The sequence below is a fragment of the Elaeis guineensis genome, chromosome 16 (genome assembly GCF_000442705.2).
Source record: "Elaeis guineensis isolate ETL-2024a chromosome 16, EG11, whole genome shotgun sequence".
NCBI classification, from domain to species: domain Eukaryota; kingdom Viridiplantae; phylum Streptophyta; class Magnoliopsida; order Arecales; family Arecaceae; genus Elaeis; species Elaeis guineensis.
This window is the reverse complement of record NC_026008.2, coordinates 32,590,053-32,662,141: the sequence shown is the minus strand read 5'-3', so window position 1 is coordinate 32,662,141 and position 72,089 is coordinate 32,590,053. Positions and strand designations below refer to the sequence as shown.

At 38.0% G+C, this 72,089-nt stretch overlaps 2 protein-coding genes across 3 annotated transcripts; one reads left to right on the top strand and one right to left on the bottom strand.

Moving 5' to 3' along the window:
- Positions 1-48,374: 48,374 nt before the first annotated feature.
- Positions 48,375-55,825, bottom strand: LOC105059428 (uncharacterized). Of its 2 annotated transcripts, none has more exons than XM_010942721.3 (3): positions 55,543-55,824; positions 54,951-55,450; positions 48,375-48,776 (listed from the first exon to the last, which is right to left on the bottom strand). In XM_010942721.3, exons 1-3 carry the CDS (start codon positions 55,694-55,696, stop codon positions 48,525-48,527), a joined length of 906 nt encoding a protein of 301 aa, XP_010941023.1. In that variant the 5' UTR covers positions 55,697-55,824; the 3' UTR covers positions 48,375-48,524. The 2 variants fall into 2 exon arrangements, with proteins under 2 accessions (XP_010941023.1, XP_073106128.1); XM_073250027.1 differs by lacking the exon at positions 48,375-48,776 and adding an exon at positions 54,636-54,800 and having other exon boundaries at positions 55,543-55,825.
- A 439-nt stretch (positions 55,826-56,264) lies between these two features.
- Positions 56,265-68,893, top strand: LOC105059429 (NAD-capped RNA hydrolase DXO1). The gene is made up of 13 exons (XM_010942722.4): positions 56,265-56,765; positions 57,697-57,944; positions 58,047-58,112; positions 58,456-58,534; positions 59,788-59,867; positions 60,005-60,028; positions 60,195-60,319; positions 60,963-61,176; positions 61,262-61,315; positions 65,346-65,392; positions 67,362-67,446; positions 68,302-68,365; positions 68,465-68,893. Exons 1-13 carry the CDS (start codon positions 56,423-56,425, stop codon positions 68,575-68,577), a joined length of 1,542 nt encoding a protein of 513 aa, XP_010941024.1. The 5' UTR covers positions 56,265-56,422; the 3' UTR covers positions 68,578-68,893.
- Positions 68,894-72,089: the final 3,196 nt, after the last annotated feature.

Here is a 72,089-nt window from a genome sequence, read left to right as displayed (position 1 = left end):
ATAACTGACTCAAAGTTACAGTGGTATAGATAGTTCTTTGATCTGTGGTGCTTCGATCATTCATAGTAGGGTTGCTATAGTTTGACTGCACAATTACTTAATTATCTAGTCATTCAAAATCTTACGATATATATTGACTTAGGTCTATTGTAGGAATAGGATGTACACTTAGATTGGATCTATCAACCCTGATAGGTATGAAGAGGTCCTATATAGTTCATGAGATTGAGTCTTAAAATCTATGGCCATGATAGGTGAATGATGGAAAGAAATTTTTATAAGATTTCATACAAACTCGAGTCAATTGAATTTGACATATGATAAATGAATGGATTCAATGAGTGATCCTTGATCTGCGTCCTGTCAGAACTCACGATAGAAGAATCGAACTACACGGTAACTGCACCTACAGGTTTAATATTCTGTTCTGCTAGATTATCACTACATATTGCTAGGTGTTACTAGTGAATCGTAAGACTCATCGAATGTCCTCTTAATAATCAATGACCATTGATGTGAAAGGAGTTTCGATGATATTGTGATGGAGATCACAGTATATCTTATTATCAGACAGAACAGAACCTATGAGATCACATACAAAAGTGATCTTTATCTGATCAGATGGTTGATTAGCGATTATGAATCATTATTAGATTTAATCATCAATATGATTGATGATTAATCCAGTGTAAATATTGCAATAAAGCAATTCACTAAGAGTTAGTGCATTATAGGAGGATTTAATTTGCAATTGGATTGTAATAGGGCTCAATTTGATGGAACAATGGGGTTAGAATTAAATCTAATTGAATTGGATTTAGTTTGATTTAATTTGGATTTGATTGGATCGAGCCCCATTGGATTATGACATAACCTTATATTCAAAAAATTAATCCCTAGATTGATGAGGTTTAATCTAACTAATTTTTTAATTGGATTAGGGCTTAATTGGATTCTTAATTAGGTTAGGACCTAATTAGTTAATTTGTTATAACTAATTCCTATGTTAGTTAGAATTGGTCCAAGAATTGGTTAGTGGTTAAATCAAAATTCAAGAAAGTCCTAGTTGGACTAGGACCCATTTAGATCTTGGCTGCCTTCCCCATGAACCCAATCTTCATGCCTCCTTTCATGTTACCGTGAGATTACCCATGCCCATGCCTCTCATCATGCCTCTTTTCTTTTCTTTGCTGGTTTTTGCATGAAAGAATTGGCGGAAAAGAATGGAGGCATCTAAGAGTTGGATGCTCCCTTTTAGTTGGACTCTTATCTAGATAGGAGTTTGTTATCATCTCTAACTCCCTCCATGCCATATTAAAAGGAACCCATGGCATGTGATATCTGGTTTTTTGAGCATGAATAATAGACTTTCACTATGAGATCATCATGAAAAACGTATTGGGCACGAGAAAAAAATAAGAGGAGGGGCACGGGGTTCCTTGTGTACGAGAAAATTAGAGGAGAGGGTCTCCTCTTATGGCATGAAAATCCCTAGGGTTCTTTTTAGGGAGGCATTGGGTTTTAAGGAAGAAAAAAAAGAAAAGAGATGGGGTTCTCTAGGCTTTTATTTTTTGTTTTATCTTCCTCCTATTCCTCTCCTAAGATCTAAGAAAGTCTTCAAGATCCGAAGGAGAAATCAGAATCAATCATCAAGAGGTGCCTTCTGCAAAGGAGCTAGCATCTCGATGAAGATGTAGGCCTCTGATCGGATCGAGGGCTTCATATAGATATTATAGAGATCGGACACATATGCAGCTTGATAAAAATCTCATCATATTATCATGATCATCAGCAGTAGAGATCATCGACCCATGCAAGGGTATCGAGATCTGATCTTGAGTTTTTATTTTTGATTTAAATCTAATTTTATTTCAGTATCTTAAAAACTTGTGATCGATCCTGTTGCATGTAGATTAGATTTACATCATGCATGTTAGATAGATTAAATTGTTTAATCTAGATCAGATTTTTTATTCCATCGCATTCAGATCTTTAAAAGTTAAAAATCTGTATACTCTGATTTTTGCATGTATATCCTCGGATGTGCGACATCCTTTAAGTGGTATCAGAGCCATAAATTATCTTTCATATGCATTTTTAAGATATGATAATCAAATTTACAGATCTAAAAATTTTTGATTAAGATTTAAGATTATTCTGATAGAAGGTTGTTCTAGAATGATCGCTAAATGTTATTTGATAACATGTTAATCAGATTTTCAGATCTGAATTTTTATATGATGCATGAGATGTATGTTAATAGATCTAAATATTTGCATGAGATGCATGTTTAATTGGTTTAAAAATTTGCATGAGATGTATCTTCTCAAATGATCATGTTAGATCTATGTTGCATGAGATGTAATTAGATTAGATCTGAATTAAATGTTTATGATCTAATTTTTAGTTGATACATGAGATATATGTTAGATCTATATGATGCATGAGATGTATGATTAGATCTGAAAATTAAATTTAATAATTAGATTGGATTTAATTTTAAACATATAATGATGATCCTGTTTATACATGAGATGTATGATATCTGTCCTTTTATGCATATATGATATGTGTAGATGTAGATTGATTTTTTAGTAGCCTAATATTCTACGAGAATCATAGTAAAAGCCGTCCTGCCATAGAGAACTATGGTGGAAGGGATGCCTATACAAATCAAGAGAAAGAACCGCTAAAAGAAAAGAACTTATTTTTGTACAAAACCCTATATCCAAAATCATTTAGGATTTGAAATTGATGTATGAGATACATAATTAGATGTTTAGATATGAAATAATTTCGACATCTCAACCAAATCTGATTTTATAATGCACTTAATTAAAAATTAAAAATTAAAAATTAAAAATTAAAGATCTAAAATTAAGTTAATCAGGTTTGTGGGTTTTGTATGGTTCATTGATATATATAATGGTCACACCGAATCGCTACAATCTTTGATGTAGGGTGTATCGTGAACTTAATTGAAAATGATTGTGATTGCAATTCATAATGAAAAATTGAAACCAACTCAATCTCAAATTGGTGGATCAATTTGGTGTCTAAGATGAAAATAAAGATGGTGGTTATTTAATTAGGACCATTGCTAAGGACAGCGGAGAGCGTCCCACACATCTTATCTTACTTGGCCATTTTGGGGACCAATTTTGATTTTGTGGTGCTTAAGGTTGAGTCCACTTCAATTTGCGTTGCACCATGGGATCGATTTGGTGAGACCAAATCAGGATCTCTTTAGTACATCCAATTTAATTGTGAATCTACATGGGATGTAGTAAATAATTAAACCTAAGAGACCTAAATTAAAACTTCCTCAATAATATTAAGTCGAGGGATCTTCCACTATTATAGAGTACCATGCTCTCTTCGATGTTGACTATTCTCGACTGGATACAGTGGGTCAGTTGCATCAGAGGAGAAGCAACTACTCTATTTGTAATGGAGTGGAGATGGGGTTGGACCCAAGATCTATTAGATAAGGGTCCAATGATGGCTTTACTCATGCTCAATGGTTGGTTTGACTTAACTAAAAAATGTGGTCAAGATTTGTCTGGTGAGATCTCAAGACTTAGAGTCCAAGTCTGTTACAATTTGCTTAAGAAGTATTGGGCAAGTATTATCCACCTATTGATTGACACATTCATCAAGATCTGTCAGGTGAGGTGATGTACCAATCCGTGGGACCGCAGTATCTACTAGAAATTTTAACTCATGGAGAGATTTTTGCTTCCTAATTCGAGGAGTGTTAGGATTCGAAGAAACAGTGAGAGCTCCAAAAATTAGTGAGAGGTAAGTTTGTTTTTAAAATAAAATTTTTAAAATAAAATAAAATCAATTACAAAAGTCTAACTAGAAATTTTTTCTCTCTATAGAAAATTATCTACCTCTAACAGTCTAGCCTGCATCTTAAAAATCAACCAATTATCAGGTTCCAGCTATAAGGATTGGCTAAGAGACTTGAAAGATGTTTTGAGTTTTGAGAAGCTAGGTTGTGTCTTAGACCAGAAAATGCCTATAGGGATCTTGAAGAATTCAAAGGAGACACCTTTAGAAGGTATGTCGGACCTGCTCATGATTAAGACTAACCTAACGATTTTTTCTACTACCAATTGGATAATAGACTCTAGTTCTAGTGTACACTTGTGTACTTCAATGCAAGATCTTAAGAAATATAGAAGATTGAGGCTAGAAGAAATGATCCTACGAGTAGGCAATGGAGCAAGAGTTGCAGCTGTGGCTATAAAGACCTATCTTTTTTAACCACTGTCTAATTTCTATATAGAACTAAGGGACAATTACTGTGTACCTAATGCAAGCAGAATTTGATTTTTATTTCATGCTTAACACAGGATGATTATGAAATAAGTTGCAATAAAGACCATCGTACCATTTATTTTGAAAATAAAATGATTATACGTGGTCACTTGATCAATAGTCTCTATCATTTGTATATTGATGTAGATGAATCAATTAATTTATTCGAGCAAACTGTGAGTGCCGTTGGATTTAAGAGATCTAGAGATGAGATTAATCAAAAATATATGTGGCAACTTAAGCTAGGGCATATCAAAGAAGAAAGGATTAACAGACTGATGAAAGATGATCTTTTAGACTCATTCTCGGATGAGTCGTATCCAGTTTGTGAGTCCTATCTTCAAAAATAAATGATCAAGCTATCCTTTGTAGGACATGAGAAAAAGACCATAGAAGTACTAACTCTGGTACATAGTGATGTGTGCAGCCCATTTGATGTACCGACCAGAGAAGGTAATCTCCACTTCATCACCTTTACCAATGATTTTTCTCGATATGGGTACATGTTTCTTATGAGATACAAATATGAAGTATTTGAAAGGTTCAAAAAATTTAGATGTGAGATAAAGAAGCAAACTGAAAAATCACTCAAAATACTTTGATTAGATCGAGGAGGTGAATATCTGAGTAGAGAATTTTTTGACTATCTTAAAAAAAATGGCATAGTCTCTTAATGGACTCCATCTGAAATGTCTCAGCTCAATAAAATTTCAGAATAAAGAAATTAGATCCTATTGGATATGGTTCGATCCATGATGAGCTTCACCAATCTCCTTTTATTTCTTTGGGGATGAGCCTTAATGACTGCTAATTACTTCGTTAATAGGATTTTCTCTAAATCTGTTTCTACCACACCATTTGAGATATGACATGGTAAGAAGTCAAATTTTGATTATCTCAGAATTTGGGGATATTCGGTTCATGTCAAATAGTAACAAATGGATAAGTTAGATATTAGATCTATGAGAACTCATTTTATAGGGTACCTAAAAGAATCTTTGGGGTACTATTTTTAGCTCCTGAAGGATCATAATATGATTTTGGGTCGGCATGCTAAATTTTTGGAAAGAAATTTTATCCAGGATGGAGGTAGTGAGAGAAAAATATAGCTCGAAGAGAGTGTCTCTGAAGATCAATGAGCCATAGAGCTTGTAGAACTCATTTCACCTTGTAGATCCAATAGAATCTCACATCCTCCTTAAAGATACATGGGTATGCTAGAAGAGGATGTAGAGAAAATATTTCTCATGGGTGATATGGATCATGTTGATGATTTTAAAACCTATGATGAGGTAATGTCAGACATTAACTTCAAGAAGTGGTTGAAAGTGATGAGGTCAGAGATTGACTCAATACATATCAACCAGATCTGGACTTTAGTAGATCCATCAGCAAAAATAGTTTCTACTGGGTGTAAATGGATCTTTAAGAGAAAGATCAGCTTGAATGGAAAGGTGGAGATCTTTAAAGCTAGGCTTATGACTAAATGTTATAGTTAGCGTAAAGGCATTGACTATCAGGAGATCTTCTTGTCAGTTGCCATGCTGAAGTCTATTTCAGACATTACTTGCTATTGCAGCAGCTCACGACTATGAGATATGGTAGATGGATATGAAAACTGCCTATCTGAATGCGTATCTTAAAGAAGATATCTATATGGAGCAGCCTCTGGATTTCACATCCAGTGATAGAGATCACAAGATTTGTAAGCTGCAAAAGTTTATTTATGGACTAAAGCTAGCATCTCGGAGTTGAAATATTCGATTCAATGATACGATCAAATTGTTTAGTTTCATCAAGAACAAGGAAGAACCATGCATGTTCAAGAAGGTCAATGGGAGGGCTGTCACATTCCTCATATTGTATATGGATGACATCCTTCTAATTGAGAATGACATTCCTATGATGACTTATGTGAAAGTTTGATTTTCAATGAGTTCTCTATGAAAGATCTTAGAGAAGCATCCTATATTCTGGGAACAAAGATCTATAGAGATAGATCTAAGAGGATGCTAGGTTTGTCACAGTGACTGTACATAGAGAAAGTATTGAAGCGGTTCAATATAGAAAACTCCAAAAGGGGTCTGTTGTCCTTCAGACATGGAGTTCATCTATTCAAGAAGATGTATCCTAGCACACCTGAGGAGATTCAGCGTATGAGCAAGATCCCTTATGCTTCTGCTATAAGGAGCCTCATGTATGCTATACTATGTACTCGACCTGATATCGCTCTTATTATGAATGTCACAAGCAGATATCAGTCAAATCCAGATGAGAAACATTGGATTGCTATAAAGAATATCCTTAAGTACTTGAGAAGGACTAAGAATCTCTTCTTGATTTTTGGAGGAGAAGACTTGCAGATCGGCACCGACTCCACCTTCTGGAGCACGATTTCCATCGATTATGGCCTTGATGCCATCGCGGAGGGGCAGCTCAAGTGCCCCAAATCTGGTGAACCTGCCACCGATTGGGGGGAGGCTCGAGTGGAATGTGTTCCGGCTCAACGAACCTGACATTGGTAAAAGATGCAATCTGTCCAGGCGGCCTCGGCCTTATTCAAAGCGAGATGAGTGTACAGGGGGTTTCGGAGTTATTCACAGACATCCTCAACGTCGTCGGAGACCGCACGCACAAGCTTCAAAGCTCCTTGCGGGTGGCTTTGGTGCCATCCGAAGTCGGTCATCGGGGCTGAATGTACGGCGATGTCTAGGATTGGACGTGTATGAGCCTGCACGAGAAAGCTTTGGGGCCACCATGGGCGGCTTCGGCTGTGGCGAAGGCAGACACGGGCGCGGGGAGTGTGATGCCGCTCGCAGGTGGCTTCAGCATCGGACAGGATGCATGCTGTTGCCCAGCTATGCAACCCAAGAGGGGGGGGGGGTGAATTGGGTTTCTAAAAATTTTAAACTTAACTTACAACTTATGAAGATTATTTAACAATAGCAAGATAAGTAAGGAGAGTGTAATTGATTCAAGGTTAATGGTTGAATGCAATAATGCAAGAGAATAAAGAAGCTCTAAAGGAGAGCAATTAAGCATAACACAAACAAGAGAATTTATAGTGGTTCGGTACCAACCTTGCACCTACATCCACTCCCCAAGCTCCTACTTGAGAATTTCAATCCACTAAACTATATTCAACTTGAATACACTCGTCGGAAACTCTGACTCTAGCTATCCCAAGCTAGTCCACTTATTTTTCGGGTACAAGCCAACCCAATACAATCCGATTCAAGGTTCGGATCAACCTTCCCACATTTTAAAACCATTTCAAAACAAAAACAATAACTCAAAGAGAGTATTACAATTAATTGCACACAAAAAAAATACAGAGGAAGCTCCTTTAATGAGCGAATGAAGCTTTAAATGCACTTTACTCAAATAGAAGAAAGCTCTTTCTGATTTTTTCAAGGTGGTTGGAGACTTGAATGAGCGCTTGAGGAGTTGGTGGACTTGAATTAAAAGCTTCTCGAATGCTTTAAGTGGGCTCTTGCTTAAGGTTGAAAAGAATGTTTGAAGAACCTCTTTCAAAAATCTCTCTCTTTCTCTATATGTTGATTCCCTCCTTTAAGTCCTTTTTTATATCTTCAAATAATGGTGGAGAATAATTTGGGCTAAAATAGAGCCGTTAGAGCACATTAAATGAGCATTAAATATCATTGAAATGGGTTTAAAACTAGCCGTTGCGAAATTTTTCTGTCACAGGGGTCGACTCATAGGGTCGACTCATAGGGTCGACCTCTGTGGAACAGAACAGAAAATGACTGTTCTATAATTTTGGCCTGCAAAGCAGCAGAGATCGACTCATAGGGTCGACTCATGTCAAGGGGTCGACTCATAGGGTCGACTCACAGAGAGTGCCAGCCAAAATTTCAGCGTGCCGTTCAGCTCTTTAAGCCATGAGTCTGACTCATGGGGTCGACTCAAAAAATAAAAATCTAGGTTTCTTGCAAAATATACTTTCAAAAATGTTGAAATTTTCTCCAGTAGACTGCACATCTTTTGTTCTTGCTCTTGAGGCTTCTGAATCAGGTATTGATAAAATTATGATTTTGCCCCTGAAATGCAATTAGTCTTTTTTCAAGCCAAGATCATTAGTAATCCCCTCAAATACTTTGTAATCATCAAAATCAATTCAAGGAGCAACAATCTCTCCCTTTTTGATGATGACAAAATACTTGAGCAAAAGCATATATAAAGCATGGAACAAGAATTTCAAATTTATAAAGATGCATCACTTAAATATCATAGCTAAGTATTGGAACGAAATGCATCATAAGCAGTTTTAAGATAGATTTAAAATTTGCTATAAATTTAAAATTTGATTATAAATTTGAGATTTGCTTATAAATTTAAAATTTGCTTATAGTTCAATCTGTATTGCTCTTATTGCACAATCTTGATTTCGATTTTTGGAATTTTGACTCAATCTCAATCTTAATGTTCAATCTTTACTGCTCTTATTGCTTTGCTCAATTTCAGTCTTGATTCTCTACTCCTCCTTTTTGACAGCATCAATTGAGATTCTCTACTCTCTCTTTTTTTAATATATTTTCTATTCCTTCCTTTTGATGGGATCAATTTTACTTCTTTAGCTTCCTTTTGTATTGCTTGTTTCTTTATTGCTTATGGTTTTACTCCCCCTCAATATAGCAATCATAAAAGATATATCAATTTGTTCATTTAAAAGATATTGCTATTCAAGTATTTCACAATTTAAAAGTAATTCAAGTTGATCACATTCAGAGATATTCATTGAAAGTCAAAGTGTATATATATATTCAAAAGATGAGTGAGTACAGAGATGTTTCAATACATAAGTGTTGACTTAGAGTACAAAAGATATGGATAGAAACTATCCAAGAGTCAAACAGTTAACATTGCATTACATGCCCTACAAGATAGATTCTAGACAAAAACTAAAGAAAAGACTGACTACACTCAATCTAGTAGATATCATGACTGGATGGATCGGAGTCTGATGAATCAGAGATGGGGTGAGGAGATGAAGGATCACGTCCATGGGCTCGACCTCGACCGCGTCTGCCTCTGCCACGGGTAGAGGTGCCAGCACGAGTGGAAGGGTGAGAGGATCCTGAAGGCTGAGAAGCAAAGGACTGTGCTACAAGTGATAGTTTGATGGTGTCCAGGAGGTTTAAAGCTCTCGAAACAGATTGTAGCAGTACAGTGAACTGAGTGGAAGCATACTCACTGGAGCCTCTGATCTCTCTCTTCAGAAAATCAAACCCACTCTCCAAGACTCCTCGCAGTCTGGCTACCTCCGCAGATAGGTCTGAGACCTCAGTGATGTTCTCATGTGGCTGTGGATGGGCTAAAGTCAGTACTTGCCTCTGCAAGTCGAATACTCTGCCAGTCAGTCTCACCACACAACCCTCAAGCTGCTCGATGCGAACTGACTGATCAAAAATCATCTGGAATATAGTGGAGATGTGGGGGATCAGTGTCTGATCAGATACATCGTGAAATGTCGATCCCTGAACAAAAGCTGAAGTACCCATCTGACAAGATAGTATGGAAGCTACGCGCTGAGATATCATCTCTATCTGGTCATCAGCCAATCTGATCTCTGAGAGAGGTGCTCTACTGTCCGGCTGCTGAACTGAAGTGTGTCTCCTCATAGACTCTGGCGGCCCAGCCTCATGGTCAGAAACAAACTGAATGTCTGGAGATACAGTCCTGTGATCATGGAGAGGTGATGATGGTCCTTCCTCCTCTGCTCTGTCCTCAGCTCTCTCTTTCATATTTTTTGTCCAACTACCATCAGTCTTGAAAAATTCCATGCGGTGCAGAGTATGACGGTTGATAGTGTCGAAGTGAGAAAGCCTAGCTACTGCCTCCCCCTCAAAGCTAACTCCAAACCTCCTGAATACTAAAATGAGAGCCATACCGAAAGGCAAATGTGCCTTGGACCTATTCAAGGTCTCTCTCATAGCTTCAATCATCAATGCTGGGAGGTTCAGGGGGGTTTGAGTAATAACATGATACATAATGCAGATATCCCAACCAGAGAGGAGATCATGTCTACCACTTCTAGGGAAGAATAACTTAGTTACCATTGGGTGTAGTAGCCTCATCTCAATGGAAAGGATCTTGGCCTCTAATTTGTTTAGGCTTTCCGTGAAGGTTCTTCCTAGAATTGCATTTATTTCCTCCTCCTTAACTGGGAGTTCCATGTTTGTGTATCCCTCACAGGGTAAATGAAGAATTTTCCCCAAAAGTATAGGATCAAGGCTAATTTCTATATCCTTTACTGTGGATTTTACTATTTCATTACTATAGCTCAAGTTCAAATAAAATTCTCTAACAAGATCCACATATGTATTTTCTTTAAGTGAGCAGTAGAATTTTCAACCTTGGTCCTTAATTTTTGATCCGATAGAGAACCCTTCCTTTTCAAAAAATCTGAAATCAATGTTTTTGTCAGGCTCTACCTTCCTATCGGAGAGAGGTATCTTACTGGGGCTAATTGGAGACCGAGATGTAGCTGGAGCAGATGCAGGAGCAGGGATTGAAGCTGACATGATCTCGGTTGCCTGTCTCTTCCGGCGCACACCCTCTTCCAACCCGCGGACTGATTTTCTCCTTTGTGGAAGCTTCATTTTCGGAGCCATTTGCATAACCAAAGCTAGCAAGGATCTTAGAAGATCAAATGTGTGGAGAGATAAAAGGTTTTTAGGAGAATGGTAAGGATTTTGGAGAGGAGGAGTGCCGATCTGGAGAAGACGGGTAGAGTCTAGGGCAAGCTTGACTCGCTCCAAATGAAGAAGGAGAAAAGGGAGGAGCTGGGTTCCAAGAGGGCGATTTAGAGGGTGAGAGATGGTGGGAGAAGAGTTTTTGGGGAAGAACTTAGGTTTGAGGAAGAAGAAAAGGAGTCTTTTGGCTTGGTGGAAAGAGGAAGACGAAGAGTTGGGTCGGCTCAAGGGAGGTTTTCCAACAAAAAGAAGTGCCCAAAAGATTTGGTCAAAAATTACAAGTTTACCCTAGGGTCGACCCTGGGGGTCGACTCATGGCACAGAGAAATTCAAAAAAATGGTGAAATAATTTCAAAAAAAAAAATTAAAATGTTATGAGAAGGATGTATACCCAAACATTGATTATGAGAATGATTATTTTAGACGATTGAGCTCAAAAGATGAGAATTAAGCTAAAGAAATTTTTGGTATTGATATCTTGGAATCAGAGAGACACCTAAGCAGATGGATCAAGGATTTCTAGTTATCTCTTAATTTCATAAAATCTATCTTCACTTAAGACCTTGGTAAAGATGTCAGCTAATTATTTTTCAGTACAAACATAGTCAAGAATTATGTCTTTATTTTGGACATGTTCTCTTATGAAATGATGCCTAATTTCAATATGTTTTGACCTAGAATGTTGAATTGAATTTTTAGTGAGATTTATAGCACTAGTGTTATCACATTTTATGGGAGTTTCATTAAGTTTGATACCAAAGTCTTCGAGTTGTTGCTTAATCCACAAGATTTGAGCACAACAACTTTCGGCTGCAATGTATTCGCCTCGATCGTAGACAGTGCTACCAAATTTTGTTTCTTGCTAAACCAAGAGATTAGATTTACTCTAAGAAATTGGCAAGTTCCACTAGTACTTTTTCTATCTAATTTACATCCAGCAAAATCGGCATTTGAATATCCTATTAAATCAATTAGTGAGTCCTTAGAATACCATAATCTTAGAGTTTGTGTACCATTTAAGTATCTAAGGATTCTTTTAACTGCATTCAAGTGTGATTCTTTTGGATTTGATTGAAAGCGAGCATACAGGCAAACACTAAACATGATATCAGGTCTACTTGCAGTTAAATATAGTAGAGAACCAATCATGCCTCTATAAAATTTTAAGTCTACACTTTTACCTTCTTCATCCTTGTCAAGCTTACATGTTGGGCTCATGGGTGTGCCAATCGGTTTGGAGTTCTCCATTCCAAATCTCTTGAATAATTTTCTTGTGTACTTGCTTTGGGTGATGGAGATTCCTTTCTTTGTTTGTTTGATTTGGAGTCCGAGGAAGAATGTAAGTTCTCCCATCATGCTCATCTCAAACTCCCCCTGCATGAGCTTTGCAAAATTTTGACAAAGAGTTTCATTAGTAAACCCAAAAATAATATCATCAACATATATTTGTATAACTAATATATCATCTTGATTTTTTTTAATGAAAAAGGTTGTGTCTACATTTTCTCTTGAAAAATTATTATTAAGTAAAAATTTGCTTAACCTTTCATACCAAGCCCTGGGTGCTTGTTTCAAACCATATAAAGCTTTATTTAATCTAAAAACATGATTAGAAAAAGCATGATTTTCAAAATCTGGAGGTTGTTCTACATAAACTTCTTCAGCAATATATCCATTTAAAAAGGTATTTTTGACATCCATTTGGAATAATTTGAATTTCATAAAGCAAGCATATGCAAGCAGAAGTTTGATTGCCTTTAATCTAGCAACAAGTGTAAAAGTCTCATCAAAATTAATTTCTTCTTCTTGATTATAATCTTTTGCAACCAATCTTGCTTTATTTCTTATCACATTTTCATGTTCATCCAATTTATTCCTAAATATCCATTTTGTGCCAATTATTGAGTAGTTTTTAGGTCTTGATACTAAGGTCCATACATTATTTCTTTCAAATTGATTAAGTTCTTCTTGCATTGCATTAATCCAATTATAATCTTTTTCAGCTTCATCTATAGTTTTAGGTTCAAGATGAGAGACAAAAGCACAATGATTGAATGCATCTTTAAGAGAAGAACGAGTTCTTACCCCATATGTAGGATCACCAATGATTAGTTCCTTGGGGTGATTGTGATCATACCTCCATTCTTTGGGTAGATGGTTTGTACCTTGAAGTTGTTCTTGTCGTTCTTCACCTTCCTCATCTTGTTTATCTTCATATTCTTCATCATCTTGAATTGTTGAATCTTTTAGAGTGATCTCTTTCATCCCTTCTATAAGAGAATCTGCATCATCAAAACCTTCATTCTTCCTTGAAGGAAGATCGTTAGTTTCATCAAAGACAACATGTATTGACTCTTCTACTACTAAGGTTCTTTTGTTAAAAACTCTAAAAGCTTTATCAGAAGAGGAGTAATCAAGAAAAATTACTTCATCGAATTTTGCATCAAACTTTCCTAGTCTTTCTTTACCATTATTTAACATAAAACATCGGCAACCAAAAATATGAAAATATGCAATGTTTGATTTTCTTTCTTTCCAAAGCTCATAGGGAGTTTTCTTTAAAATTTGTCTAATTAAAGTACGATTTAATATGTAACATGCTGTGTTAATAGCTTCCGCCTAAAAGTATCTTGGAAGATTACTTTCACATAGCATGGTACGGGCTATTTCTTCAAGGGTTCTATTTTTTCTTTCTACTACTCCATTTTGTTGGGGTGTCCTAAGTGCTGAAAAATTATGGTCAATTCTTTTTTCATCACAAAACTTCTCAAAATCTTGATTTTCAAATTCAGTTCCATGATCACTTCAAATATTTTGAATTGAAAATCCTTTCTCATTTGTGACTTTTCGATAAAACTTAGAGAAAACTTGAAAAGTTTCATCCTTGTGTGCCAAAAAAAAAATCTATGTAAAATGAGAGAAATCATCAATAATTACAAAACCATATCATTTTCCTCCTAGACTAGTAGTTCTGGTAGGTCCAAATAAATCCATATGCAATAGTTCTAATGGCCTAGAAGTTGAAACAATATTTTTAGATTTGAATGAAACTCTTGTTTGTTTACCTAGTTGGCATACATCACAAATTCTATCCTTTTCAAAATTTAATTTGGGTAAATCAATAACCAATTCCTTTTTAATGAGTTTTGAAAGTGAGTGCATGCTAATATGTGCAAGCCTACGATGCCAAAGCCAACTAGTCTCATTAATCTTGGTATTTAAGGATACTAGGCATTGCATATTTATTTTGGATAGATCATTCAAATCTACCATATAAACATTGCCATGTCTATGCCCAATAAATTTAATGCCTTCATTAATAGGACTAGTTACAATGCAAACAGAAGATTCAAAAATAACTTTATATCCTTTATCACAAAATTGACTGATGTTTAATAAATTATGTTTTAAACCATCTACTAATAAAATATTTTCAATAAACTTGGAGGGAGTGATACCAATGTTACCTATACCGATAATCTTTCCTTTACCATTGTCTCCAAAGGTAACCATCCCTCCATTCTTAGCATCAAGTGTGATGAATTGGGATTCATCACCAGTCATGTGTCTCGAGCATCCGCTATCAAGATACCATTTTCGGTTTGCTCCTTGGGATGCTAGACACACCTGCAAGCAAAAGTCAAATTTTTACTTTAGGTACCCAAGCTTTCTTGGATCATTTTTGGTTAGTCACAATGGTTCCTTTTAGAACCCATATTTTCTTTACATTAGAATTTAAGAAATTGTTAGAGAGACAAGTGTATGACTTGTGACCTACTTTACCATATTTGAAGCAAGTAATATTTAAAAACTTATTGTTTGAAGAGTTTACATAGATATTTTTTAAAAACTTTTATTTCTTTAAGGGGTTGTAACCGAGACCAGCCTTATTATAAACAGCCTTTTGATTTTTAAGAATCATATTAAGTTTACTAGAACTTAAAGTGAATTTTTCAACTATTGATTTTAGCTTCGCAATTTCATTCTTTAAGTTCAGATTTTTTTGAAGCAAGGTAGATTTTTTATTTGAAATGCTCTCATTTTATTTTAGTAGAGATTGATTCTTTGATTTTAACTCTTTGTTCTTTACCCCTAGCTTCTTTAGTTCATCAATTAAATCATAAAAAGCTTCATGAAGTTCTTCAAAAGTAAAGTCAACAGGAGTTGAAGAATTTACCTCATTCTCATGTGCCATAAGGCACAAGTTGGCTTGTTCAGTTGAGTCTTCTTCTTCGGAGCTTGACTCATCACTTCCACTCCAAGTAGCCATCATGGTCTTCTTCTTGTACTTCTTGGGACCCTTCTTTAGTTGTGGGCATTCAGACTTGAAATATCCCGATTTTTTGCATTCGTAGCAGATAAGGGGTTGGTCTTTATCCTTTTCTTTGCTATATTCTCCTTTTGTGGGTGGCCTCTTCCTCATTCCTTGTTTCTTTTTCTTCAAAAATTTCTTAAACCTTCTAGTAATGAGAGCCATTTCTTCATCCTGCTCTTCATTTTTCGTATCATCAGTTTCTTCATGAAGTTGAGCCATGGATTTGAGGGTGATTGTCCTTTTCTTTTTAACTTCTTCTTCTTGGTGTTGTTTCATGCTCAACTCATATATCATCAGTGATCCTAGAAGCTCTTCCAAGGGTAGAATGTTCAGATCCTTGGCTTCTTGGATGGCGGTTACTTTAGCTTCCCAAGTTCTTGGTAATGACCTAAGAATCTTCCTCACGAGGTCACTATTAGAATAAGACTTACCAAGACTTTTCAGACCATTTATAATATCAGTAAAATGAGTAAATATTTCAGTTATAGATTCTTCATGCTCCATTTTAAAAAGTTCATATTTATGCACGAGCATGTTAATTTTGGATTCTTTTACTTGATTAGTACCTTCATGAGTTACTTCTAATCTATCTTATATTTCTTTAGCAAACATGCATATTGAAATATGATTGAATTCATTAGCATCTAGTGCACAATACAAAACATTCATGGCTTTAGCATTTAGTTGGACCATTTTCTTATCAACCTCATCCCATTCTTTTTCGGATTTGGTTGATTTCATACCATCGATAATTTTAGTGGGTGTGTGAGGGCCATTTACTATGATACTCCACATATCATAGTCAAGTGCTTGAATGAAGATTTTCATCCGAGCTTTTCAATAGGTATAGTTGGACCCATTGAAAAGTGAAGGTCGGTTAGTGGACCGTCCCTTAGCTAGAGAAGTGCCAACTTGAGTTGCCATAGATCTTTAGCTCTTTGATTAGTTAAATCAAAGTAGGACTAGAGCACCGGGCTCTGATACCACTTGTTGCCCAGCTATGCAATCCAAGAGGAGGGGTGAATTGGATTTCTAAAAATTTTAAACTTAACTTACAACTTATGAAGATTATTTAACAATAGCAAGATAAGTAAGGAGAGTGTAATTGATTCAAGGCTAATGGTTGAATGCAAAAATATAAGAGAATAAAGAAGCTCTAAAGGAGAGCAATTAAGCACAACACAAATAAGAGGATTTATAGTGGTTCGGTGCCAACCTTACACCTACATCCACTCTCCAAGCTCTTACTTGAAAATTCCAATCCACTAAACTATATTCAACTTGAATACACTCGTTGGAAACTCCGACTCTAGCTATCCCAAGCTAGTCCACTTATTTCTCGGGTACAAGCCAACCCAATACAATCCGATTCAAGGTTCGGATCAACCTTCTCACATTTTGGAACCCTTCCAAAATAAAAATAATAACTCAAAGAGAGTATTACAATTAATTGCACACAAAAAAAATACAGAGGAAGCTCCTTTAATGAGCGAATGAAGCTTTAAATGTACTTTACTCAAATAGAAGAAAGCTCTTTCTGATTTTCTCAAGGTGGTTGGAGACTTGAATGAGCGCTTAAAGAGTTAGTGGACTTAAATTAAAAGCTTCTTGAATGCTTTAAGTGGGCTCTTGCTTAAGATTGAAAAGAATGTTTGAAGAACCTCTTTCAAAAATCTCTCTCTTTTTCTATATGTTGATTCTCTCCTTTAAGTCCCTTTTTATATCTTCAAATAATGGTGGAGAGTAATCTGGGCTGAAATAGAGCCGTTAGAACATATTAAATGAGCATTAAATGCCATTGAAACGAGTTAAAAACTAGCTGTTGCGGAACTTTCCCGTCACAGGGGTCGACTCATAGGGTTGACTCATGCTCATGGGTCGACTCATAGGGTCGACCTCTGTGGAACAGAACAGAAAATGACTGTTCTGTAATTTTGGCCTGCAAAGCAGCAGAGGTCGACTCATATCAAGAGGTCGACTCACAGAGAGTGCCAGCCAAAATTTCAGCGTGTCGTTCAGCTCTTTAAGTCATGAGTCGACTCATGGGATCGACTCAAAAAATAAAAATCTGATTTTCTTACAAAATATACTTTCAAAAATGTTGAAATTTTTTTCAGTAGACTGCACGTCTTTTGTTCTTGCTTTTGAGGCTTCTGAATCAGGTATTGATAAAATTATGATTTTATTTCTGAAATGTAATTAATTTTTTTTCAAATTAAGATCATTAGTAATTTTTTTAAATATTTTATAATCATCAAAATTAATTTAAAAAATAACATATACAGATTTTGAGACTGTCCGATACGCGATATGCAAGCAATGGGGGTGTTCTATCATAAGATGACCGAAGAGAGGGAGATGGGGGCAGTCACCTGCTCTCTCTTCTTCTTTTTGTGGGTAACTTAAGCACCGGCTATGGTCGTGCGTGGGCTTCGTCCACGATGAGATGGCTCTTTGACTACGGGGAGGTTGGCAAGGGGGAACTCTGGTCCCGAGTACTTTTCCAGAATAATACAAAAAAAAAACTTTTTTACCAAAATATATCAAAACGAAACTTATTTACCAAACTAATGCAAAAGAGAAAAATGCCATTTTGAATGGCGCTTTTTCCCCTTCCACGTCAGCCCCCATTTCCACGGTGGCATCGTCCGAAAAAAAAAAAAAAATATGAAGAAACGCCATTTGGAATGGCGTCTTTAAAAATGCCATTTTGAATGGCGTTTTTAAAAATGCCATTCAAAATGGCGTTTTCCAATTTTCCCACCCAAAAATAAAGGAAAAAATCGTGGGAAAATGAAAAATTTTATTTTTTAAAATTTGAAATTAGTAAATAAATTAATATTTTAATTTGGTTTGAAATTTAAAATATAAAGATTTTAATTTGTAATTCACATATTAGAAATAATTTATTTTAAAAAAATTAAAAAAAATTTTAAAAATAGGGTTAAAAAATTTTATAAAAATATAAAGAATTGAAAAAAATAGAAATTATAATTGTAATTGAAGAACAAAGTTTATAATTTTTAATTTTAAGAAATAAAAATTATAATTGTAAATGAAATTAAAAATTTTATTTTAAATAACTAAATTAATTTGAATATAAATTTTTAAAAAATATTTTAAAAAAAAATTATAAATTGAAAAAAATTATAAAAATTATAAATTAGATTAGAAAAATATATCATAAAAGAATAAAATTAAATTAAATTAATTACAATTTCTTTTTCAGGGTATTTTATAAATGTGACTTAAAAAAATTAAATTTGAATTAAATTTTGATAAAAAAAGAAATACATTAAAAAGTTTAAAAAAATGAGGAAAAGTTAAAAAGTGAAAATTTTTAAAAAGTCACAAAAAATAAGAATTATAAATTAAAAACTAAAAAAAAATTTTAATGTTTAATTGAAATAAAAATATATTTTAAATATATTTTATAAAAATAAAATTAAATTAATTAAAAAAATTTTCAAATAAAATTTAAAAATGACCTAAAAAAATTTCATAAAAAGATAAAGAATTGAAAAAAATAGAAATTGTAATTGTAATTGAAGAACAAAGTTTATAATTTTTAATTTTAAGAAATAGGAATTAAAATTGTAATTGAAATTAAAAATAATATTTTAAATAACTAAATTAAATTAAACATTATTAATTTAAAAATATTTTAAATAAAGGAAAAAAATGGGAGGAAAATTTAATTTGAATTAAATTTTGATCAAAAAATAAATACAGTGTATAGTTAAAAAATGGAAAAAAAATTTTGTAAATTGAACTTTAGAAAAAATAATATTTTTTTAATTAAAGAAAAAGAATACGTAATAGAATGCTAAAAAGAAAAAAATGGAAGAAAAATGAAATTATAATTTCAAATGATAACTATTTTAAAATAAATAAAAAAAATATCATAAAAAAATAAAAAAATAATAATAAAATAGGAATTATAATTATAAATTTTAAAGAAAATTAATTTTAATTTAAATTAAAAATTATCATTTAAATTATTATTTTCATTATTTAATTTAATTTATTTTTATCTTTTTAGCATTCTATTACGTATTCTTTTTCTTTACTTAAAAATAGACTTATTTTTTCTAAAATTCAATTCAAAGAGCAACATTTGATATATTATTATTTATGTTATAATTTTTATAATCCTTTCAGCATAACATTTTCTCTCCTAATATTCTGAGACACGTTCGAGTATGTGTATCCATATGCACCAATCATAATATCCAATCATTTAAAATTAAATAATATAAAATAAAATCAACATTTAATATTATTCAATAGAATAAAAATGTCAAACGTACAAAAAAAAAATTACAATAAATATGAAAAAATACTAAATACAAATACAACAAAGGCTAAGTCCCACAAGAACGTCCCGGCGCCCGTGATCGCCTGTCGGATCATCTACGGACTGAGAGACCCGTTCAACTCTCTCATCTGGATACACGGATGGATGCCTCTCAAAAAAATATCATACTCATGTGGCCAACTGGTACTCGGTGATGGCATCTGGGGGATGTACGAAGAAGAAGACGCTGCCATCTGTAAATGAAAAGGCGGTGGCATCTGTGCAGCATCAAATGATGACATATGCGGTGATGGCATATGTGAAGCATATGGTGACGGCGTATAACTCATATCTGGCGCCCGAACTGCTCCATACCAAAGCGCACAGGTATGTGGATCAACACCAATCGCCATCAATGTTCCGGAACCTGTTCTCTCCATCTCCCGCAGTATCTGAATCCGCTCGTCCTCATCAGTCGTAGATAAAGCACGACGAGCGTCCAACACGAGATTCGACATAGAATAAGTCTATAAAATAAAAATAGAACAGTTAGTATAAAACAATCAGTATAGTGTACAATATAAAACAAAAATATAACACAAATAACATGAAGTAATTTTCATAATCTTACCAAAAGACGTACAGTAGAACTCTCGCCCTCGTATCCAGAAACTGCATACTGAGACTGTCCAATGACTCGCACCGTAATGCTAAAAAACCAGGTCATGTAGTCATCAGTATATGAAGGACCTCTCAAAATAGGATCACCATGAACAATGTGATCTCGACGTGCATCCCAAATATCGATGTACTGTGCATGTCTGACACGCCAGTCGATACGAGCTCTCCCTCGTCGATCAATACGATGAAGTCCCTGACTGGTATCAAACTGCTCTGGGCCCACAACCAACCGAGACGGAGCCCACCGCCGGGAGAGGCGGGGGCTGAAGACCGCCGTCGGGCCGCGGGGGCCCGCCGTGGCCATCGGGACACGGGCCCACCACCAGCCGGGGCCGGACCGACCATCGGGATGCGGGGCTCGCCGCCGGGAAGCGCGGCCCGCCGGCATAATATTTTCTCTCCTAATGTTCTAAGACACGTTCGAGTATGTGTATCCATATGCACAAATCATAATATCCAATCATTTAAAATTAAATAATATAAAATAAAATCAACATTTAATATTATTCAATAGAATCAAAATGTTAAATATATCAAAAAAAATAGTACAATAAAAATGTAAAAATACTAAATACAAATACAACAAAGACTAAGTCCCACAAGGACGTCGCGGCGCCCGTGGTCGCTTGGACCTTCTCAGGAAGGTCCTCACCGGCTGCTCCTGCTGTGATGGCTCCTCTCCTATATCAGTGGAGGAGATCTGCTGATCATGTTGCTCAGGAATAACTGATGCTGTCGGATCATCTACGGACTGAGAGACCCGTTCAACTCTCTCATCTGGATACACGGATGGACCTGAAAAAAAAGTATCATACTCATGTGGCCAACTGGTACCCGGTGATGGCATCTGGAGGATGTAGGATGAAGAAGACGCTGCCATCTGTAGATGAAAAGGCGGTGGCATCTGTGCAGCATCGAATGATGACATATGCAGAATATGCGGTGATGGCATATGTGAAGCATATGGTGACGGCGTATAACTCATATCTGGCGCCCGAACTGCTCCATACCAAGGCGTACAGGTATGTGGATCAACACCAATCGCCCCCAATGTTCTGAAACCTGTTCTTTCTATCTCCCGCAGTATCTGAATCCGCTCGTCCTCATCAGTCGTAGATAAAGCACGACGAGCGTCCAATACGAGTTCCGACACAGAATCAGTCTATAAAATAAAAATAGAACAGTTAGTATAAAACAATCAGTATAGTGTACAATATAAAACAAAAATATAACACAAATAACATGAAGTAATTTTCATAATCTTACCAAAAGACGTACAGTAGAACTCTCGCCCTCGTATCCAGAAACTGCATACTGAGACTGTCCAATGACTCGTACCGTAATACTAAAAAACCAAGCCATGTAGTCATCAGTATATGAACGGCCTCTCAAAATAGGATCACCATGAACAATGTGATCTCGACGTGCATCCCAAATATCGATGTACTGTGCATGTCTGACACGCCAGTCGATACGAGCTCTCCCTCGTCGATCAATACGATGAAGTCCCTGGCTGGTATCAAACTGCTCTGGGATGCCCTGAATCTGACCAAACTGACGCAGGACACGATCGGGAAGATGCCACTCTACCACATCAAAACAAATAAGCGGCACCCTAGCAGTCCATATGTCGTGTCCAACTGTACACATCTGCGGCAGTATAGCCAATATCCTATCTGTATATGGCTCCCACAAAAACTGATATAATATAGTTAAAATAAAAAAAAATTAATAAAGAATTATAATAGATTATGAATACTGTAAATTGATATTTGTAAAAAATTTAAAATTTACCCGTCTAGATGTATCAACTAATGTATCCAACTGACACCTATAAACCCGTGCCACTCTTGTCGATACGTGATGAACGTTGAATGCAACGTTCCATCTGTTTCACAATGTACTAATATTAAATAAATTTAAAATAAAAAAATTTAAATAAAAAAAATAATATTTCGATACCTGTATCCCAATGGTCCGTCTAGTCTGAATGGAACATCAGGATCCTGCTGCTCTGATGGCATCTCGAGCAACTGTCGTCGTAATGGACTGATAGTCAGCATACGCTCCCATACCCAAATCTGCAAATTTCAAAAATTAAATAAATAATATATTTAATATAAAATATAATTAAATATTAAAAATAAAAAATTTTAATTCACATACCTGTAATAATACAAGATAACCGTCAATCTCGCTCTGATCAGCATAGGAACCTCGACACATAGCTCGATATAGACAAGCTAGTACTGCACTGCCCCAACTGAGTCGACGAGCGAAGTCTAAATCCTCTAATAATGACAAAAACATCAACTTCATCTTATTCGATGAAGTATTAGGTAACAGGACACCACCTAACAATCGCAGCACCTGACCCCTAACATACTGCTGCACCATCTCCTCTGGTGCATCATCCGCAATATGAAAATGACGATAACGATCATCCAAACACTCAATCCTGAGTCGTGAATGATCAAAAAAATGTGCGTCGGGCTCAAACCCTAACAACCGCAAGCACAAAGCCTGCCACTCCGGAATGGTAAGTGTGGGATCAACTCCGGTAACTGGATCTCCATCAACTGGTAGTCCAGTAAGGATGCTGACATCCTGTAAACTGATGGTCGCCTCACCAAATGGAAGATGAAATGTGTGTGTCTCTGGACGCCATCTCTCAAGCATAGCAGTAATAAGACCAACGTCCATCTGTATACGACCGATCCGATATACTCCATAAAATCCCAGATATCGTAAATAATCTAACACTCTATCTGGGATGTCCTCTGTCCTCCAGAAATCTGCATCGGATCGTCGTAGACGAAGATGTCTGGACTCTTGCAAAAAAATATACTAATTAGATAACGTACATGATTTTTAAAATAAAAATTTAAAAAGTAAATAAGATTGTAATGCTTACGCCGCCATCTAAAATAGTCTGTGATCGATGGTGCTCCTGCAATGTAAGAATGCTGTTGTCTCGGGGACCGGGATATCGTGGATCGTAAGCCATAATACGCTGTCTCAAGCAATATTATCACAGATGTATTAAAAAAAAATAGATAATATATTTTAATTTTTTTTTAAATACAATATTATCACACAATACAACTTAAACACAAAATTCAGTTCATCCCAACATATTAAACACGAAAATTCAAATACAATCCCACAGTAATTCATAAAATAATGACAGCAACGCAATTGTCGAAGCTTTCAATTTCTTCCACTACTTGAAGTTGAAGTATGTTGAAATATCCTAGGACAGCGACGACGATCATGACCCTGTTCCCTACAAATACCACAGTGGTTCTTATTTCTTATTTGCCTATCATCCATCTCATTTCGTAGTCTCGTTGACTTTGGTCTACCTTTCTTCTTCGGTCTCAAACGATGATGATCAGGTATACATTTGAACATACGTGTATGCATCCAATAATCTTCATGTGGTAGTGGATTGAAATTATCGCTCCAAGCATTCATGTATGCTGTAATTGTATATGCATCATCCACAAAAGCACTAAAATGTACAGCAATTTCTTGACACACAGCTAAAACATGCGAACATGGATATTTGTACGTGCTCCACTTTCCACAAGAATATTTTCTTTCAGCTAATGTAACAGTATGAGAATTTTCTTCACCTCGTAATCCTCCGCTTGCTCTTCTCGTAAGCACTTCATATATACCTCTTTGAAGGTTGAATGCTGTTACTCGGTGCTGGTTAGCCTTAACTTGATCTTCAGCAATTTTAATTGCAACATGAGGAGTAAAAAGATTATTTTGATTCTCCTTTACATATCTCAAGGCTTGGGCATGCCTCGTATTGAAATATTTGACAAGACGATAAAATATCAGTTGAACACAAGCTGTAATTGGCACATTTCTAGCTCCTCGTAAAACACTGTTAAAAACCTCCGATAAATTTGTAGTTAAAACACCATAGCGTAGGCCATCATCATGTGCCAATGTCCACTTCTCCTTTTCTATCTCGGTCAACCAGCTCCAAGCTTCTTCATTCACTGTTCTAATTCTACCCATGATAAAATTGAATTTACGAACTTGATGAGCACTTCCTGCTTGCCATACCAATCTTTTCAACTGCACATTTTTGAAATGAGTGTTGAAATTACTGCAGATATGTCTTAAACAGTATCGATGATAAGCACGTGGTGGACTCCATCCAACAGACTCATCTGCGATGGCATTTAATATACCTGGATGCCTGTCAGAAATTAAGCATATTCCATTTCTATCTTTAACGATATATGTTCTGAGCTGGAAAAGAAACCAACTCCAACTTGCAGTCGTTTCCTCATCGACAATTGCATATGCTAATGGAAATATCCCATTCTCTGCATCAATGCCTGTTGCAATTAACATCTTACTTTTAAATTTTCCATACAAGTGCGTGCCATCAATGCTAATTACAGGACGGCAGTGCATAAAACCCTGAATAGATGGTTCGAAAGCCCAAAAAATATAATTTAAAACACGAACATTGGAATTCACAGCTTGAAAAAAATTCCATGAAACAATTGTACCAGGATTTGCATATTGAAGTGCAGCCATATAATAAGGTAATTTAGCATAAGATGGCTCCCATTCTCCATAAATATCAACCAATGCCTTATGCTTTCCACACCATGCTTTCCTGTATGATACTGTATATTGAAATTGATCATTAACGGCTGCCACTATAGCTTCAACTTTAACACCGGGATCTTTCTCAACAATATGTCGGACTAATGTGCTAATCATCTTTCCACTGACATGTTTGTGGTCTCGACTCAATCCCGTAAACAAACAAGTATGAGGACCCTCATATTTTGTGATTTGAAAATATCCATATTTTTTCAACAATGCAGCACGAAGCCTCCATTTACAATGCTGAACATTATCTGATGATGCGCATCGTACGGACCATATTTTCGAATGCGACTGAACTACATTGTATGTCCGATGCTTCATAATGTGATAAAGATCAACAGCTCTCTTTAGATCATCTTTACTCTCAAACATTAAACCTTTAGAAAATTCAGTCATCGAAGAGTTCCAAAATTGATTGTCAGAATTCAATCTTCGACCAGCACTAACACAACCACCATCATCTAAATTTATATCATTAAAATATTATGGAGGTTCGTGCAAACGAGATTGAGATTCTTCCACATTAATATTAGCTTGAACATCTTCATCATCATTCTCATCTTCATCATCATCATTACTGCTACTGTCCTCATCCATCCAACTGTCTTCATCTTCATTTTCATCTGACTCAAAACCCAGACTATCAGAATTTATTCCACCGACTACCCAATCATCATTTCCTATATGAGTGTCGTCTCCCGCACTTGCCATTACTTGTACCAAAGGAGAAGTCACCATAGCAGAAGACACAGGAGAAGTCACCACAGCACTTGGAATAATTGGACAGCTAGGACCGGCAGTAGTGGAATGTTGTTCTGCAAAACCGGCCTCAGCACTATCGGTTTGTATCATAGGAGTTACGAAAGGTGAGGAAGGCCCAACATTATTATCTGCTTGAGTTAAAAACCGACTATGATATCCAAAGCTTGGTACATCTTCTTTTTCAATATATAATTCTAAAAATCGACATTCTGAATATTTCAAAGGAAAGGTCAGCATTTCTTCGACATCATCATCGTCATCAATTAGAACCAAGATATATTTACTCTGCATTAACTGTCCCGACAGATTAGGAGATCTCCATTTCAACTTTATTTCATATTTTTCTTTGTCTACAGGAATAATGCTGTATAAATGATCCAATAATTCTTGACGTGATAATGATGAAGATATTCTAATCATCCGATTTGCAGGGTGACTGTACTGCACACCAGTTTGATCATTCTGTATCATGCCATCATAATACAATAAAACACGAACTTGAATACCGGCCATTTTCTCAAAAAAACCTACAATAAAATCAAGATTAAAATATTTAATATTATTAATTATTTTATCATTACAAAAGATTTACATGATACATGCATCATATCATCAACAAATAGGTACAGATAGATCCTATCCCATTCGAAAATTGCATTAATTCTATAGATTAATTACATTAATCAAACGATACGCAAAAAGGACCGAAAGAAATTTCGGCAGCATTTCTCCTTAGTTCTCCCCACACGACTCAAAATGTGTGGGGAGAACTAAAGAAAAATACTGTCCGAAATTTCTCTCAAACCCTCCGCATATCATTCGAATAATGTAATTATCTATAGAATTAAATGCAATTCTCAAACTGTCCAAACTGGACAATCAATTGACCAATGTATGTATTTTACGATATCCATATAAAAATATATATTTCATATATATTTTATACGGATAACGTAGAATATTATACATTGATCAATTGACGGGTCTACGTTTTCATGAAATGCAATATATTTAAAAATTTAAAATACAACTGGATCTAATTAGATAAAGATAAAAATAAAAATAAATTAATGAGATAAAAAAAAATGAGCGTCGGAACCCGTGGGCCCCACCGTCATCGCAACCCATCGCATCAAAGCCATCGCCACGCGGGGCCCACCGTCAGGGCATGCGGCCCCACCAACCGTCTGGGCCCACCGCCGAGATGCGGGGCCCACCGCCGGGAGAGGCGAGGGGCTGAGGACCGCCGTCGGGCCGCGGGGCCCGCCCTGGCCACCGGGGCACGGGCCCACCACCAGTCGGGGCTGGGGCCGGGCCCACCATCGGGATGCGGGGCTCGCCGCCGGGAAGAATGGCCCGCCGCCGACCGTCTGTGGCCGGCGGCCAAGGAGAAGGGAGAGAGAGAGGAAGAGAGAGAGGAGGGGGCCTCGGCCCGCCGCCGGCCGACTGTGGGCGGCGGCCAAGGAGAAGGGAGAGAGAGGAAGAGAGAGAGAGAAGGGGGCCGGGGGCCACCGTCGGGATGCGGGACCCGCCGCCGGGACGCGCGGCCCGCCGCCGGGATGCGGGACCCGCCGCCGGGACGCGCGGCCCGCCGCCGGCCGTCTGTGGCCGGCGGCCAAGGAGAAGGGAGAGAGAGAGAGGAAGAGAGAGAGAGAGGAAGAGAGAGGAGGGGGCCAGGGACCACCGTCGGGATGCGGGACCCGCCGTCGGGGCGCGCGGCCCGCCGCCGGCAGTCTGTGGCCGGCGGCCACGGAGAAGGGAGAGAGAGAGGAAGAGAGAGAGAGAGAGAGTGGAAGAGAGAGAGGAGGGGGCCGGGGGCCACCGCCGGGACGCGCGGCCCAGACGGCCGGCGGCCAAGGAGAAGAGAGGGAGAGAGGAAGAGAGAGAGAGGAGGGGGTCGGGGGCCACCGCCGAGATGCGCGGCCCGCCGCCGGGACGCGCGGCCCGCCGCCGGCCGACTGTGGGCGGCGGCCAAGGAAAAGGGAGAGAGAGAGGAAGAGAGAGAGAGAGAGAAGGGGGCCGGGGGCCACCGCCGGGACGCGGGACCCGCCGCCAGGACGCGGGACCCGCCGTCGGGACGCGCGGCCCGCCGCCGGCCGTCTGTGGCCGGCGGCCAAGGAGAAGGGAGAGAGAGAGGAAGAGAGAGAGGAGGGGGCCGGGGGCCACCGTCGGGATGCGGGACCCGCCGCCGGGATGCGCGGCCCGCCGCCGGCCGTCTGTGGCCGGCGGCCAAGGAGAAGGGAGAGAGAGAGAGGAAGAGAGAGAGAGAGAAAGGAGGGGGCCGGGGGCCACCGCCGGGACGCGGGACCCGCCGCCGGGACGCGGGACCCGCCGCCGGGACGCGCGGCCCGCCGCCGGCAGTCTGTGGCCGGCGGCCAAGAAGAAGGGAGAGAGAGAGGGGAAGAGAGAGAGAGAGGAAGAGAGAGGAGGGGGTCGGGGACCACCGTCGGGATGCGGGACCCGCCGCCGGGGCGCGCGGCCCATCGCCGGCGGTCTGTGGCCGGCGGCCACGGAGAAGGGAGAGAGAGAGGAAGAGAGAGAGAGAGAGGAAGAGAGAGAGAAGGGGGCCGGGGGCCACCGCCGGGATGCGGGTCCCGCCGCCGGGACGCGCGGCCCGCCGCCGGCATGAGAAAAAGAGAGAGAGGGGAAGAGGGAGAGAGAAAGAGGAAGAGGGAGAGAGAGGGGGAAGAGCTCACCGCCGCCGAGACCTCGCCGCCGTGCCGCCGTGCCATCGGAGAGACGCCGGAGAAGATCGAGAAGGAGAAGAGAGAAGGAGAAGAGAGAAGGGAGAAGGAGAAGAGGGAGAAGGGAGAAGGAGGGGAGAAGGAAGAAGAAGGGTTTGGGGAGGGGAAAACGCCATTCTCTATGGCGTTTTCCCTTTTTTTTTTTAATTCTTTAATTATGTATTTGTAATCTTTTAAAAAATAAATTAAATTAAATAAAGAAAATAATAATTTAAATGATAATTTTTAATTTAAATTAAAATTAAATTTCTTTAAAATTAATAATTACAATTCCTATTTTATTATTATTTTATTATTTTTTTATGATACTTTTTTTATTTATTTTAAAATAGTTATCATTTGAAATTATAATTTCAGTTTTCTTCCATTTCTTTTTTTTTAGCATTCTATTACGTATTCTTTACCTTTAATTAAAAAAATATTATTTTTTCTAAAGTTTAATTTACAAAAATTTTTTCCACATTTTTTCTCATTTTTTAACTTTACACTGTATTTATTTTTTGATCAAAATTTAATTCAAATTAAATTTTAAATTTTCCTCCCATTTTTTTTCTTTATTTAAAATATTTTTTAAATATTAATGTTTAAATTAATTTAGTTATTTAAAATATTATTTTAATTTTCAATTACAATTTTAATTCTTCTTTCTTAAAATTAAAAATTATAAACTTTGTTCTTCAATTACAATTACAATTTCTATTTTTTTTCAATTCTTTATCTTTCTATGAAATTTTTTTAAGATATTTTTAAATTTTATTTGAAAATTTTTTTAATTAAATAAATTTTAATTTTATAAATTATATTTAAAAAATATTTTTATTTCAATTAAACTTTAAATTTTTTTTTTTATTTTTAATTTATAATCCTTATTTGTTGTGACTTTTTAAAAATTTTCACTTTTTAACTTTTCCTCATTCTTTTAAACTTTTTAATGTATTTCTTTTTTTATCAAAATTTAATTCAAATTTAAATTTTTTAAGTCACATTTATAAATTACCTTAAAAAAAAATTATAATTAATTTATTTTTATTTTATTCTTTTATGATATATTTTTTCTAATCTAATTTATAATTTTTATAATTTTAAATTTTATCATTTGAAATTATAATTTCAGTTTTCTTCTATTTTTATCTTTTTAGCATTCTATTACGTATTCCTTTCCTTTACTTCAAAAAATATTTTTTTTTTCTAAAATTCAATTCAAAGACCAATATTTGATATATTATTATTTACGTTATAATTTTATTCTTTTATGATATATTTTTTCTAATCTAATTTATAATTTTTATAATTTTAAATTTTAATTTTAGTTTTCTTCCATTTCTATATTTTTGATATTCTATTACGTATTTTTTTTCTTTTATTTAAAATATTTCTGAAAAATTTATATTTCAATTAATTTAGTTATTTAAAAAGTAATTTTTAATTTCAATTAAAATTTTAATTCTTATTTCTTAAAATTAAAAATTATAAACTTTGTTCTTCAATTACAATTATAATTTCTATTTTTTTTCAATTCTTTATGTCTTTATAAAAATTTTTTAGCCTATTTTTCAATTTTTTTTGAATATTTTTAAAATAAATTAATTTTAATTTGACAAAGTAATTTGAATGCTTATTTTTATTTCAATTAATCTCTAAAATTTTGTTTCTTTTAAATTTTAAATTATAATTTTTTTATTATTTAAATTTTTTTAAAAAAAAATTTAGGACAAGCATTTCGAACGATGTTTTTCAATTAAATTTCAAATTTTTATTTCTTTCATATTTCTTTCTCTTTTTTTTATTTTCTATGATATTTTTTTTTTATTTCTTAAGATTTTTTTTGACATCTTTTAAAAAATATTTTAAATAAAAAATCTAAATTAATTTTTTTAATGAATTACAAATTCAAATCTTTATATTTTAAATTTCAATCAAAATTACAATTTTAACTTATTAATTAATTTCAAATTTTAAAAAATCAATTTTTCTATTTTTTCACGATTATTTTCTTTTTTTTTTGGAAAAATATGAAAACGCCATTTTGAATGGCGTTTTTAGAAACGCCATTCGAAATGGCGTTTTTAAAGTCGCCATTTGCAATGGCGTTTTTTCTTTTTTTTTTTTTTTTTTGAGAGGATGTCATCATGGAAATGGGGGGTGATGTGGAAGGGAAAAAAATACCATTCAAAATGACGTTTTTCTCTTTTACATTAATTTGATAAATAAATTTAATTTTAATATATTTTAATAAATAAATTTTTTTTTTTTACATTATTCTAGAAAAGGACTCCTCTGGTCCCGCCATTCTTTTGGTGACGCTCCTTCACAGCCTCTTGTATGAATCTCTGACACTAATGGATGGGACATGGGTGATGTTGCCAGGTGATTTCTTGTTTAGAGAGCAGCGTCAGTTTCTTTGTTTCTGAGAGCTCAAGCGCATTAACTCCTTGCCCGTCTCATCACCTCATCATCGAGAGACGTGCTGACTCTAGTTCCCATCGATTATTATGGTTTGTCTTCAAGAAATGCATGCACGGTAGATAACTTAAGATCGGGAATTGGTAAAATATGGAGATAAGGTGGCGTCTGGTGCACTGGTGATCTTTCGATATGTGGTACGAAAACAATAAAAGATCTCAAGGTGCTTTGTGCTAAAAGCAGGTCCAATAATACCGAGCGGATGGCTTCAATGCCATTCGCATGTGACTTTGACGATGTCGAGTGCGAAGATGTGGGATGAGCCTTGGAGCCCCTCATGAGAGACTTCGGCGTCTTCAAAAGCCAGACCCATTTTTGGTGTCGCTCGTGTATGCGGGAGAAGCATGGCCACTCGTGGGGGTCTGTGCATAGATGGCCTTATCATGGACGCATGAGCGCCTCCTTTTTCCTTCCTGTGCTGTTGCTTCTATTGTAACCTGATTTTTTGAATCTAATCTAGGTGTTCTCGAATCTCATCAAAAATTTTTATCGGTCCATCTCAGATTATGTTAAAGTGATCTTGGACTTCATCAAGAATTTTTGCAAGTGCACTTTGGATCTTATTGAGATGATCTCGGACCTCATCAAAAAATTTTGCTGGTGCACCTCGAATCTTGTCGGGGTGACCTCGGACCTCATTGAAGATTTTTGCTGATACACATCGAATCTTATCGAGATGGGTTTTTACTAATACACCTTGGATCTTGTCGGGATAATCCCGAATCTCGTCAAGAATTTCTGCCGATGCACCTCGGATCTTATCAGTGTAACCTCGCATTTTGTCGAAGGTTTTTACTGATGCACCTCGAACCTCATCGGGGTGACCTCAGACCTCATTGAGGATTTTTGCTGGTGCACCTCGGATCTTATCGAGATGATCTCAGACCTCGTCGAGGATTTTTGCTGGGTGCTCGAGGACCTGCTGCCTTGCAAGAAAAATAAAATAGTGGAAGAGGCTAGAATGCCTATTACCATAGAAGTTAGGAGTTCTATTTGAGAGCCTTTAGGTTCTGCTTGACTCCTCATTATTTGTCTTGACTTGAAGTTGAGCTTTGCCTTAGTTTGGACTCATTTTTACTTTATATTGACCTGATTTTGGACTTTGAATCGACCTGGATCTGACTTTGGATTAATCTGATTTTAGGCTTCAGATTAGCCTTAATTTTAACTTCAGCTTGGGCCTTGATTTCCCCCTTAGCTTGTCTTCAAACTTAATCTTGGCTCGGATTTGATTCTAGCTTCAGCTAGGCCTTAGTTTTAACTTTGGCTTTGGTCTTGATTTTAACTTCAGCTTTAGCCTTGATTTTAACTTCAGCTTTAGCTTTGATTTGGGTGCACACAGGCCTGTAGTCCTAGATAGGAAGAAGGAAAGTGAAATAGCAAACGAGAGCTTAAGAGTCTCTTATCATATGAGTTTTATAGGTGACTCTCTTAGAATTTATCCTCCTTCCTTATTTGGACTGCATGCTCGCCTCTATTTTTGAACCCAACTAGAATTGCCTAGGGGGACGTCAACTGATTCATTTAATTTGTGGCCACAATCAATTTATTTGATTTATGGCCACAACTGATTCATTTGACCTGCGACCACAGTTGAGTTCGGCACCGATTATGAATTCATGAATCATTTACGCGACGTTCTCTAGGAGGCCTTTCCTATCCTGATAAGAAAGAGGGAAGAGAATTTATGTTAAGCGAATAGCAAAACATATGCAAATCCAGTCATTAAAAGGTGAGGACAAAAGAGAGAGCATTGAGATCAGTTTGAAACCCCCTGCATATTTTTACTTTTTCTTTTTCCATTGGTCTCTGACAGACCTTTTCTTCTTTTCTTTTTCTTTTTCTTCTTTTAATGCATATTTGAAAAGAGGAGAAGTCATGGGAAGAGAAAGACGGTCCTTGGAGTGAGAGGAGGCTTCTTCCAAAGATCGGATATTCGATCAATTTTATCTTTGAAGACTTGATGCTATTGAGATGGTGCGTCAGAGTTCATTTGATAAAACGGTCACTCCTTCCCATGAATAAGCTTGTGTCCTCCCGACTTAAATTATTTTTCCTTCATTCTTCAACCTAACTAGGAGAACTTAAAGGGAGGGCGCCTCTCGTTTAACAAGGCAGAACTTGATAGTTGCATGATGTGGACCACTTTGTCTCTTCGGAGAGTTGACAAAGGGGGTCGTGAGGCCATCTCCGATGGCTAATGTCGAGCGTAATTTCTAATTAGATCTTCTATCGGCGAATGTGCCTTGGGTTAGGATGCCTTAAGGATGCTCTTCGTAGTAGCATGACAATTGGTTACTCGCTCTTTCTCAAAATTGGACAAAGTATCTTCCTCTAGCGTCAATCTGTTGTGGATGAAATCTATCCTAGACCGGAGATGCTGGAGTGAGGCGACGTCCGATGGATCGGTGGCAGCCGGATCTGCAAGAAAAATCTCCATCGGAGTTGGTTCCGGTGGGAACCCTCCGACACTCAAGTCAAATTTTTCGTAGCAGGTGAAAAAGAGTGAGAGTTTAGGGGAGAGAGAAGGCATACCTTTTTAGGGGTCCCCGAATTACCTCTTTATATAGGTGAGATGGGAGCCTTGGAGAGATAGAGAAAGTGATAAAAGACCTTTTTACCCATCAATATAATCCTGAGCAATATGCTTGGTCCTTTAGGTTGGTGAGTGTTGTTACCTCACAGTACGTGGGGGCCATCCCCATTAATATAGTGAGTTGACAATTGGAAGCTTTGAGGGTGATATAACTTTTTTTGTCCAAGATCACTCCCATCTTTAAATGGGAAGATGCGATCGGATTGCAGCGAGATCACTTGGGGTCGAATCATGACAAGCCGCTACCCCCAATAGTCCGACTTGATAGTCATTTGGGAGCTTCGGACCGAGGTCATCGGATGCACTGATTGAACCGAGCATCAGGAGGAAAGGGCTTCTAAATGATCTGCCGATGTATGACCCCCAATAGGTGCAAACTTGGAAGTACCTATGATGAGAGAGTTAAAAATTTTAACAATGATAGGGATGTGTGAGATGGCTTCAATTGCTTCTAAGACCAGGATTGTTACATTATACATGGAACCAGTGAGTGTAACAACACAAGTGAGTCAAACAATATTGAATGATATATTTGGGATGTTGGATGACAACCAGCAAACAATATCCAATGAGCTAAATGAAGAGAAGGGGGGGGGGGGGGGGGGGGGGGTGTTACGCCAGGTGAACAAGAAGTAAATGATGGTGGCACTCAAGTCCTAACCCTTTCTAATGTGGTTTATGAGGATTCATATTCTGGTAGCAGCCAACAGCAAATTGCTGCTTCTAAATCAGCTTTGGATGAGCTGGATGAAAATAGCCAAGTCCCAACACATTCTAATGTGAGTCGGGATTATCTGAAAAATGTTATCAATCAGCAACATCCAGAATTGAATGTCATTGCTGAGGAGTTTGCTAATAAAGAAGATGAAGTTGAATGTGAAGAGATAGTTGGGAGTGAGGATGACAATGCTGTTAACTGTTAAGTCTGATGAAGAAAGTAGTGATAGTTCATTTGTAGAAAGTGACTGTGACTTAACAGATGATGATGAGTTGTTTGACAAAAATGTTGATGTTCATGGTGAAGTAGGTATAGGAACTAAAACATCAAAAATAATTGATAATGCTTCTAGAGGTAGAATTGATGATGATTCAGAAACTGACTATAAATTGTCAGATGAGTTACGCAATGTGGATGGCAGTTCTAAGGATGATAGTATGATGCGAAAGAGATTTTCTGAGTTTAGAGCTGAAACTAATATGCAAAATCCACAATTTGAGGTTGGGATGCTATTTACTTCTATGGCTGAATTCAGGCAGGCTGTGAGGGAGTACAGCATCAAGAATAGGTACATTTTGAGGATGGTGAAGAATGAAAAGGATAAAGTTAGAGCAATTTGTAAGGAAGGATGTCCATGGCTCATTTATGCTTCATGGATTACTGATAAAAAGACTACACAAGTCAAGAGGTATGACTCCAAGCATACATGTAAGAAGGACTTCAAAAACATATATGTTACTTCTTCATGGCTTGCAAAAAAATACCTAGACAGATTTAGGATTGACCCTAAGTTGTCATTGACAGTATTTGGAGAAACTGTGACAACAGACCTTCATGCAACCATAGCGAGGACAAAGTTGTACAGGGCAAAAAGAAAGGCCCTGAGATTGTTTGAGGGTAATGAAGTGGAGCAATATGCCAAACTATGGGATTATGCTGCAAAGTTTAAGAAGAGTGATTCTGGCTCAACTTTGTTAATTAGATGCAACAATATAGTATTTAAGATACTATACGTTTGCCTAGATGCATGCAAGAGGAGATTTTTTTGACAAATAAGCATTACATTAGTAAGTATTCAAAAGATACTATTAAAGATACATAGCAGAGTAACAAAATTAGCCAACACAGGATCTTCACGAGGATCCTGAGGACACATAGGTTAGAGACCCATGGTTTCATTTGTCTTCACAATCTTCTTTAGACATCAAGCTACAAAACATGACCCACACTAGAATCCAGGATGACACAAGAAAAAACCACAAACAAAATCCTCTGCTTTTTTTTTTCTGCTTTAGCTTATCTTCCATCCTCTTGCTTGTCCTTGGCAGTCCTATGATAATATCTCTTGCTCAATCACCAATAGGAGGGTCAAACCACTGAAAAAACCCGCATGCACCCGGCATCTACAAGAAATTGAATGGAAAAAAACCATCAACTAAAAAAGGAGATAAAGAAAAAGGATAAGTTCACTTAAACAAGAAAAAACAAATCGAAAAGAAGGAAAAAAACTAGATTACAACAAGAAAGACATACCCCATAGTTTTTGTACCCCAAAAATCTCCTTTCTGGATTTGAGTCAGTCCATGATATCCTAATTTCTGTAGCCTTGCCGCAGAAGCGTCTCGAGATCATGAAATGTGAAGCATCCGTGGGGAAGTTTAGGGGAGAAGAAGAGCTTTGAGAGTGCTGGAAGGACATTTGGAGGAGAAACAAAGCTACGTAGGAGAGAGATTTGGAGGGAAAGGAGAAGAAAATTTGGAGGAGAAGAAAATTTGGATGAGAAGCAAAGATCTGGAGGAGAGGTTAATGTAGAGAAGGAGAGCTTTTTTGGGGGAGGAGAGGTTTTCATGCTAAATTTTCTGCCAAAACACTAACGTGGTTAGTTAGGCTAGTTAGCTCCATCAATTCCCATTAACAGGAATTGACGGCAGGAGAAAGATGAACCACTGATATGAAGAGTACTTTCTCAACATAATATAAATATAATTTTTTTATTAATATAATATATGATTGAATTTATTTATTAAAATAATATAAAAATTAAAAACGTCATTTAGAATGATATTTTTTGTCTGAGAAAATATCATTCCAAATGATACTTTCTACCCAATCAGTCCACCCCTCCACAGCCTACATGGAATCCAAAAAAAAAAAATGTTATTATGAATGGCGCTTGACGGAAGGGGAAAGATGAACCACCGATACAAGGAATATTTTATCAAAATAATATAAATATAATTTTTTTATCCAAATGATGCATGTTTGAATTTATTTATCAGAGTAATATAAAAGCTAAAAGCATCATTTATAATGATATTTTTTGTCTGAGAAAATATTATTTCAAATGATACTTTCTGCCCAATCAGTCTACCCCTCTACAGCCTACATGGAACTTCCAAAAAAAAGAGCGTTATTATGAATGGCGCTTCTGAAAGCACCATTCCGAATGGTGCTTTTAGAAGCGTCGTTTTATGCCATTTCAAATGGTGCTTTTAGAAGCGCCATTCAAAACGGCACTTCTAAAAGCACCATTAAGTGGGCCTCCCTGTTTCATCTTCTCCTTCTCACCCGATGCCCACTCCCCACCCCTCTCCCCCATCCGATGCCCGCCCCTCTTCCCATCTAACGCCTGTCCACCTCTCTCCCGAGCTTCTCCGTTCTCCCCTCTCGGGCTTCTTCCTTCCCCCCACAACCCCGCCCATCCCATCAGGCTTCTTTCTTCTCCCTCCCAATCGACGTCCGCCCACCGTACCCCCCTCTCCCCCGTCTGATGCCCGCTCACCGTGCCCCCTCTTCTCGACCCTTCTTCCTTCTTCCGCTCTTCCAATCCAACGTCTGCCCCACCCCCTTAACCCTCTTCCCATCTGATGCCCCCCCGCCCCTCTTCCTGCTCTCTCCCCCCCTCCTCCAGCTTTTTTCTCCTTCTCCTTCTTCCTCCAGGACTCTTTTTCATTTTCAGACGACTGATACAGCTGTCCAATGCCACAGCGACATGTCTAACACCGACGACATGTAGTCATAATGCTACGGTAATCCTACAACTACCTAATTTATCTATAAATGTAGCATTTGATTGTATGTACTCCATTAATGTAGATGTTTTAATAGAAAATAGATTCATGAAATACCTAATTAATATATTCATTAAATTAATATATCCATTAATATTGTTTGCTATATTCTTAGATAATTGAATTATAAAAATTAGTTATTGAATAATTGTTTGTTATATTGCTGTGATATTTAGATGATAGAATTTACAAATGAATACATTAAATGCTGATGATTTTTTCAACATTAATTTATGGCAATCTAGATTTTTTATTTTTTATCAAAATAATTATTAATACTAAATATTCTAATTTTGATACTGTCACAGAATTTTTTGAGAAAATAGTTAGTGCTCGGATTCGTCTACTAATGTATTATGATGGAATAATAGAATATGACGAAAAGGATGTGCAATACAGTCAGTTTACGAGCCGAATGGTTAGACTGTCTTCATCATTATCACATCAAGAATTATTGGACCATTTATATAGTGATATTCTTATAGACAGAGAAAAATATAAAATCAAATTGAGATGGAGATCTTCTAATATGTTGAGACAATTAATGCAGAATAAGTATATCTTAGTTTTAATTGATGATGATGAAGATATCCAAGAAATATTAATATTTTCTTTGAAATATTCAGAATACCGTTATATTGAATTATATATTGAAAAAGAAGATATATCTATTAATAAAAATACTACTCAAATGATGGTACCGATGTTTGGATACTTTAGTGGGCTTTTAACTCAAGAGGGTAATACTCCTGGACCTTCCTTGCCTTTCTCAAGTCCTATGGTGCAAACCATTGGTGTTGAGGCTATATTTATAAAATAATATTCTAATACTGTTGGTCCTAGTTGTCCAATTATTCAAAGTCCTATGGTGATTTTTTCTATGGTGGAAGTAGTAGTAAGTGCGGAATACAATACTTAAATGGGGGATGATGATTGGGTCAGCACTGAAATAAATTCTGATAGTCGAGATTTTGAGTTAGATAAGAATGAGGCTGAAAAAGAATGGCTTGATGAGGACAGTAATAATGATGAAGATGAAGATGAAGATGGTGATGAAGATGATCAGCCCAATAATAATGAAGCATCCCGGATCGTAGAAGAATCTGAACCTCGTTTGCATGAACCCCCATAATATTTTAGTAACTTAAATTTAGTTGATGGTGGTGGTGTTAATGTTGGTTGATGAACTCTGATTATCAATTTTAAAACTCCTCGATGATTGAATTTTCTATAGGTCTGATGTTTAAGAGTAAAGATGAGTTAAAGAGAGCTATTGATCTTTATCACATTCGAAAGTATCGGACATACAATGTAGTTCAGTCACATTCAAAGTTGTGGTCCATATGATGTGCATCATTAGATAATGAACAAAGATGTAAATAGAGACTTTGTACTGCATTGTTGAAAAAGTATAAATATTTTCATATCACAAGATATGAGGGTTCTCACACTTGTTTGTTTAAAGAGTTGAGTCGAGATCACAAACATGTCAGTGTAAGGATAATTGGCACACTAATCCGACATATTATTGAGAAAGATTCAGATATTAATATTGAAGCTATTATGGTAACTGTTAATGAGCAATTTCAATACACAGTGTCATATAAGAAAGCATGATATGAAAAACAGAAGGAATTGATGGATATTTATGGAGAATTGGAGTCGTCTTATACAAAATTATCTTATTATATAGCTGCACTCTAAAATACAAACCCTAGCACTATTGTTTCATAAGATTTCTTCCCAATTGAGAATTTCGATGTGTGGGTTTAAATTATATTTTCTGAACTTTCCAACCACCCATTCAGGATTTTAGGCACTATCGTCCTGTGATTAGCATCAATGGCACATACTTATATAAAAAATTTAAAGATAATATGTTAATTGCAACAAAAATTGATACAGAGAATGAGATTTTTTTCTTAGCATATGCAATTATGGATGAGAAGACGACTGCTAGTTGGAATTGATTTCTCTTAAGGCTCAGAACATATATCGCATAAGATAGAAATGGAATATGTTTAATTTCTGATAGATATCTAAGTATATTAAATATCATTATAGATGAGTCTATTAGATGGAGTCTACCATGTGCCTATCACCGATATTGCTTGAGACATGTCTACAGTAATTTCAATACTACTTTAAAAATGTACAGCTCAAAAGAGTAGTATGGCAAGCAGGAACACTCATCAAGTTTGCAAGCTCGAATTTATCATGGATAGGACAGAATAGTAAATGCAGAGGCTGGGAGTTAGCTGTCTGAGTTGGAAAAAGAGAAGTGGATATTGGCATACGATGCTGGCATGCGCTATGGTGTTTTAACTATAAATTTATCGAAAGTTTTTAATAGTATCTTACGAAGAACTAGAAATATACTAATTACAGGTTATGTTCAAATGATATTTTACCATTTTATAAAATATTTTAATAAGAGACGTGCCCAAGTCTTAAGATATGTGCAGAAGAATCCAAATAGTCTTTGTACTCTTCATGTTGCAATTAAGATTGCTGAAAATTAAGTTAAAGCTAACCAGCATAGAATAATAGCGTTCAGCCTTCAAAGAGGCATATATGAAGTACTTACGAGGAAAGCAAGCATAGGGTTAAAAGATGGAGGAAATTTCATATCATGACTTTAAGTGAAAAAAATATTTTTGTGGAATATGGAGCATCTATAAATATCCCTGTTTACACATTTTAGCTATGTGCTAAGAAATTACAGTGCATTTTAGTGGATTCGTGGATGATGCATACATAGTTGCGGCATACATGAATGCTTGGAGTGACGAGTTTTATCCATTACTGTTGTACTCTAATACCACTTATTGGGAGATTAGAAAGAAGAAAGAGAGAGAAAAATATCACAAATAAATCAAGATAATGTGGATTGGCCTCAAGCCTACCTCCATAGGGCGTGCAAGCTTCACTATGAGAGAAAAAAAATCAAACAAATACAAGAGAAACTTACCACTCAATCCTTATACAAAGATCTCTCAATAAGAAGCCCCAAAACTCTTATAAAAGCTCTCTAAAATTTTTTTTGAGGCCTCTTTGCACTATCAAGACGTCACCAGCTATCTGATATAATAAACAGCTCGTCAATCAGAGCTATATAAGCTCCAAAATTCTCAAAATAGCATTTCAGTAGGAGACTGAGTCCAAATCAAATCTAGAAATATTTCGGGCCATCCGATCATGATCGACTCATACAAGAATTGTCCAATCACACACATCAGGGCCACAGATCATCTGATCAAATTTGAAGTCATCCTCATCCATTAGATCCTCACCACATGCGATCTAGATCGTTCGATCACGCTTCAGATCCTATGTTCAAAATTGAAAAATACCGCATCCGTCTAGTCTCAACTGCATTCGATTCCAGCCGCTCGAATGCGCACTCATAGCCACTGTGGGATGGTGTCCAGATCACATCTCAGCCGTCTATTCACGCCCATCATTCCTGCCGTCGGATTGTGCTTGGAGCGATCCCCGTCATCTAGTCCACCTACGATATGGTAGACCGCACCAGATCGTGGTCCACGATGAATCGAGGGGGCTGGCACCCATGCTCGTAGGCCATGCTCACTTGGGCTAGCCCAGTGTGCTACACTGCCATCCCAGCCTGCATCGCCATCGGCCTGTGCCAGCTTGTAGGCCCCATCCGATGGTCTGTGGACCGTACTACCTGCTTTCGATCTTCTCTCGTACGTATCATCTCCGTCTGGACTCTGTTTGAGCTGTTCTTGGACTCGTTGGATTTCGTTCGTCATCTTGGACGTCATTCTAGACTTATTATGGACTAAATCTTAAAATATTTTTCTCAACAATCTTCTCCTCAACTCAATGTTCGACCTCCATCTATCTCTGAGAGTCTGTGATCCATCTCGCCCTCACATCTTGAGGCATACCTGCTATCTCATAGATGGACAAATGTGAGAGTCGAGCCAGATCGCTCGATCCTACCTTCATTATGGGCTATATCCACTCTGACCAAAAATCTACTCAGAGAAGTCTCCTATAGCAATAGAAACTTTACTCTGCAATGTCGCCTCTCATCCTTCGAGTCTCGCATCTCATATCCGATCCACATCCATCTGGAGCTCTATCTTGCACTGGACTCTCCTTGGCTCCTGAAGCTCCACCTCGCATTGAGCTCCTTGTCAGATAATAATATTCTCTCGTGCTCTTCTCTCCCTCTAGAATAACTCTATCACTGTGCATAACCTTCAGGATTCTATCACCGGCTATCCACCTGTAGCCGTTTGAATCCAATTTGCTCAGTGAGATAAGATTCTACATGAAATTGGATATGTATTGGACCTCATCCAATCTCCTCATGCACCATCATGTGCCCTCTACCTGATTGTCTCGGTGTCCCTAATCACACAGCTCGATTCATTTGATAGATGAATAATGCCCTCACTATTCTTCAAGGAGTCAAACAACTCCTCTCTGCAACATATATGATGGGTGCATGTAGAATCTAAAATCTACTACTGAAAAAAAGTAGATACCTCATCAGATATCACTAGGACATCATCTTCTGATTCGCTACTGGCCGTCGCTACAGTAGCCCTTGTCTGATTTCTGAGTTGAGGGCAATCTCTGATATGATGCCCCAACTCATTACATCGGTAGCACCTGATCTTGCTGGGATCCCTCATATTGGACCTGGATCATTCTCCTTGTGATCCTTTGTCGCTCTGTCTGCTGCCACTTGCTCCTTCAGAAACTATCAAAGCTGAGCTACCATCATCTAGACTTGAAGTCTGGTTCTTTCATCTGAGATCCTTATTCTGAAGAATTACCGTGGTGATCTCATCCATCTTGATGGTGCTCTTCTCCATTAGAAGAGCAGTCACCGAGGACTCATACAAAGGAGAAAGCAATGCTAGTAAGACCAATGTCCTGATCTTCTCCTCAACCTTCTCACATACACTGAGAAGATCAATGAGAATATTCTAGAAGTGGCTGAGATGCTCCTGCATGCTCTAATCCTTGTCCATCCACAATTAGTAGAACTACCTCTAGAGAAAGAGAGTGTTGGTGAGGGACTTTAACATGTACAACTCCTCGAGCTTCGACCACAGTACCGTCGAAAAAGTCTCATCAAGTACATGAATCATCATCTCATCCATCAGGTATAAGCAGATGATACTCATTGTCTGTATCTGTAGCTGCTCTCAGGTCTTTTCCTCCATGGTGTCTGGCTTCTTCTCACACAAGAGAGCATCGACCAATCTATGTTGGATGAGCACATCCTTCACCCTCGCTTGTTACAAAAAAAAATTATACTTTCCGTCGAACCAGTTGATCTTCACCTTGATTGTACTTATTTTCTCTATCTATATCTTGATGAACACCACCTCTGCCTAGATCATTTGGTACCACTTGTCCATAGTAACCAGGCTCTGATACTAATTATTGTGCTCTGATACCACTTATTGGTGGAGGAAGAAAGAAAAAAAAGAGAGAGAAAAATACTACAAATAAATCAAGATAACATGGATTGGCCTCAAGCCTACCTTCATTGGGCATGCAAGTTTCACTATGAGAGAAAGAAAATAAAACAAATATAAGAAAAACTCATCCATCAATCTTTGTGCAAAGATCTCTTAATAAGAAGCCCTAAAACCTTTATAAAAGCTCTCTGAAACTTTTCTTGAAACCTCTCTGTACTACCAGGACATCACCAGCTATTCGATACAATAAACGGCTTATTAATCAGAGCTATATTGACTTCAAAATCCTCAAAATAGCATTTTAGTAGGAGATCGAGTTCAAATCAAATCTAAAAATGATCTGGGCCATCCGATCATGATCAGCTTGCACCAGAGCCATTCGACTACACACATCAGGATCACAGATCACCTAATCAAATCTAAAGTCATCCTCATCCATCGGATCCTCACCGCATGCGATCTGGATCTTCAGGCCCTCTGCTCAAAATCAAAAAATATAGCATCCATCCGATCTCCACCGCATCCGATTCTAGCCGCTCGATCGTGCACTCACAACCGTCATGGGATGATGCCCAGATCACATCTCAGCTGCCCGTTTGTGCTTATCATTCCTACCATCGGATCGCGCCTAGAGCAATCCCCACGGTCCAATCCACCTACCATATGTTAGATCGCACCAAATCATGATCCACAGTGGAGCGAGCGGGCTGGCACCCATGCTCGCCTGGGTCGGCCCAGTGCACTACATTGTCAGGCCCTGCCCACGTCGTCGCCATCTTGTGCCAGCCCATAGGCCCCATCTGATTGCCTGTGGGCAGTACCACCTGTTCCTGACCTTCTCTCATGCGTATCCCTCCGTGGGCTGTTCTTAGGCTCGTTGGATTTTGTTCATCATCCTGGACCTCATTCTAGACTTATTGTGGATCGAATCTCGAGATATTTTCCTCAATAATTACCACATGAGGACTATTGGGGATGCACACATATGTTCACATATATTCCTGATCATCATCGTTTGAGACCTAAGCAAAAAGGCAGGCCAAAGTCAACAGGGCTTCAAAATGAGATAGATGATAGGCAAATAAGAAGCAAGAATCATTATGATATTTGTAAGGAACAGAGTCATGATCATCGTCGCTATCTTAAATTACTTCAATACACATCAACTTCAAGCAGTGAAAGAAATTAAAGACGGCAAAATGTATTGCTTTATGTATTTTCAGAGTTATGTATTATTCTATATATTTTCTAGAGTTGAACTATTGTATAGTCTATGTCCAGAGTTATGTATTGTTTTATATATTTTTAGAGTTGAACTACTATATAGTATATGTCCAGAGATTAACACTTGTTCTATGTATGTCTAGAGTTGTATATTGTTCTATATATTTTTTTTCATTAATTGTGGAGCTGGTGTTTTTCTTTTGCCTTGTTCTTTGAGAATTTTCTAACATCTTAGTATACCATATTCTTTTGAATGCATTTTGCAGGTTGTTTTAGCTATCATGTCTCATTGCATTTTGAATCCAGGGCCTCGAGATCCTAGCATTTTGACTTTAGAGGCATTGCATAAATCAGAGCGTACATATGAGGGGGAGATGATTAACTTTTTGTTGAAGCAATTCCAGTTAATTTGATATTAATGATGTTACCTTTTTTCATATTATTTTTATTTGATATTGTTTCAGGAGATGCAGCAGATCAGATGTTGACGGTCAGACTGGTCTTTTTGGACACGCATCCCATCCTTTTTGTATAGTCTTACAGCTTTTGCAGCAGTTGGATTTTTACGGTGTCTATCGTATTAGATGGATACAAATGGATGTAGATTTGATTACTGTGTTGATTGAGAGGTGGCGTGTAGATACTCAAACATTTCATTTACCTTTTGGGAAGACTACCATCACATTACAGGATGTCAGCATTCTGACTGGTTTGCGCATCAATGGTTTGCCAATTACTAGTCATGATCCTGCATTTACGATACTGCAGTGGCAGTCACTTTGCAAGTAATTATTAGGGATTGCACCTCTGACTAAAGCTTTTGAGGAGAGTAGACTTAGGCTGAGATGGCTATTGGATTATTATGTAGACTTTCAGTTGTTAGATGATGCTCTCGATGAGATAGTTCAGCAATACACTTGAGGCCAGATTTGGCATATGCTTGGAGGATCCCTTTTACCTGATACATCATCGGCTCTAGTGAAGCTGATGCATTTATCTCTATTGGAGGATCTTCATTGGTTGGCCTGCATAAGTTGGGGGAGTGCGGTCTTGGCATTTTTGTATTGGACTTTGTGTAGAGCCACCAAGCCTACACAATCAGACATCGGTTCTTATTTAGTTTTATTATAGGTACATATTTTCTTCAAGTTTATATATATTTATTTATATAATTTAGTTACTTGATTTATTTATGGATATTTTCAGATATGAGCATGAAAGTGGTTTCCTATTTTTCATCCAGAGAGGCGGCAGTTTTTAAAAATGAGACTGACAGGGATGGACGATGATATACCATTCATCTTAGATGCACCATGGGGATTTAGGTAAAAGAAGTTCATATTATAAGCATTATATTTTTACTTTTACAATTGGTTACAGTCAAATTAAAATAACAACATCTACAGATGGAATATTTCATTTCGTATGAAGGATGTGTCCGTCTATGTCGTACGTGCTTATAGAGATCAATTAGACTGCTTAGATGATACTGAAAGACGGATAACTTATTTCACATTTATGACTATAATTTCAAAAAAATTTTAAATAATATTTAATTTATAATTATTAATGGAGATATATTTATTTTTTTATCAGTTCGTCTAGGAGCCTTACATATCGGATGCTATGGCATGTTTGCTGCACTGATGTGCAGGATATTTGGATGGTATGGGTGCTTGTTATTTGCTTTAATGTCATGGAGTGACATTTTTCAGACTGTATACTCAGGCAGTTTGGCCTACATCAGTTGATACCACAGATGTACGATACAGGACTTGCTCTTCATGGTATAGACTGATGAGGCAAGTCCAAGACTGTTTGGGATACTACACATCCCACCTATATGGATAGATGGCATGATTGTTAACATTTTATTATTTCTAGTGAGTCAATTTTTGGAGGCATTCCATACGATCGAGAGTATATAGAGTAGTATCAACAGATTACCCGTTTAGTGGTGGAAAAGTCAAATTATTTAAAGCATGGGACCAAAGACAGGGAGAGACGATACAGATGGTGATAAGCCCTTCTCTAAAATAAAATATTTTATGTAGTTCTGTTATATCTTTATTTTATGTTTTATAATATATTGCTAATTTTATTTTTGTTATATAGTCTGAACGTGTTTCAGATCTTATGTTGGACACTCGTCGTGCTCTGTCTATGAATGATGAAGACGAGCGGATCTAGATATTGTGGAAGATGGAGAAATCATATTTAGGAACATTGATGGTGATTGGCTATAAGCATATTATCATGCCTTGACATGGAGCATCTGATGCATCAGATATGAGACATACACTGTTACCATATGTTCCAGATATGCTATCACCATATATTCCGCAGATGTTATCGCTGCATGCTCTATATATGCCACCACCTTATGATTCACAGATGTCAAGGTCTTCATCTTCCTACGTGCCCCAGATGGCAGCATCGGATCCTAGTTGGCATTATGAGTCTTCATCTGAGTGGTCTGAGCAGTTGGGGACTATTCCAGTCCTCTGTCAGTATGACTCTTTTGTTATAGGTCCATCTTTGGATCCAGATGAGGGGGTCACTCAGCTCACAGAAGCTCCAACAGCACCTATTATTCCTCATATGCATGACCATGAGACATCCATTAGTATAGGGGAGGGGCCATCACAGATGACACAGAAGCAGAAGCGACCCTTGAGGATCTTCCTGAGAAAGTCTAAACGACCACGAGCATCATGACGCCCTTGTGGTCCTTAGTATTTTTAGACTTATCGTAATGTGGGATTCCTTTTTGTAGACTTGACATTTTTATTCTTTCTTATATTATTAATTATTGTTTCTATTGGAGATTAGTTTATATATTTTGCTTGTTAATTTCAAGTGTTAGGATGCTATGAAATTTTTGGACATAGATACAGGCCTTCAGGTGTGTCTCGGAAGGTTGGGGGAGGAAATGCCATACTAAAAAGATCATATAAATCAAAATATAAATAATAATAATATATTAAATAATTTAATTACATTTTTTGAAATAGCAAGCAACAAACTTACATAAGTTAGCTCCACTTCTCTAATGTATGAGAGAAACATATCAAGTTAAGGTGTCAGTTGAGGGGACATGTTCTAATAAAAAAAATATCTACCAAGTTTTTATGATTATTTTACTTTATATTCACCAAGCATATCCAAATACCTCTAAAACTTGTCCTATTTCATCCACCTCTCATCATCTTATTCTCAAGAACATTAGAGAAGATTTCAGATCATTTGGAGGAAATTTTAGATTTTGTTAAAGTCAAAAATTGGTTAAAAACTTAGCTGGGCAAAAAGGAGCATGGCATGCTGGGTTTTGGCCGGACAGACCTAAAAGCGCCATTCAAAATGGTGCTTTTAAATTTTTTTTTTTTGGTTCCATGTAGGCTGCAGAGGGGTAGGCTGATTAGGCAGAAAGTGCCGTTTGGAATAGCATTTTTTCAGAAAGAAAATGCCATTCCAAATGGTGCTTTTAGCTTTTATATTATTTTGATAAATAAGTTCAAATATACATCATTTGGATAAAAAAATTTTATATTTACATTATATTGGTAAAGTACTCCTTACATGAGTTTGGGAGGTAATAAGTCCATTTTAGGAGTTTGAGGGGGAAAGTGAAACTCTGCCAAAAGTTCAGGGAGCATGGGTGCATTTTACCCGATTTTTTTCAAACAGCACGTCAACCAACTTGCACGTCAACAAAAACCTTTGGAATCAGGTTAGAATAATTTGCTTAGAGTCTGTTTGGCATTACTTCAGTAATAGCCTTAGAAGTGTGATGCTGGTGGCTGGCTCAAAATGGAGGATTCCCTGGATGGTCATACATGCATGAAATGCTGATATGCTTAGGCCTTCCTTTTTTGTGATAAGGCCTTTTCTTTTAATCATCAAATCTTTTTGGTAAGCAAATTATGAGTTCACTGGCGCATATAATGTGCATAATTGATTCAAGATTATTTATTGGAAGGTTGTGATGCCTTCAATAAATAAAATTTTCTGAATAAAAACTACTACATCACTTTTTGCACCAGTTATTCTAAACATGCAATGGATTATTGTCATATCATCACCCAATGTATGTTGGCACCACCATTTCTCTAATTTTTTTTTTAACAAAGTTTGTTTACTGATTTAAATTGGTAGGGATAATCCAGGAAGAAGATGAAATCAGGAGGGTTCCATCAATTAGAAATCGAAGGGTACGTTTAAGATCTACATCCACAGCCTTCAGATAGTTTTGGGCGAATGCCTCAAGTTTTTCCATCATGGTACAAAAATCTAAAGCAGGAGAAATAAGTATACGCAAAATAGGCTGCTCCACCTGTACAAGAAAGAAGTACTGAAACAAACTTTCCTATGTTGCATTACACAACCAAAGGCAGAAGAAAAGGTGCTACAAAAGGTTATCTCTGCAAAAGCTCATCCATACACAAGACGAAAAGGCAAAGGTGTTACATCTAACAGAGAAAATGATGGTATTTCGTTAGTTAATCTTCTTCAAAGTATTTTTCCTCAGCATCATAGTTTGCCTCCCTGAGCCAATGATCATCCAATCTCTCATCATTGTCTATTTTAGAATAGTCCAAATGCTCAGCATCTTCTCCCGCCAGAAACTTCTGTTGCATCATGTGCGTGAACTGCTCCAAATGATCCTGCATCTCTTCTGCCGATAATGTCTGGTCGAGAGGCTCTATACTTGTACCCTGAGCACTGCAACTAGATTCATGGTCTACATGCACCTGCACTCGGGAGGAAGCATTTAAGAATGGTAGGCATGGCCACATGGGTCTAGCATCAAAGAAGCTACATGTTTACTGATTACAAATAGTGTTTCAAATACTCAATAAAAGATACTAGAAAATAATAATATGACAATCATTGTTGAGAAAACTCTCAAAACTTTTCTCAGAAAGAACCATCCATCGTGATCCCCACGTGTCAGGGTGGGAATGGCGATTCTTCCCAAAATGGGATAGCTATAAGGGAATGTCTTTTTTAAAAAAAGTTTGCTATTGTACCACTTCTAAAAGAAGATAATGATGACAGCTATCAGAGATTCAGAATAATAGAACAAAACCTAATGTTGTCATAAAATAGTACTCGTTGTGAATGGAGTGTCACAGAATAAAGAAGATTGCACTGATAATATATTACAAACTGCTGATTTTTTCCAAGCATACTGAGTGCTGACTGGCATTGATTAGCAATATTACATTCGGTGCAATAACTTGATTTGACTCAGGTAAAACAGATGCGCTCAACCAGATAAAATTTTCACTACCATAGCTACACACGATTTTCTGGAGCAGCTCCATGTGTTTAATGAATTAACTCAAGCTCTTCCCTTCATATGCAACAGAACTCAAATTTGGTTTGGATTGAAAAGATTTTCATTTCATTGATGTTTCAGAAGTCAGATACCCAGCTAACATCGATGTTTTATTTTCAATTTTGTGCCGATGGCTTTCAGCAGCTAAAGCTGTTTACAACCATCTTGCAGTCAGGAAAATCAAGCTTCATTATGCGCACGATTCCGGGTCCACTTCTGTTATTCAGTCACAAAGTTCAAAGATTGGGACTTACTACTTGGTCATTTGGGGGTTTTGGCCTTTTTCCTTTACATAAATTGACATGGTCTGATTGAAAGACACATTTGTAAACAAACGAACAATGAGATATTTGACAAAAGAGAAAATGGTACAACATGTTGCACAAGCATACTTCAAAATGGTCTATCCAATTGGCTTCTGAAACAAAGACCTACCTTTATCAAACATGTCAATGTCAAAAGATCATACTTTGGAGTTTAATGACATGAACTGACTGATGAAAGAAGCAATAAATAACTTGAAAATACGTGGATGACTGAGGGAAAAATAGACTGCCAGACTTTGCTGAGAAATGAACCACCTGCATGGCTTGCTAGATATGTAGCCATATACCATTGAAGCTGAGATAACAAGCATCTGTTAGAATTCAGATAGCGCCTTAATCAAAGGGACCCTTCAAATAGATAATCATACAGCCATATAGTGTAACCTATTACCTTAGTGCATTACAGCTTTTCACCCAAACAGCAAGTGTTATGGGTAACAGACATTTTTCCTTTAGCTTTTTTGTTAAAGCATAAGTAGATGGATCAAACCGCAAAGGCCTCATTTTATCTGACTTGGGCTGAGTTGGCCATTTGGACCTATTGAAAATTTTGGACTTAGATTAAATATGATCCAGCATGTTGACACCCTAACCACAAGGTACAACAGCAGGTCAAAAGACAAAGGTAGAGACCACGTGTCCCCCCCCCGCCGGCCCCCAAAAACCCCCAAAACACACACACAAAAAGGAAAAAATAAAGTTTGCATCTCCCACCCACCTATCATCAGTGATAGGTTCATTGCTTGATTCACACCAAGCTGCACATGATTGAAGAGTAATGCCCATCCATGCAAGTGGCGAGATAATATACTATGGCCAACAGTGTAAGGCTTTCCAAGGTGCATCTCTTCTCACCCAACTAATAATATCTTTTAGTCAATTTGAATAAAAAAGGTTGTATTTCAAATTATCAGTTCCTGGCATGAACCCAAAATCTAATAGGTCAGCTTCAGATTATATGATCTTCTTTTTCCTGATCGCACCAGTGAAGGCAATACAAATCATCTTATCAGCATGTCTTATCAATCACCAACAACCAAATGGGTATGCATTTTCAAGGAAACATCAAATTGAGCATTAGCCACATTAAAGGCAATGACCACTCTCTGATCTAGGTGATGGGAATTGACTTCCCTAAAAGGAAGCAAATACAAAATAGCACTGCTTTTGATCTCATTATTGCTACTCCCAAACTGAGGTTTTATATGTTTAAATAATTTTCAATAACTCTCTTATAAAACTCCAAATCTTTCATTCTTAAAATAAGTTTCCATGTGTGATTGTCCCTTGTACCAAAACTTGCAATACCAAATTCATAGCAGCATCCAAAGAGGTGCTAGGGAATAACAAGAAAACGATCATAATGCATTGCATCATTATCCAAAAAAGATGAGGGAAACAGATGTTTCCTCATCTTCACTAATTTAGTGCATAGAAGACAGCACATTATAGACCACAGCTCTATAAATTCTCCCCAGGGGCTCCATTTGTGGTGGTGAATAACCAATAAACCCATGAATTCACAACCCAATTTGATGGGGCTAGTGGGTCCATGACAAATGTTGGTGAGTACTGAAAATTCTTACACTCTTCTCCAGATTGAAGGCAATATCCCTAAGATAATTTAGAGATCTATATAAAAACCCACCTGTCATCTATGATGCTTTAAGTACACACTATACATTGAAAAGGACTTCATATATACTTTGTCATAACAATATCTTCAATTTTGGCCACCCTCCACTAAATGAAGCACTTTATCAATATTGCCATTCATATCCAAAAGATTGCTAAAACTTAAGTCCTATAAGCATTTCCAATAATAAACCTATGCATGCCAAAGGAAAAAATAATGAAGAAAAATCCAAATATCATATTATAGGAATCCTCAGATTACTGAAGTACATCAGCCTTCCAAATGCTCTTTACACTTGTTCCAAATTTTTCATAACAAGCAATACATCTTTCAGAATTTACGAACCCACTCTGTAATCTTTAATCTTTAGGACATTACCACTTCAAGAGAAAGAGAAAGAAAAGGAAAAGAAAAAACCTCAGAACCACCATCCTTGAGGCCTTAAGAGAAAAGAAGTGCTTAAATTTAACAAGTATGTCATGCTAGCACAGTCTTTCCCTACAAAAGAAATGACTTTAAATGACTCTGCCATCAGGTCATGAAAGAAAATGAGCATAGGATCAAGAAATAAGCACATAATTTTGACGGGCTGAGACACAATTAAATTTATCCTTTCCACTGGTTTGTACATGTTTACATTATTTGCCCCAAGTTTTGTAACCTCCTCTAGACATGTTGGCAAAAGACAAATCTCTTCAGAGATGATCATCCTTACAACAGATAACAAAAACATATGTGAAATGAATGAGAAAGATGCAATGGTCCATGTTATCAATCCTAAACATATCATGCCCATGCCCTCAACCAACGTTAAGAATACCCTATCGGACTATCTATCAAGATGTCTTCCATGGATAAGGGAAAATGACAGGAAATCCACCTCCTTGTCATCAACCCACCTTCCATCAATCTTAAATTATAATAATGTTAATATGATGGTCATGACATGAATTATTTTGTTCGAATCACCTTTCTATGTAGCTCTACATTTCCAACACCAACGAAGCTCTTTACCTCTAAACAAACTTTGTTTGCTTCTCTATATTTTGCTTATGCCTCATTCTTTACCTTCTGTACTTAAATTCTAATTTCACCAGGAATTACCCTTTTTCTTACTTCACAACACCATCAAACCTTTGTTTCTCATTTTTACATCCTTGGACTCCATTCCCTTCACTTAAGCAATGAATTAACAATTCCATCTCAAACAATTGTCCTTTCACCACAGATACTCATGCAAACTCCTTGATGTTATCAACCCATGCATCCTAAATTTTGATGTGGTGTCTGCCCTATTCAAAATTTCCCTAAGATGGTGTATAATCTTTATATAGTATTATGAATTTAACTTGCAAAATGTATGATAATTTTAGAATGTTCACCACATGAAAGATCCATTGTCAAAAACTGCATATCTGGCTTTTCTGGATGCCCTATTCCTCTTCTTCACTCCTTGAATGAAAGAAAATTTCCAATAACTCTACTGTCTCATAATAGTCTATTGTTAGATAATAATCAAACAAAGTCTTAAAATTGTTCTATTATATGCTTCTCAACTAACTGTGTTTTTCAATAAGAAGCTTATATTTTCACCTCTTCTCATAAGGAGTATCATTGACTTGAATATCCTTCTTAGCTTAAGTTACTTCAAAGCATTCCACTCTCGTACGCACAAACACGCACGTGCACGCACGCGCGCACATATGTATGTATGTATGTTATGGCGAAATATTGCAAGATTATTGTGTATAGTTTTGTTTAAGAATTCCACAGAAATTATTTTGATTTATGTCACAAAACCCTCCTCTAAGAGTTTGCTAACTTCTAGTTTCTAGTAAATTATGACGAAATCATAACTAAGTGCACATCTTATTCGAAAACAATATTACCAGAAACATGTTAGCTTAATTTCAAATTTCCTAGGTCATTTAACAATAAGAAGACATACAACAAAAGAGATACAAAAATTATAAACATAATACAAGGATTCAAGAAAAAATGTGGTAAGACAGTAATTAGGGAATTAATGTTGCACAAATTAGAATTGTCTGATGAGGATCTAAATATTATGAATACAATAGAGATAAGGGAATAGAGAATTAATGTAGATGCACAACAAATATGAAGAATAAAGATTTAAATTGAGGACTTAAATTGCACTAATAGAGGTATCTTGTTAACTATAGTGCTAGTGATGGTTTAGTGATGTAGAATGAGGGCCTTATATTGGGAAATGGTGGCACAAGGATACAAATTTTTAGTGACAAAGAGCTTTATGAAAATGAATGGACACAACATGACCCTTGCCAATAGTCAATGGCAAAATCTTCTTAAAGCGTATTTTGAATTGATGGATAAAACAATGCTTTCGTCTTACTTGGGCAATTAAGAAATCAAAGTACACTAATAACTTTTATTGATCTACAGAAGGTGTATGAGACTCTATTATGCAAATCACACATATAGATTTAGTGTTGAAGAAATTTATAGAGTAACGACATAGCTTTCACTGGGGACTAGGCTTAAGTAATTAAATCTGTCATAATTGCTGATGGAGCACTAGGATTGATCTTTCAAAGGTGGCTCTTAGTTGCATATTATGTGAAGATATAACGTTGATCAATAATATTCTCGAACATGTGAAGATCAAAATAATTTTTTTAGTCAACTTACAATATTACATTCATTATTTTCATATGAATATTCATATTACATATTTTACTAGACTGTAATTATCATAAAATAGTTAACAAATATCATTTAATTAGATGATTCCTACTTCATAGGCACTTTTGTAACTTAAGGGCCTCTTTGGCAAAATCCTGCTGGATTTGGCAGGATATTTGGAGAGAGAATGTCTTGTGTGTGTGTGTTGGGGGAGGGGGGGGGGGGATGTGGGGAGGGAGGTAGCGGGAGAAAGAAGAGGGAGATCATGGAGGATTGCAGGCTCGATCCTGGTGGGAATTAAAAAAAAGGGATAGGGCCCAATGCTATCCTCTTCTGCTCCTGCCAAATCCAATAGGAACTTCTCAACAGGCCTAATTTTTCATAGTGCCAGTTCAACTAAATAAACAATCACAAGAGCTCCCAATTCAAGTAACTAATGGTGAATATAACACTTTACGTATACTGTAGCCTTCCTAACATGAATATTCATTTTGATATTTGTAAAATCAAAGCAAAATATATGGACTACAACTTTAATAAGGATGACTATAGAATTGACAACTGAGTAAAATTTGGAAGCCTTACCTTCACCAGATACATTTATTTATAACTTGGTTTCAACATACCAAAGACTGAGGAATTCACATGAATGACAACCTGATTGAGGTGAATTAGGTGAAGATAACCCTTGAAAGTTTGTGCAATGGTCACAAACCATTGAAACTTCAGAACTTATCCCCGAATAGGATTGTTACATAAATTTTTAATCTTCTTTCCATCAACTTGGATCATTGCTTCTATAATACTGCACAAGACACTTGTGTTTTATTTCTTCCAAGTACTTAACATGATCATCCAAAGACATCTATCAGCATGCCAATAGGCATCAATACGTTGACATGAAATTATAATCGCAAATAATTAACAAGAATGAGTTCTTTATGCAAAATTGTACCCTTGAGTCGCTCGATCCACCCTTCTCTTCCCCCTTGACCTGCTCACTCTCCTCCTCCTCCTCCTCCTCCTCTTCTTGCTCTTCCTCTCCCCCGCCACCGACCCAATCTCTCCTAGCGACCCCCAGCCTCTGCTGCTCCTGTCGGATCTTCTCCACCAGCATCGCCTCCTCACACCGCCGCATCAGCGTCTCCGACCACCGCTCCCCAGGCCGGGAAAGGACCCTGCCAGACGGATCCTGAAATCTCCCCAAATACTCGTGGTGGAGGTAGGGCTCCCGCTCCCTCATGGCGTCCTCGGAGAAGTACTCCCCACCTCGGACGAGCAGCTCCATGTACGCCCGCCGCCGGTTCTTAACCCTAACTGACCTCGCCCGCGCCTCCTCCGCCGTCGGACTCTGGCCACGGCGGAGGCGGTTCAGGTGCCATTCCACCTCGTAGTCCGCCTTCAGCACCTCGAACTCCCGGAGCTCGTCGGCAGTAAGCTCCGAGCCATAGCGCTCTGCAACCGCAAAGAGATCGAGTGTGAGAATTCCATGGTTTTCGGGCCAGGGGGACGGGGGTGGGGAAGAGAGGGGAGGAGAGAGAGAGAACCGAGGAAGATGGGGGCGTCGCGGGAGAGGAGGTCGAGGAGGGCGGACTTGCGCTGGGAGGAGTCAGGGGCTTGGCGGTGGATGGCGCCGGGGAAGTAGAGGCCTTCGATGGAGGCCAGACGGTTCGTGATACCTTCCATGGCCTCCCGCTCCATGGCCCCTCTGCTTTCTTTCTTCTTTCGCCAGCGGGGCAGCGCGGAGCGTGGGAGGGATGGGATGGCCCCTACGGATGCTTGAAGGTTTAGGCTAAAAGAGTTGGACCGCAACCTAGCCCTCGGCTTCATAGGCAATGGCATATGTATCATGGTCTAGACCTAGCGTCGGTGACGCAAGTGGTGACGGGTCCCAACGGGTTCGGGTTGTATCTTTCGTGCGGAAGAATGATTGATCTTCTTTAGCGATTTGGACCGTTGGATGATGCTCCGCACAACGCACTTGATACTTCGTGAAAGAATAATTATTCTTTTTTTGCCATCAACCGTTGGATTGCGCCATGCACAGCTCTCAAAGCATACGCCCAGCTCTCAAGCACCCAACATCTTTGCTCCCCAATCTGCACAGATCTGGGAGCGGCTTTTGCACCATCCAACGGTTGATGTCGCGAAAGAACGTAAATCATTCTTTCACGCGAAAGATACAACTCGAACCCTCAAGCAACCGGCTCCAGTAGCTTGTTCCAGGGCTCGCGGTTTCTGGCACCTCGAGCGGCCCATCCCGTAAGAGAGGGTTAGGTACTGCAGTCCCCGAACTCCGTAGATCTCTCGCTTCTCTCGCTACGTTACCATCTCTCAGTTAAAACATCAAACACTTGCGATTCTTTTCTTCCCTTTTTCTCCGTCCCGAGACGCGAAACCGAGAGCGAGAGGGAGAAAGCGATCGACATGGATTTCTCCGAGCAAGACGTAGACATATTTGGGGAGGATTTCGAGCAGGAGGGAGACGAGGAGGAGGAGGAGCGAGGCCGCGGGGAGGTCGACGAGGAGGAGGAGGACGGCAGCCGCGATTCCTCCGCCTCCTCTTCGGCCTCATCCTCCTCCAGCAGCGGCAGCGGCAGCGGGAGGAGCCGGGGCAGCAGCAGTAGGAGCAGCAGCGATGGGGAGGAGGACGACACAGTCGCGACCACGATCGGGGCCGTGGAGGTGGAAGAAGAGGAAAGGGATCTCTTTGGCTCCGACAACGAGGAGTACATGCGAACGCCGGCTCGTAGCCGGTTTCCAGTTCCCGGTATGGATTCTTAAAAGTTATTTTTTTCTTTCCTTTCTAAATTCTGATGGATTTGAGCTAATTTGATGGAATATCTATATCTTGGGATTTTTCTTTGAACGACTCCTTTTAATTTTCTGATATTTGCATATTTTATGAATTTTGCGTGGATATATTTATGAGTTCGAAGTGATGTTTGCTTTCTGATTGTGTGTTTTATTTGCTTTGATGAATAAAAAGTTAGTTTAGTTTGCTTGTTTGTAGATTTGGCGACTGTGTGAATCAAAATTAAGTAAATGAGCTCTTTCCGGTCAAATCTTAGTTCCATGAAAATATAACCAAGGAAGTGATTCGCTTGTGCTGCCTGCATGGTTCTACGGTGTTATTTATTCTTAAAGAAGCTTTGAGGGCATCACGTAATTCCTTCTTGAGAAAAATTGATGAGATAAGATTTGTGTCATAGTGAATCTAAGTAGATGAAGGCCTTCAGTCTGGCAGTTTTCCCCCATTTTGATTTAGAATTTGCTCCTTCCAATTGATTTTTTTTTACCTCCTCAGTTAATTAAGTTTTAACAGAATTGTGTGGCGTTCGTGCTTCTTGCTTCACACATCACTTTGACAAGAGTCTTTAACTCCTTAATATTTTGTCCTGCTGCTAGAAAGGCATCTAGTAAAATAATTCTTGTCAACTTCATCAAATTACAAGTACCCTCATAGATGGCAACTATCTTAAAAGGGAATTTGAATTTATGAACTTCTATCATAGACTTTTTTAGCATGTAGAGCAGAGGCAATGAAGTAATTTTTGCTTTTATTAGCTTTCCTCTTCATTTGAACATTTTGGAGACTAATGGCCATAAAGCTGATCCAAATATTTGGGACGCTTGATGGTTGCAGTTTTTGATATGCTTGGTGACCATTTGCACTTGCAATGACAAATTCTTTATGGCAGTGTTACCACCTCTTCAAAGTACTAACAACCATGGTAGAGGTAATTTTGGGCGTGGTAGATGGCAGTCTGGATACTCCAATGATAGAGGTCCACCTCTGCTTCCACGACCAGGATATCCGCAAAGGCAAAACTTTGGCTATGGTAGGTTTTCGCATGCAAACGGGCGTAATGATGAACGCTTTGTTTCTGAAATGAAGCTCACAAAGAGTGAAGAGACTTTGTCAAGGAAAGCCATTGCAATTCAAGAGGTACTTGCAGATGTTTCTCTTTGTTTTCCACTAATTATTGCATTTCTTTCGTAACATTGATATGCTGAATCATTTGTAACCATTTGGAAATTCATGTGAAAGCCCTGTGAGATTGCATGCTATAGCCGGGTTGAAGGTGGAGATGTCTATTTTGATGACCGCAGCTTGGTGAGAGTCTTGAGCTAATATTTACTCTCTCTCATTGATTCTATCTGTGGTTAGTTCAAGCTAATTTTGCTATTCCTCTGCCTCAATTCTCTTTAAGCAATATTGCAAAATATTTTCTGCAGTTTATGAGGTATTTTTTTGGGTTCCCATTCTTGTTCATTGTGCTGTAATAATGTTGGAAATTCCATAGCCTTTTCAAAAGTATATTCAGATATTCAGGATTTTGGCATGCTTAATTTGATGCACATCAATGCACAGATTATGTATTGCCCATACAGAGGTTTTTACATGTCAATATTTCATACTAATTTGTGCTCTGTCTCCTTTTTATTTAATTTTTCAGAGACTTTTCAAGCGTTCTATTTGTCAGGATGTTGGAGCAGATCTGAATCAAGGGTTTGAATCATTTGTTGAAAAGAGAGGTGATAATTATTGCCTGCTAATACATGTTTGGTACTTACATAATCTCAGAAAATAAAACCTTGAAACTAGCTATTCAATTTCTTTCCTGATCATTTGATTGTATTATACCAAGTTCTTCAATTGGAAGTATAGCTAATTATAACTAATAACCTTTTTCCTATTTATATGGGCTGGCTTTATATCTTTGCCTTTGCTCCCACCAAGGGATAAATCCTTGTTACAAGAGATCTGTCTACACAAATTTAAGCTTGATCTTTTAGGCAAGTTTGGATTTGACTGGTTGAAATTGGTTCAAAAAATGCATCAGTTTGGATTGTTTCATGCTGAAACTGATCTTTTCAGCCAGAATTGATCATTTTTGGTTGAGAATTCAATGCTTAGGTACATGGTCTTTTAAGAAAGGATTTGGTGATTTTCTGCCAAGAGAAGTTTAATGCATTTCTTTGACGTGCTAGTTTGGGAGTTGGGCCTACCCGTTGATCTGAGTTGTGAACTGGGAGTTGACAAAATAGAAGTATGACACCAAAGACACCCTTTTAACATTGATTGGAGCTAATTTTTTAAAATTTCATTGATGCTAAAATAGTTAATTAACAGAATTTTTACTTTAATCAATTATATAAGAATGGAAAAGTGAAAGTTGATATGCTCATTTTTTTTTCTTTTGGCTTTTGCTTGATATTCATGAATGTATTGTTTATATCTAACTCATTAATTTTTGAAGTATCACGCTGATGCTCTTTTCCTTCCATTGGTACGCGTCCATCCTTTTTTTCCTTTGGTGTGCATATGCATATGCATGCATGTGCATCTTTGCAGGAGGGGTTAGTGCAACTTGGTGTCTATTGCAACCTTTATCTTGTCCGTTTCTGTCTGAGGTGGCATTATTTTTTATTTCTCCTGGTGGTGTTGTCTGGTAACTAAAGATGGGTGAATTTTTGAGGCTATGACTTCAATGGTAGTCCACTTATGTTTTTTGCTACTTATCTTGATGTCCTTTTCTTTTTTCTGCTTGACATAGAAGTTGTTTAATTCTACTATATGAGCCTGAAGTTAATTGAGCTACTCTGTCTCATTAAGCAATTTGCTGAGAGTAGAAACTGGTTGCCTGTCTGTAATTTCTGATACTTTGCAATTTGAATGTTCCTAATAGTCCAGCAATGGTCTTCTATAGATGTATCACGATGTTCGTCATGGTTTTGTTCAGTAGGTGTAACTATGCTCACAACTTCCTGTTCTTTTTCCCTTTCAGACTTGGGTTCTGAAGGTTTTGGTGATCTTCTTGCCTGCATAAGAAACAAAAATATACCTCTTCAAAATATACATTTTGTGGTAATTTTCCACATGCTCTGTAGTATCTAACCTTGTTCTCTTTACACAAGAATTGAATGATTGCTTCATCCTTGTAACTAAGATGCATGCTGTTCTGTTTTTAACTTATTTTATGTTGTGTATTTGCTGTTTGGCAGACTTTCCGTAACAATCTCAACAAGGTATGTACTTCCTCCATTGTATAGACTATAGAGCACCTGCTTCCTATATCATAGTTTCAAATCACAATTCTATCTGACTGAAAATATTAAAATTTTGAGAGTTGAGAAGCAAATTGTCTGTGCTTTTATGGATTTGAATGTCAAAAGTTTGCTGTTGTATCATCAGATACTGGCTACGACTTATATAAGAAATGAGCCATGGAAAATGGGTGTGCACAAAAGAAACGGTGTTGTTTATCTTGATGTGCATAAGCTTCCTGAAAGACCACAAAGTGAAGTAGACCGTCGAAGGTAATCCTTACTGTTTTAGTGTCTTATGGCATGAAAATCCTAGGTTTTGTTTTGATTTTACCACTTTCTACCTTTACTATATGGTTGGTAGCATAAAATCAACGTATCAATGCTCGGAGACTTAAGACTTATGTGTGCTGTGAATGTCAGATAACTTTACTTATTTGGCCCCTCTTTCTATTAGGAGGTGTTTGGTTTGCAACCGGAATTGGAATCAAAATGGCCAAATCCCCTGAACTGTTTGGTTTGTGACTAGAATCAGAATCGGAATTGGAATTTGAATCCTTAAGGGAGAGTAGGGATTGAGTTTTAGATAAATTGGGCTATTCCTATTCTGCTCCGGAATCGGAATTGGAATGGAACTCCTCCCAACCAAATGGTTGGAATGGGAGTTATCCATTCCCATTGTGATTTCAGATCCCAACTCCCCACAACCAAATACCCTCTTATAGTGGTAAGTATTGGTCTAGCAGATGAGCTTGGCTAGAATGTAGACATGTGTGCCTTCCAAAAACAAATATTCCGACTTTTTTAGTTCCCCACCATAAGCATGCATAGTTTTCTATGTTCATAAAATTGCATAAAAGATAAAAAAAATGTGGTATGCACCTCAAACCTCCTATTTTACATGTCTTTGATGCAGATGTTATTGGGGCTATGCTTTTGAGAACCTTGCAACTGAGAACTCCAGAGAAATCGATGCAAATGGCAAAGGTATTGATGCAAATGTAGAATTCTGTTCTGTAATTAAAACCAAATTAGGTGCACATCGTATTATTATGGGTGCGGAGATGGACTGTTGTGATTCAACTGATGATGGAAGGAGATTCTATGTGGAGTTGAAAACAAGCCGGGAGGTAATATTTCTTTCCCTATAGTTTAATGTGTGCTGTTATATAGTCTATTCATCTAATCTTGATTTTTGACTGTCATTTGCTACAGTTGGATTTTCGTACAGAAGAACGATATGAACGGGAGAAGCTACTGAAATTTTGGGTATGGTTTTCCATTACTATTTCATTGTAAATGCATATAACCTCTTAACCTACTATTAATAGGTTAAAATCCTATACTTTCCAGATCCTCTAGTAATTTAATCATGTAATCCATGTATATTGTACCTTTTTTGGTTAATATGCCCATCTTTTTGCTCTTTTTTGAGTTCTCACTCCCTATTTTATTTAATTATTGATGATAATTAGAAGAAAGAAAGAAAGTTCGGAATGCACCAACAGATGAGAAAGCCAAAAGTTAAAATGTGAATGACCAAAAGTGAATACCAAATGCTGGAAAACTTACACGTGCATATTCAGGAACACTGAAGTGTCTGTTTTCATCAATTTGACACAACATAGCATGATGCTAGTTGGCACGAAAGATGGAGTGTGCTGCTTACATCCAACAGAAATGTTTGTGCATGGGACATCCTTTTGGAGTTTACTTTTGAAAACATTTGACTGTAACAAATGTTAAACAATATCACATGAAGTTTATTGATGCTTTTTGGTGTCATGCAAGCAAAATGTTCCATTTATTAGTTTACTTAAATTAATTGTCTACATATGTTACTATTCTGATATTTTTTTTATTTTTTTTAATATAAAAATGGTCAGACACATTCGGACTCAAGGACACTTGTCACCTGTCTGAAGGTCTGAGTAACACTTGTAGCCACTTCTTTGATCTTCATTTCCTTATTGGCTCGTTCCAGGTAGTGGTGAGATAGGAAGGATCTCTGTGCCACACTACCACCAATTCAGCATTTCTTCTAACTGCATTGAGAGAGTTCTTGTTAGTGATGACATTCCTGTTGAAGTAGGTTGTTGAACTGACATACATTAGAAGGCAGACTCCATAAAACTCTAAATAACCAAATGGCTAAGAAAGTTTGCTAGATTAATATTGTAATATTTTCTTCAAAAATTAAAAAAAATGGCCACTTGCATCATGTAGATTTACAAAAGAATGTTGCTGAAGTTAAATTTGTTTTCCAAGTCTAAGATTTACTAGTTGTTGTGTTGCTTCTGGTAGAAGTATATGAAGAGGTGAGAGGGGTGCATCATGCATCAATTTTTTAGGAGATCTCAGTACTTTCTCAAAAAGATAATATTTTAAAGGAATCCTCGAGACATGGGCAGTTAATGTGAAGAACTTTCTTGCTAATGCTTGGAAGAGTACTTGTAGAGGTGAGGGAAACACTTCAATTTTAGATGGCACTGGTACATTTTTCAGCACCTAAAACTTGCAAGGAATCTCATGCAGCGAAAGGATATATAATGTGAAGGAGTTGGTTGGTTCCCGAGGGTAATAGAGGATAGACCTGCCGATATAATTTCACTATTTCTTCTATTTGTGAAGCTTGTCATTTTGTACATTCTGGAGTGCATTGTCAAGTTGATACATGTGTGTGTGTGGTGGAGATCAAGGATATATTATGTGAAGGGCTTGATTGGTACCTGAGGGTAATAGAGCATAGACCTATTGATATATTTTTCACTGCTTATGCTACTTGTGAAGCTGGTTATTGTGCAAAATTTGGAGTGCATTGATGAGTTGATATGTGTGGATGTATGTTTTGCACACCTGGAATCTGCTTATGCTATTTTATGAAGCCAGTCTTTTTGCACATCTTGGAGCACATTGATGAGTTGATTTGTGTGTGTGAGAGAGCTTATGATAATTGTGAAACTGGTCATGTTGCTCATTTTGGAGTGTATTGACAAGTTGAGTTGCACTGTGTGCACTCTATTTGTGAAGTTGGACATTGTGCACATTTTGGAGCACATTGATGAGATGATATGTGTGTATGTTTGCGTTTTGAACACCTGAGATCTACTTATATGAAGCTGCTGCACAAGACTCAAGATAAATCGATGTATTTATCGACGTTTGATGGTTTTGAAGGTTACTTGCTACCGATCAAGTCAAATAGTTCTTATTGAAGCTGCTAGTAAATCAATTTATAATTGATTTCAATATGGTTTGTTGTGCCAGTATTAGGGGCTAGCGGTATAGTTAGATATGCCCCTATGCCATTCCATGCCAAGCCCTCGTTGATATAGTAGAGAGGGCAGAAGAGAGGGAGAACGGGGGAAAGGAAAGAGAGAGAGGGAGAGGGAGAGTGGGCTACAGAGGCCGCCGGAGGGCAGGGGAGGCACTTTGCTTTTCAAACCCCTATTTCATTTGAAACAAGGGTCCATCGTGGCCCTTTTTTTAATTTTCAAAATTTTAAATAATGTCAACAAACCCCTTGCTGGCTTCATTCAATATTTTCAAAATAAAAAAGTCATTTTTTATTTTGAAAATATTAAGTAAATGTTGCTGACTTCACGTAAAATTTTCAAAACAAAAAAATCATTTTTTGTTTTGAAAATATTTAGTGAAGTTAGCAAGGGAGTAGTTGAATTCACTTAAAATTTCAAAAATAAAAAAGGAGCCCTGTCGGACCCCTATTTCGAATGAAACAGGGGTTTGGAGGGCAGAGCCCCTGCTTCATCCCTCCGCACTACTCAGCCCTCCAACAGCCTCCATCTCTCTTTCTTTCTCTTTCTCTTTTTCTCTCTTTCCTTCTTTCTCTCCCCCTCCTCACCTTCTCATTTTGAATGCCAGAACCATCTCATCCACCACTGGCACAGCTTAGTATGCCTCAAATTGGGTGGTTTGGGATGGTTCCCGTTCCTTGGATTTCAGTGATGTAGTTGGCTAACAACGTTGAATCTGCTTCCCCTCCTTTTTTGATAGACCTGGATGTAAACTCAACTATATTACTAGAATATGATAGAGAAATGGGGACTAGTTCATGTTTAGATTAATTTTTTAATGTAAGTCTTCAACAATGAAGAGGTTAAATTCATCATCAATTTATTAAATTCATGATAAGAAAAAAAAATCTGCTGAATTTCTGTAATTGCATTTTATTTGTTTGTTAAGGATCTTTTGATAGTTCATGGTTCCAGACCTACTGGAAGCAGCCTCAATGTAAAAAAGATATTTTAAATTCTTTTTTATTCTCAAAACTTACAAAATCCAGAGTTTACCTTTGAAAATTTTCTCTTGCTGTGCAATTTATTACCCGTAAGCAAAACCCAGATGCTAAAATGAGACTCGGGGACTCTTTTAACCAAAACCTGTCATTGTGGCCGGAAACTGATTAAATTTGATGGATACCTGTTGCTTTTGGATTGGTTGTCTGAACTTTAAACTGTGCATATAACAATCGAGTTTGAAATTTTTTTGATGCTCCTAGTGTTATGTAAAGACCATGTATTCATTCTTCTCAATTTTTTTTGCAACTTCTCTTTGACAACAGACTGGTTTGACTTTATGAAGCAATTTTTTGTAAATGAAGCTTTTCTAACAAGCAACTGATACAAAAACATTCTTTAAATAGTTGCAAACAAGTTGATCATTCGTTCCTCCATTGATTCTTCCTGTTCCCATCATTTCTATCAGACACCTTAAATAATTAATGCCAAATCTTCATTAAGTTGCAAAATGTCAAAAAAGATTCACACAAGTCATACAGGGACATCGGAGTTCCTTGTTTGTTGGATAATGTAGATTGTCCGTACATGTTACATATTCTCAGCATTGCTATTGTCTTTTACCAGGATCTGCTTAATCTTGCGGCATTTTGGTTGTTGACTGGTTTTGCCATTTTTGTGCCAGTGCTCCTAAGCCCATCAGGGTGTTGCTCGTATTTGAATATATGTGGTTGATTCATTGGCTTTTACTTTTATTTTATTCTAGTACTGCTTTTATTTTTTTGTTTCGCTCAGTTTTTAGTCTGGTTTGTGGTCTCAACAAAAGGGAATTACAACAATCTTCTTATAATGTGTATATATGCCTTCCAAGTTCTGGTTCTACAATGCATTGTTAGTTATCCTGCTATAAATTAAATATAATTTAAGAAATGTTAAACAAGATCACTTCACATTTTCTGTCATGTGGAATCTTAAGATTATTATATGGATGGCATGCTTTCATGATGGCATCAAGGATTTCAACTTGACTTTCATTCTTGCAGATCCAATCATTTCTTGCTGGGGTCCCATATATTGTAATTGGATTCAGGTAGTTCCGTCTCTTAAACATCATCCATCCTTTTTTTCTTGCCATAATAGCTTATATTAGGTTGGGTTCTGTTTCCTTTGATTTGATTGCATGGTAACCTAAGTAACCATGTTATAACCAACACTCAAAGGCTAAGACAGCCTAGTGAAGTACAGCATGGACCTCATTGTGATCTGAGATGTAAGCTTCACCAGTTTATTGAGATCGTTTCCAAAGCACAAGGAAATAAATAGTTGAACATCCACAAAGGGTCCCATTCAAGTGCATCTGGACAAATCATATGGATGTGAATGTTTTGTTTTTTAAAAAAAAAACAAGGGTGTGAATGAGTTAAAAATAACTAAAGCACACATTCTAAAGACTATAAACAAATTGGTTGGCTATAATAGCATAAATGTTCTCCTTACAAAATGAGGCTTGAATTTAAATTCCAAATCCATTATATGTGCTGATAAACTGCCAAATACTCGTGGGGGTTATTTTTGGACATTCCCCCATAAATGGCCACTTCTGATGACTAGAAAACTTTGGGAGGTCTCATTTGAAAACTTTTAAGAGTCCTGGATTTGCCTGCCTTATTACCCATTGTGAAGTACTTGCTTTGTCATGAATTGCATTCAGGTCATATTATATCTGATAAAAAATGATACTGTATGTGCTGAGCAGGTGAGTTTTCTGTTGGCAAATTTGGATGGAAGATGCATCTTTCAGTTATTCTTTGGCTAAAAAGCCAGGAAAAGCTTGATGTAAATTGTGATACAGATATAGGGAAAACTATGATAGCGAGGGATTGAGTGTTAATAGACAGCATGGTGAGGAAAAATCAAGAAAAGGAACCAGATTTTACAGTGGCTACTGGCAGGATATCACAATTATGCTTAACTAAAATAGGAGCACCAGCATCCCTGTCCCGCCACCATCATTGATGCATATATGTTTTTCCCTAATGGTGGGAATTGTTCTTGATTGGCCACAATAATATATTTTCATGCAGGTCATATTCTTTCCTCATGTTTTAGGAAGTGGTAGCGGTATGTGGGTGGTCAAGGGACAGCATTGTGCATGTGCAATATGTAGGCCATGCGTGCTGCTGCATGATACAGTTACTATTTTTAACTATTCAAAAATATAAATACGTTGAATACCAACAATAGTGATAGCAATATTTTGTTGGATAAATAATAGCAGTACAGTAACAAGAACAGCTAACGATAAGTGCTTACTATTTGTTGCTTAACACCTAACTGAAACAGTTATAACATAGTTAACATATTAACATTCTTAATACCTCTATCTAGCCTGTTCGGGATCCACGTCCAACCAAACTGGCAGCTTGAATCCACTCCATTTACATGAGTCCACATAAAATCACCTGTTACTTACACCCGACCGAAACAACTATGACATAGTTAACATGCTAACATTTTAATACCTCTATCCAGCTTGTCAAAAATCGGCATCCAACCAAACCATCAGCTTGAAGCCACTCTATCTACATAAGCTGACATAAAAGTGGGCTACATATGTGGACTGACAATGCTAAGCATGCCATATATGCAGCAGCACCATGCCAAGCAGGCTGTATGTGCTGTGGCACAATGTTATGTGTGCCTTTTGGTTTATATGCAGTATGACTGCATATATTAACGGTATATAGGCAGTACAGTATGGTCAAAGGATTGCATATGCATATGTGGCTGCATGCACCTGCATTTTAAAACTGTTGTTTCCTATTTTGTTAATAAAATGTTTAAGAATTAGAGGGTGATTTAATTCCAGTAAATGGTTGTACTTTACCCATGGTCAATGGTTTAGTTGAGAAGCCAAACCAGTTTATTGCTTGATTATTGTTGGTGGTTTCACTTCTGATGCTGGCTAGATTATTCAATAAATTTGAGCTGTTTGTTCTGCTAGTTTTTTGTTGCCCTTTTATGCTTATTAATACTCTGAAACTTGATGCCTAATGTAGGGATGATGCTGGGGTACTTGTCCGGACTGAGAGATTAAGAACCAAAGATATAACCCAGAGAGTGAAAATGAAAAACTATTGGCAGGTATGCAAATTAATATGTGTAAATAAAATGAGGAAATTGATTGTCTTTTCCAATTCCTACACCTTGAATTAGCATTGTAACATGTGGCTACCTCCTTAAGAAGTTCTAAATAATGTATTTTTTGGAAAACCTATGATTTCATCTCTTCAACTGTGCTTGAAGCATAAGCAAATGAAGGCTGGACAACCAATAGATCTAATTGAACCACTGTGATTTGTTTTTTAGTATTTAGGACCAAATGTTTTATTGTGTAGAAGAATGAAAAACGAGCTCATTATCTAGACGACCTATTATGTCTAACTGATTACTTCAATGAACAAGACTATAGTGATTTTTTGGCTTAGAAATGCTAATTTTCTTGTCCTCCAATAGGAGGGGCAAGGTTTGAATATCAAATTATTAATTTAAAAGTATAGCAGGTCCAAAACCTGTTGATGGTAAAAACTAACCCATATAACATTCTAGGAGGCATTCTTCTGTGTTATGCACATTGCTGCCTGTTTATGCTTCATTCTTCTAAAATTCATCTTCCACCCTTGTACTACATGATTTCTAACTGTTCTCAATCAGAGAGTGTGCTACCTCTCTCATTCTTCATTTCTAATATCAGTTTTCTTAGTTACAATCTCGCTTTCGCTGACTCCTTAGTGTAGTTTCGGTGAATACTTGCTATGTCCATGGCTGTGACCAGCTAGTTCTGAAAATTCTAAGCTAAATATTCACTTTGAACTTTTTTAGATCTGAACTTAGGTATATTGTGCATGAAGTCATCAGTCCATGGTAAAATGATTCAATCAGTGGCTAATGTTGAGTGCAATTCCATTGGGAAGTAATGATGTGCTCTTAATATTGCAGGGAGGGGTATGCCTGGCATTTGCTGATGAGGTTCTGTGTTGGCTCTACGGAACTGTTAAAGAGAGTAAGTTTTGTTAGCATCATTTAGTCTATTTTCCTTACTGTTTTCGATTATTATCAAACAAATGTGAGAGGACTAGCTTTGATCAACGCATGCCTGCAGACGAAGATTATGTCCTACAGTTTCTCCCACCTTTCCATCGCTTGGAACTACTCCGAGCCCAGTCTTGCCCAGATATCGTCACTCAGCATGTGGGGCAACTCTGTGTACCGTGAACCAGTTTTCCTTATTGTCATTTACTACACTCTAATTTTACCTCGAGGAGATGAATACACTCGGCGGCCATCAGGCATCAATTGCATGTCAGAGTATTTTCCGTGACCTTTAGACTTTCCAGATGTATCTCTGTAATCTATTATGAAACTGCCATTGTATGCCAATTGCTATAAATAGCATTCTCAAAAACAGACTCCCGGTAGTTCTTTTTCTTTGGACACTGACGGAATACCCTGTCCTGAGGCAATCTGGAAACATTGGGTCCACAAGGATCCCTGGATCAATCTAAGGGCTTCCATCATTAAATTTGTTTCATATTTTATTCCACGAATGAACGTGGTGTGGTCTGGGATGTTGAATCGTTTTAATTTCGTTACTTATATGTTTGCTTCCATGAACGTGGCTAGGAATGTTCTATTCCATCTTATGTCTTGTGGCCCCAATTGGTGTCATCAAAGAACACTTTTAACGGCGTGTTGAGAGACAGAGAGAGAGAGAGAGGTGTATTTAGTGGGAGCGAAATTTTTATTGCACCGCGCCCGGTGATTGATGCGGAAACCCTCCCTCCTGATCCGGGGAAAAAAATTTTTTTTTAACCCCCTCTCCTCAACCCCACCTCGCGGTGACCAATCACCGCGCGTGGTGCACAACGAATCGCTCTTAGTGGAAACACTTTTAATGGCATGGGATAGAATGATTTGATATGATATATACAATTTTGCAACAAACAGGCCTATTAGTTTCAGTCCACATTTGTGAGATGTCTAAATCATTAATAAGAATTTGGATTTTTATAAATTCAGCGTGAAACAATTAAAATGTCTCTGATAATTTTCACTTGACATGATATCCTAGATCGTGCCATTTGTTTTATTAATTAAGAATCTCTATTTTAATTCGCAGTAAATTCTACGTTAACTAGTAAGGAGGGAAAGTTTTGAAAAAAAATAACGTGTTGATAGGACAAGAATACTTGAAATTGCAATCAAATAAAAGAACCGGATATTTCTTGTCAGATACGATCAAATACAAGAAAATCACAAATGAAATATATGTTTCGATCCCACGGGCATTGTACATTCAAATACAAGAAAAGAATCTGATCTCTTTTCATGTGTTTAGAACATTGAAAATAGATCAAAAATTGAAACAAATATGAGTTAACACCCCAAACTTGGACGAAGTGATAAAGCGAACCTTGATGGGTTTTTGATCTTTTTTTTTTTTTCCTCATGTTTCCTTCATTCAGCTGACACCCCAAATCCTTATTGTGCGACTCTTAGCACCGGTATGAAAGATCACAACAGTAGGGGAACAGGTTGCTTACCTTTATGGACAGTGGATTTGGGCTCAAACCGAGAGCTTAATCTTTCTCCTACCCCCCCTTTTTTTTTTTGGGGTATTACAAGGAGCATAGCTTAGTTCAGCGAAATAATTACTGGAAAAATTTACCGAGCACTTATTATTACTAGTAATTTAGATGTCTCAGGAGAATTACCAGTAATTTACAAAAGGGTACCTAACATTACAAGTAATTACTGGAAAAATTTCTCCTTTTTTTCTTTTGTATCACAAGGAGCATAGCTTCCCTGTTTAACATATGAAACATTAAGAAACCTCTAGTAGATTTCCAAACATTGAAACCCATCAACATTGGGAATTGAGAAGCAAATCTTTCTCCTACTGCAAAACTACTGAGAACATGAGAATAAGAGGAAAAAAGGTACCGAGAACTGGCGTAGAAATTACTTTATTCAGATCTGCTACCATTCATTTCAGGCAAACAAATCTCTCTGTTATACGTGTTGGGGGATACCCGCCGACTTACTGCCGGAGGGCCCGACCGATCGGAGGGCCCGACTTATTGCCGGAGGGCCCGACCGCCCGACTGCCTGGCGGCTTGACCGCCTCCTTTGGATGACTCCGACTGGCCGATAGACCGACCGATCGTCGGTCGGGGCGACCGACTGACGGATGCCATCAGCAGCTAACTACCAACCAGTCTACGGCCCATCACCGGCCGACGGTATGTCGGGCGTAACCATCCCGACCGACTGAACCCGGGGGTCCGAGGCCCGACTTACATGAAGCTCGCCGACCGACCGGAGGAACCCGACGCCACTCTGCTGGCTGCCGACCTAGGGTCGGCTGACTCCTCCAACCGCCGTACGGCCGCCAGACGTTGTCAGCTCTGACACGGACATGCGGCACAGTTACCTAGGGGCATTGTCCCGCCGAGAGCCGGCTCAACCCTGGTGATTAGACGGCCGCACGGTGACATGACGCTTTCACGGCGGCTCTGACAGCCCACAGTGAGTTGACAGTTCCTCACTTGTCCGCGCCATTAATGACGGCGCCATACCTAGCTCCACTATATATACCGGGAAAGGCAACAGTGCAAAGGATCGATCCGCCCGCCTCTCCCACATACGCAGGCTCGCTCCTCTCTCTCTCTCTCCCTCTTTCTCAGAGCTCTCTGTCTGCATTTCACTGTTGCCCAGTCACCTCTCTGACTTGACCGTCGGAGGGTCCCCGCCGGAGCCACCTCCGGTCAGTGCGGACTTCCTTTTGCAGGTGCACGCTTCCCGGCGATCGGGCGACGAGGCGATTGGCCGCAACAGATTGGCGCGCCAGGTAGGGGAAACAGCATGACAAAGACAAGAGCTCAACGATCGAGAGTCACTGGGTCGGCGAGGCGCTCTTTCCGCCGGGAAGAGGCCTCCCCGCCCCCACCAGCGGCGGAGCCTAGCTCTCCACGCCCTGCAGTGACCACGGAGGCCCAAATTGCGGCCATCGTACGGCAGATGACCGTACTGACCGACGCAGTCAAAAGCCTCCAGCAGCAACCGGCGGCCCGACCTATGCCTTCCAGGAGCAGCCGCCGACGGCTGCGCCGACCCCTGTCGCCTCCATGCGAGCGCTCCCAACAGCGCTCCCACGGAGAGGAGGAGGGACGACCACGGCGCGACGACCGACGGTCCCAGCGGCCCTCTCCTTCCCCGTTGGAACGGGCGAGGAAGGAAAAGCGGCCGCGCACACCGTCGGCCTCTCTCTCAGAATCTTCCGGAGGCTCCACCCCTGGGGTCTCCCAGCATCGACGAGCGGACGACTACGAGCGACGGTTCGAGGAGATCGACCGCCGACTCGCCCAGTTGCAGATGGACGGCCAGAAGTCTTCGAACGACGTCGACTTCCAGACCGCCCAACCTCTCTCCCGACTGGTCCTCGACGAGCCGATTCCCAGTCGGTTCAAAATGCCGAACGTGGAGCCATACGACGGCTCCACCGACCCAGTCGATCACCTCGAGAGCTACAAAGCTCTCATGACGATTCAAGGGGCGACCGACGCTCTTTTTTGCATCGGCTTCCCCGCCACACTCCGCAAGGCTGCCAGAGCTTGGTACTCCGGTCTCCGATCGGGAAGTATCCATTCCTTCGGGCAGCTCGAGCACTCGTTCGTGGCCCATTTCAGCACTAGCCGAAAGCCGCCGCGAACGTCGGACAGCCTTTT

What these genes read in the sequence shown, in the direction of transcription:
- LOC105059428 (XM_010942721.3), bottom strand. Translation starts at nt 55,696, where the DNA reads ATGGAGCGGGAGGCCATGGAAGGTATCACGAACCGTCTGGCCTCCATC. An exon ending in CGACGCCCCCATCTTCCTCG is followed by an intron (nt 55,451 to 55,542) that starts GTTCTCTCTCTC and finishes TTGCGGTTGCAG; the next exon opens with AGCGCTATGGCTCGGAGCTT. An exon ending in GTGGATCGAGCGACTCAAGG is followed by an intron (nt 48,777 to 54,950) that starts GTACAATTTTGC and finishes TCCCGAGTGCAG; the next exon opens with GTGCATGTAGACCATGAATC.
- LOC105059429 (XM_010942722.4), top strand. Translation starts at nt 56,423, where the DNA reads ATGGATTTCTCCGAGCAAGACGTAGACATATTTGGGGAGGATTTCGAG. An exon ending in AGAAGCTACTGAAATTTTGG is followed by an intron (nt 61,316 to 65,345) that starts GTATGGTTTTCC and finishes TCATTCTTGCAG; the next exon opens with ATCCAATCATTTCTTGCTGG. An exon ending in CTACGGAACTGTTAAAGAGA is followed by an intron (nt 68,366 to 68,464) that starts GTAAGTTTTGTT and finishes GCATGCCTGCAG; the next exon opens with ACGAAGATTATGTCCTACAG.